This window comes from Spermophilus citellus (genome assembly GCF_964194105.1).
Source record: "Spermophilus citellus genome assembly, chromosome: X".
Classification (NCBI taxonomy): domain Eukaryota; kingdom Metazoa; phylum Chordata; class Mammalia; order Rodentia; family Sciuridae; genus Spermophilus; species Spermophilus citellus.
The window spans coordinates 102,649,248-102,721,336 of record NC_138190.1 but is presented as its reverse complement, the minus strand read 5'-3'; the positions used below and the strand labels follow the sequence as shown (position 1 = coordinate 102,721,336).

At 36.8% G+C, this 72,089-nt stretch overlaps 1 protein-coding gene across 1 annotated transcript; it reads right to left on the bottom strand.

Moving 5' to 3' along the window:
* Positions 1-43,491: 43,491 nt before the first annotated feature.
* On the bottom strand, positions 43,492-70,549 carry FAM199X (family with sequence similarity 199, X-linked). Its single transcript, XM_081278053.1, has 6 exons — positions 70,041-70,549; positions 57,801-58,020; positions 49,355-49,504; positions 48,947-49,108; positions 47,365-47,631; positions 43,492-46,169 (listed from the first exon to the last, which is right to left on the bottom strand). The coding sequence occupies exons 1-6, from the start codon at positions 70,235-70,237 to the stop codon at positions 45,999-46,001; spliced, it is 1,167 nt and encodes a 388-aa protein (XP_081134179.1). The 5' UTR covers positions 70,238-70,549; the 3' UTR covers positions 43,492-45,998.
* Between the last annotated feature and the right edge of the window lie 1,540 nt (positions 70,550-72,089).

The following is a 72,089-nucleotide window of genomic DNA, read 5'->3' as shown; positions in this document are numbered from 1 at the left end:
TCTATAAGAAAACCATTAAAGAATTTGAAAAGTGAGAGAGATACAGCAACGTGCTAAGCTCTGAATAAGGGTTAGCTGAAGGAAAGAGATGAGCATTTACTCCCTTAAGATATTATGGCAAGGGGCTGGGGTTGTGGCTCAGTGGTAGAGCACTCGCCTAGCATATGCGAGGCTCTGGGTTTGAGCCTTAGCATCACATAAAAATAAACAAAATGAAGGTATTATATCCAACTACAACTAAAAAATAAGTACTTTAAAAAATATTAGGGGCTGAGGTTGTGGCTCAGCAGTAGAGCACTTGCCTAGCATATGCAAGGCCCTGGGTTCGATCCTCAGCACCACATAAAAATAAATAAATAAAATAAAGGTATTGTGTCCAACTACAACTAAAAAGTAAATATTTTTTTAAAAATAAAAAGATATGGGCTGGGGATGTGGCTCAAGCGGTAGCGCGCTCGCCTGGCATGCGTGTGGCCCGGGTTCGATCCTCAGCACCACATACCAACAAAGATGTTGTGTCCACCGAGAACTAAAAAAAATAAATATTGAAAATTCTCTCTCTCTCTCTCTCTCTCCTCTCTCACTCTCTCTTTAAAAAAAAATAAAAAAATAAAAAGATATTACAACAATAAGGAAGTAGCTTTATGTGTTGCAGTTTAAAATATCAATGGCATATACAGTTGTATTTTTTTTTCTATTATGACTGTTGAATATACTAAACCAATCCCTTTCTTTCCCCTCTGATTGAAGGTTTGGTTTCAGAATAGAAGAGCCAAGTGGAGACGACATCAGAGGGCACAGATGCTCAGAAATATGGGTCCTGTCATCATGGGCCCCCCTAGGGGTGTATTCATGAATGGGCCCTATAGTGCTGTCCCTGTTCTGGAACCTGCTTGGAGATATGTTCCTATGATACCACAACCCTATGGACCCCCTATCCCACCTATGGGACCCTGGCCACCTATGGGACCCTGGCCACCTATGCCTCCCAGGCCACCCATGCCACCCAGGCCCCCTCTGCCACCCAGACCACCCATGATGCCTATGCCTCCCAGGCCACCTATGGTTCCCTTTGGTCTGGCGCCTGTAGGTGTAGCATGGACCCCCATCATGGATGGTTATTTCGCAGGTCCCATTTTCTAAAGCATGGTCTTCATGATAATTTTTCCAAAATGTTTTTCTGCCACATATAAATTATACATAGCACAGCACCAAGAGTTGTTCAGCAAGTACAAGATTAGTTCATCAGACACCTGTTACATGAATTGCACTTATTAGCAAAGTTTAGTGCCTTGTTGTTTCTGTAGACTATGTGATTGTATGTTCAATAAAGATGTGTATTCACAGTATATTGGTTTTGAATGCCAAATGGTGGTAGTGGGTATAGGAGGGAATTGCTAAGGGAATGTGATTTGAACGGAATGATGAAGAAGCCTCCTTTCATAAGGTAATATTTAATGAGGTAATAGCCCTAAGTCACCATCAGTAGACTGTGCACATTCACAATTCTCTAAGTATCCATGGCAGGTTCTTATGACCCACACATTGTCCTTCCACACCTACTGATCCTCATCCCTCCCATCCTCATTCCCACTTTGCCCCATTGGGAGAACATAACATGTCAGTTGGGAAGGGTGCAAGTCTAGTGAGAGAACAGTGTTTCCAGGAAGGGTCCTGATCCATTAATGCAAAGGAGCTCAGGCTACACCCTGGACTCTAAGGGAAACTGTAAGGCTCCTCACAGGCAGTGAAGGTGGCAGCCAAACACTCACCCTGTACTCTAATTCTGCTTACTGTCCTTTGTTTTGTGGAGGAGGTAGAGGAGCAAGAGCCATTCAGAGCCAGGCATAGTGGCACATGCCTGTAATCCCATCAGCTCTGGAGGCTGAGGCAGGAGGATTGTGAGTTCAAAGCCAGCCTCAGCAATTTATTGAGGTACTAAGCAACTCACTGAGACCCTGTCTCTAAAGTGTGAGAAAAAGGGCTAGGGATGAGGATCAATGGTTAAGCATTCCTGGGTTCAATCTCTGGTACCACCCTCTCCCCCCAAAAAAAGCTATTCAGGTTCCAAAGATCTGCAAATTCTAAGGCAATGAGAGGGAGCTCCATCAAGAACAGAAAAGGGCTCTTCCTTTCCTCACCTGCAGGCCAGGAGAGCAAATTACTGTAGTTTCCTCAGCTAGAAAGCAGACAATTTCACCTTCAAGTATATTTGGTTGCCTTCAACATCCTGGAGAGAATCCTGGTTCCTGCTAATTAAACACTGAAAGGGAACCTGGTTTAGTGCTACTCAAAGCAAGATGTAGTGCCCTGAGTAATGTTGCAGAATAATCACTCATTGAAAAAAAGCAGTCAGATATTTGCTTTGTTTGTGCTGTCTTTGTGCAGTTCTGTAGGGTAGAAAACAAAACCAGGGGCTGGAGCTGTAGCTCAGTGGCAGAGCACTTGCCTAGCACATGTGAAGCATTGGGTTCAATCCTTAGCAACTACAAAAAAATTAAAAAACAAAAAACTAAAGTGGGGTATAGGAAGGAAGGCCAGACCCACTTTTTTTTTTTCTTTTTTTCTTTCTTTCTTTTCTTTTCTTTTTTTTTTTTTTTTTTGGAAATGAGGATAGAACTCGGGGTGTTTTACACTGAGTTATATCTTCAGCCCTTTTATTTATTTATTTATTTATTTTGAGACAGGATCTTGCTAAGTTGCTTAGGGCCTCACTAGGTTGCTGAGGCTAGCCTCAAACTGGTGATCCTCCTGCCTCAGTCTCCTGAGTGACTAGGATTACAGGCCTGTGCCACTCAGCCAGCCCCACTATTTTTAAAACGTTTTGCTGAAACGTTTCAGCAAAACCTTTGTTTTTGAGCAATTACTAGCAATATATGGTAATTTTATGAATATAAGTCGACTGCAGTGGATTCAGATAAGGGTGTCATGGTCATGCCAGAATTTTCTCACAGGAGGTGGCAGGGTGGTGGTAGTGGTATCAAGATAAATTACAATCTGAGTGCAGTGGCATGCACCTGTAGTTCAGCCACTTGGGAGGCTGAGGTAGCTCAGGAGTTGGAAGCCAATGTGTATAGCAAGACTCCATCTCAAAAAAAAAGATTTTAAAGATAAATTATACAGCAGTTACATGCTCCCAAATTGAATGGAGGAGGCTGTTTTCTCAGCAAAGCTTATGGGTTTTGCAGTGTTGTCCAATACTTTTAATTCCTTTCTCTCCCTGATTCCACTGTTCACAATGTGGATGTCAACCACCAGCAAAGTGGCTGTATTTATTTGTTTATTTATTTAGGTACTAGGAATTGAACTCAGTGGCACTCAATCACTGAGCCACATCCTCAGCCCTATTTTGTGTTTTATTTAGAGACAGAGTCTCATTGAGTGTATAAGTGCCTTGCTTTTGCTGAGGCTGGCTTTAAACTCATGATCCTTTTGCCTCAGTCTCCTGCACTGCTGGAATTACAGGCATGCACCATGGCGCCCGGCAAAGTAGCTGCATTTAATGTGAGACTTCTGCTGCAAAGAGATCGTCACTACCCCAGAGGCCCCAGCCTCTGTTGGGAGTGAGGAACATCAAGGAATGCACTCATGCATGCCCACAGCCATCCTCACCAGGTGGTTTTGAAATCAACCATTCTTATTGCTGACCCCTTTACTTCTTGTTAAACTTCAGGTTTCTCAATACCTTAAATCCTCTTGGAACCATAGGATTGGTATAAATACAAGTTCCAGGACTCCATCATGGGCCCTTGCCACCTAAGACTCAAAGCCAAACAGCATTCAGCACACAAATCCCACAGTTAACTCTTATATCCAATCTTACCACACAAACAGAACAGTTTTTTAATCTCAGACTACCAGGAAGAAGTAAAAAACTCTGAATACTCTTTTCCATAAGTGGATGAGGTCTTCAAGAGACATTAATACTATTTTAAAAATTATAGGGGCTGGGGTTGTGGCTCAGCAGTCGAGTGCTCACCTAGCACGTGCAAGGCCCTGGGTTTGATCCTCAGCACCTTATAAAAATAAATAAATAAAATAAAAGCATTGTGTCCAACTACAACTAAAAAATAGATATTAACAAAATTATATATACTTCTTCCGGGTGCCAGATTATTTAAGGAAGTGTGGTAGGAAGAGAACAGGGGTAATGTGCAAAATATTTCTGCAGATAAAATGCCCCCCACCCCCTGCTAGGTTTTAAAAGGAAGACATTTTCTAATATAATCTCATCAGCCAAACATGGTGGGGCATACCTATGATCCCAGCTACTCAGGAGGTTGAGTCAGGAGGTTGCAAGTTTGAGCACAACCTAGGTAACTTAGTGAGATCCTGTCTCAAAATAAAAAATAAAAAGGGCTGGGGATGTAGGTTGCCTAACAAGCATGACGCCTTGGTTTCTATCTTCAATGCCACAAAAAATAAAATAAAATAATCCCACACAGAGCATTTCTCTTAAAGTACATTCCAAATATCTCTAAGGCATGGATCAGAAACTATTTTAATATAAGGAAATTCTTTTGATTTATAAAACATCTTTAGAAACTGGCTACCAGAAAATATATTTACCTGTGATAGGTGGTCTTTGCAAATGTTAGTTTTAGCTAAAAAGTTATAAACACAATCTCAGGAGAAATGTCAGCAATTTGCAGTAATCTCATAATTCGGGACGTGCTCTTGCTTTCTAAAGCTATTTCACATTGAAGAACACATGCTGGGGAGCTTTCACAACAGCAACTTTCATGGTGAAATTAAGCAGGCAAAAGTGAAGTATTATCAACTATTTGGGGGAATGGAAAAAGCTTTTTTTAATTAAAACTAGATTTCTATAAACTGAATTTTGTTCTACATAGATGTTATCAGAATCTTGGAGATATAACTTGGAAGTGACTGAGAATCAAAATTCTAAGCCATAATTTGTATTATAAGTACTTATAAAAAATGACAAGAAATGAAGGGACTAGGGCTGGGGATGTGGCTCAAGCAGTAGCATGCTCGCCTGGCATGCATGTGGCCTGGGTTCGATCCTCAGCACCACATACAAAGAAAGATGTTGTGTCTGCCGAAAACTAAAAAATAAATATTAAAAATTCTCTCTCTCTTTAAAAAAGAAATGAAGGGACTAGAAATAAGTATTTAACTGATAATACAAGGGTTTGCCTTGAGATAAGTGTGAAAAGTAACTTTTGAACAAAAAGAAGAGTCACTGTAAATATATACAAAATGTTGAACAAAGTTTTATGTTTTAGTTGTAGATGGACACAATACCTTTATTTTATTTATTTATTTTATGTGGTACTGAGGATGGAACCCAGTGCCTCACACGTGCTAGGCAAGTGCTCTTCCACTGAGCCACAGCCCCAACTCTTGAAGAAAGTTTTACATGAGTTGTTTCAAAGAAGAGACATTTGCCTGAATTCTAACAGGGTGTTATACCTAAAATTGGTCATGTTCTGAGCATATATGGATATACTGTTTTCTACCCAATCATTTGGAGCTGATGAGATTACTCTAGAATTTTTGAGTACCTGAAAGTAAAAATATGGTGCCCAAACAGTCCTTTATTGCATTTCCTGATAGGTAATTCTACTTTGTCTAATTTGAATTATCATAATCCAGGGCCTCCTTTTGATAGAAATGGAGCAATTAGTACAATGGAATTTGGACTGGAGTCCTCAAACCTTGAATGCAGCATTTCTTGAGAATGTTGCATGAAATTTTTTGAGGGAGATTCATCAAGACTTTCCTAATGTTCCCTCCCAATTCATCAAGGCAGTAGGGTGGCCCGAAGAGAATGATACCTTGCCTCAGCTCTCATGTCCTCTTTCCTAGAAGGTACTTTCTGGTTTTCCTTTGAGATACATTCACACAAGATCATGTTAATTTGGCAAGTGAGACAAATCTTCATGAGTCCTACAGTAAAAGGATGACAACAACAGGAAGCCAGACACACTGTTTTATGCTGCCCTCCTGAGCAATGGGCCTTTCTTTCAGGGGACACCCAATTTAAAGGGAGAACTCTAATGGCTTTCACAGTCACCCAGTGTATTCCCTTCACTTTACAGATAAGGAGGAACATGTGCACATCAGGAATGACCTTTCCTAGATGGCAGGCAGATTCATCCCAGAGAAGGCCAGCATCTGTGTGGTCATGTCCTTCCCACCCAGGGCCCAGGACTGGCCAGCTAAGTGCAGTGCACACCAGCCCAGGTATAGCTCCTAAGTGCTTATCTCCTTCATCTACCCAGAATACTTTATTTCAAGGGACTATAATCTCAGGGCACCTCCTCAAGCCTGGGCACTGGGCCATTTTACCTCTAGGAAAAGTAAGCAACTTCTCCTGAAGGCATGCAGTATCCTGGTGTCCACTCTCCAACACTGAACAGCAGGGGCTTGAGAGAGTGATGCAATTTGTACCCTCCTCACAAAAGGCTGAGTGTGCTTCCACTACAATAACCCTCATTTCCCCCAATCCCTTTGCGAAGTTGTGCCTGCCAACTGGCAGCACAACACATAAGCAACAGCCAGCTCTGGGCTTGTGTTGAATTAACTTTTTTTGTAAAGTAGGCTAATAGTTTGGAAACCGTCATTATGCAATTTGTATTCATTTTGAAATGTGGTTATTTATGCTTTGCCTCAATCAACGTCACGCTCTCTCCCTCTCAGACATTAGTACAGCACTATGGGGCAAGGACCCAAGGTGCAATTGGTGTAGATTTAATTTTCAAATGTACCAAAGTGGTCTGTATGCCTCCCCATGCAAAGTGTAGATCTTAAGGAGACTGTCTGGATTCCCAACATTTACATGCAAATATTTTTAGACTCTAGGAATACAAAAGACTCTTTCTGAAAGCACACTCTGTTATGCTTTACAAACAAGGGGACACAAGTGATTGAAGAGGCGGCATGCAGGCATGGGTAGCATAATTGATACACCTGGACCCTTTTGAAACACAGTCCCCAGACAAAACTAGGGCCTCTATGAGAAATGCAGAGTTGGAACACATTTTCTATTTCAAGCTCAGGAATCTTGATCTAGGGAATAAATAGGAGGCAGGATGGGGACCAAGGAAGAGTCTTTAGCCAGTTTGCCTTGAATAAGGGAGACCAAGATTTGAAACAGATGTTTTGAAGTCAGGAGTGGGAAGTCAGGTGTGGAGACCCAGGGAGAAAGCAGTCCATCTATGTCCATGAACTGTTGCTGGGGTTTTGGGTACTGAGTGAGCACTGACAGCTGGAGAGTGTTTCTGGGAGGTAGTGAGTGGGGCTCAAGGAGGTTGCTCTGGCCAGCTGGGCTTTACAAAAGAGAAGGAAAAACAAATCAGTTCCTCATGTCTCCTTCCCCAGTTCTCATAACAGGGTGAGTTGATGGAGCTGCCTTTTCTCATTTTCTCTTCTCCATGTTCTCCCATAACTCATCTGATAACCTTAAGGGGTTCTCACCAGCATTAAAATATTTATGAAGATCCCAGCAGCTTGGAAAGCTGAGACAGGAGGATCATGAGTTCAAAGCCAGCCTTAGCACCTTAGCAAGGCCCTAAACAACTTAGTGAGACATGGTCTCTAAATAAAATATTAAAAATGGCTGGGGAGGGGCTGGGATTGTGGCTCAGTGGCAGAGCACTTGCCTTGCGTGTGTGGGGTGCTGGGTTTGATCTTCAGCAGCACATAAAAATAAAGTAAAGATATTGTGTCCATCTACAACTAAAAAAATAAAATAAAATGATTTTTTAAAAAGGGTTGGAGATGTGGTTCAGTGGATAAGCACTGGATTCAATTCCAAGTACCAAAAAAAAAATTATGAAGAGGAGGAATCAGAACAGTGAGGGTGGAGGAATACTAAAATATGGTTGTCCCTGTCCAAGGTCTGTAGTACAGACAACTCACAAAATACTCAGGATGGTTCTATTACTTTATTTTAAACAAAAAGAATTTCCAAACATTTTTGATAATTCCATGGCCCCACCTAACACATCAAAATCTTAACTACAACAGGCAGTTAGACAGAAATATTACAAGACAGTAAATTCATTCTGCTGTTCATTCAATATAAAGGCTTAGGACTCAGGACATATCCAGAGTCAAATCTGTTTTTCCATTAGGTGAACATACTCTATAGTCTCAAAACTCTGCTTAATACTCAAAAGAGTGTTCAGCCAGGAGCAGTGGCACATGTCTGTAACCCCAATAACTGGGGAGGATGAGGCAAAAGGATCACAAGTTCAAGGCAACCTCAGCAAATTAGCGATGCCCTAAATGACTTAGTGGGACCTTGTCTCAAAAGAAAAAAGAAAAAGGGATGGGGATGTAGCTCAGTGGTAAAGTGCCCTTGGATTCAACCCCCAGGACCAAAAAACAAAAGAGTGAGAGCACGAGAGAGAGAGAGAGAGAGAGAGAGAGAGAGAGAGAGAGAGAGAGAGAGAGAGAGCATTCAGTTCAGTCCATTCATTCTGAACATAATCTCATCAGTGATCAAACATCATTAGAGTGTTCTTACACAATTGAGACAGCTGTGATGTCACTAGGCAATACCTTATGAGGCTGCCATTGTATATGTGGTTCATCATTGACCAAACCATTATAATGAAGAGCATAACTGTAATATTATACATTAATATCTCAATTAAATTAGAATCACATTTGTAAGGAACACTGGTTTATTTGGATTTTATATTTATTGCAAGGAAACACAAATTTCCAGAAAAGTCTCTGTTTTTATTTTTATATTTTTAAAGAATTTCTTGCTGTTGTTTTCATTGTGCTGTGCTTTCTATAGCCACTTCAAGTGAGGTTATCACACAGTCTAATTGCTTATGTCTTTTTCAGCTATAGTCTTAGCAAGGAATTTGATCTCTGGAATGATGACTACAACCTCACAGATAATCCCCAAAGCATGCCATACTCGTTTCTGACCCACACCTTTGTTTTGTACTGTTGCATCCCTTTTCTTCCTCTGGATGAATCATTTGAGACTTGCCTGCTTCTGTCTTGCCTTTTTCTCCGTTCCCCTCTCCTCTTTCCTCTCTTCCTTTTCTCAGCCTCACCTGCCCAGCTATTGTCTCCATCCCTGAACCCCAGTGGGCCTGAAATGTGCATCACTTGTTTGACAAGAACTTTCCTAACTTGTAACATTCCACTGAAATTTAAGTACTTAGTGGATGTAGTTCTTGTATCCTTTAACTGCACAGTAAACACTTAGTTTCCAATGAGTCTCCTACTTTTCTTCTTCTTCCTTTGCACCTAGGATGATGCTCCATATTTAACAATAATAAATACTGAGAATGGTAACAGCTAAAATTTTCTGAGAGCTTACAATGTGACAAATACTGTTCCTACCAATTTATGTGAATTATAATAAGTGCTGTTTTGCAGATGAGGAAACTAAAACCATTGAGGTTAAATAATCTGCCCCAAATTATAGAGCTGACAAGTGGTTGTGACAGAATCCAAACAAGTTTTTGTTCCTTTGCTTAATACATAATCTGAATCAAACATTTCATTCCATTTACTAGACTTTTAAAATTTGAGAGGAAAAGAACTAATGAATATTTTTATGTGGTGCTGAGGATCAAACCAGGGCCTCACATGTGCACCACATAAAAATAAAACAAAATAAAAGTATTGTGTCCACCTACAACTAATTTTTTTTTCAGCTGAACAGTTTTCTTTTTTTTTTTTAACTTTTTTGTAGGTGGACACAATACTTTTATTTTGTTTTATTTTTATTTATTTGCATGGTTTTACATTCCCATAGCAATGTATGATTGCTCCACTTCTTCATTAACATTTGTTATTACTTAATTTTTTGATCAGAGCCATCCTAGTGTGTGTGAGGTAGTATTTCTTCATGGTTTTGATTTTCATTTCCCTAATGTCTAATGAAGTTGAGCAAATTTTCATGTCTTTATTGACTATTTGTATATTGTCATTTGAAAAATTTCTCTGCAGATATGTTCTCCACTTATCCTTAATGCCTCCACATTTGGCCAGCAGAAAGGCTTTCCCTGTGTACTTTTAGTACATTTTCATCCTGAGCCAGAATTAACACATCTGAAGCAAATCAGAACCGACCAGGAACAATGAGCCAATCCCAGTCAATGTATAGCTTGAAACATAGTCACTCAATAAAACTGTGTTGATCAGACAATTGCTAATTAATGTATAAGAAATAAATGCTTATTGTTGTATCTCCCTGAATTTTGGGTATGATTGTTAATACCTTATTGACACTGGAGGGAAAGAAAATTGGTGACATTATTATTTATAATAGCAAAATCTGTATAGAACGGCTGATAGCAATTCTCTGCCTCCTGCCTGCACTTCACTAACAAGTACCTACTCTGCATCCGTAGGGTCACATTTGATAGTTTCCTGGGTATTCTTTAAATAATCTCATCTCACATACATTGCTAGCCAGCATTTCCTTTTAAGAAATTCCTGAAGAATATAATTAATTCTATAATAGAGAATTTGAAGTCACCCGAACATTCAATAGCAAGGTACTTTTAAAAATCCATTCACTATTTCATGATGCACTTAATTATGTCTTCCTTCTGCCTGACCACTCTTAGGATTTACAATTCCAACGCCACTGAAAATAAAAGCAAATTCTAAATGAAAAAAATATATATATTTATAAGCTCTTTACCACTAAGCATTCTGGCATTTTTCTACCAATAAAGTAAAATGCAAACAATTGAGGAATTTGTAAGCTATTTTCATGGTCAGATAATTCTGGGTATTTATAGTAAGATATTGCCAAATAAGTTAAAGAAGCCAGGTAATTTACAAAATAAGTTTACCATTAGTTCTTTCAGTGAGAGGAGTTACTCAAAAATCCTCTCCACTGCTAATTTTACTTATTAGCCTAAAATTAAAGTCCAATGAACAATAAAAAAAGAAGAGACATTAAATAGAGTGAGCAAGCTGGCATCAGATACTGTACAGCAGGACACTTATGCTATAATCAATGTAAACTTTCCAAGAGCAGCCAGTGTTGTGTGTATTCTTTTATCACCTCTTTGGCTAAGAAGAATTGGATGTCACCTGCAAGCACAGAACAAATCAAAGAAATAAATCACAATATTATCTCCATAGATACTCAGATGGTAAATGGAAATGACACTTAAAATTCAGTAAGGGAGCTAATAGTAATTTACTGAGAGATAATTTCTTTAGGCCCAAAGATCACCTGCCTACTGTAGCACAGGCAAATAAAAGTGTCTGATGGAAAATGGGGCTTGATAACATCACTCTTTAAACAGAGTTAACAAAATGGAAACCCAGTATACACATATGAGATATATAGCAAAGAGTTCCCCCAAAGCCTTTTATAATTTTACATCGCTGCAAATCATAGTAGCTTTTCAGTCTCTATTAATACAAGGAATGTTATTCTTTTTGAAAAATCAACAACACCAAAAATCAAATAACCCAGCAAATAAATAGGCAAAAGAACTAAATGGACATTTCTCAAAAGAAGAAATACAAATGACCAACATTTATTTGAAAAATGTTCATCATCCTTAGCAATCAGGGAAATACAAATCAAAACTACACTGAGATTTCATCTCCAATTAGAATGGCAACCATCAAGGATACAAAATAGAAGCTGACAAGGATGCAGAGGAAAAGGAACACTTACACATTGTTTGTGGGACTGTAAATCAGCACAACCACTATGGGAAATCAGTATGGAGATTCCTCAAAAGACTAGGAATGTAACCACCACATGACCCAGCTACACCACTCCTTGATAATTTATCCAAAAGATAAATATCAGTATAATGATACATTCATAGCAATGTTTATAGCAGCACAATCCACAATAGCCAAGTTAGTGGACCAGTGCAGGTGTCCATCAACAGATGAATGGATACAAAAATGTGGTATATGTACACAATGAAGTTTTATTTAGCCATAAAGAAGAATGAAATTATGGCATTTGCTGATTAATGGATGGAACTGGAAATTTTCTTTTTTAAAATATTCTTACTTGTAGATGGACACAATACCTTTATTTTATTTATTTTTATGTGGTACTGAGGATTGAACCCATGCATCACATGTGTTAGGCAAGCACTTTACCACTGAGCTACAACCCCAGCCCCTGGAAAACTTCTTGCTAAATGAAATAAGCCAGACTCAGAAAGTCAAGAATAAAATGTTCTCTTTCATATGTGGAAGCTAAAGAGGGAAAAAAAAGGAATAAAATTGGGACCTCACAAAAATAGAAGGGAGAATAGTAGAGTACAGGGAGGAGGGGCGGGGAAAGGGGGTACTGAGGAATTAAATTGATCAAATTATGCTATGTGCATGCATGAATATATCACAATGAATCCCACTTGTATGTATAATTATAATGCATCAATTTAAAAAAATAGAAGCGAGATTAGTAGAGGAAGGGGCTCATAGGGAGGGCGGGAAAGGAGAAATACTGGATAATGAAACTGATCAAATTATGTTTTTTTCATATATGAATATGTCATAATGAATCCAACTGTTATGTATAATTGTAATACACCAATAAAATATTAAAAATCAACAAAAAACAAAAACATCTTTTAACTTTTCAGAGGAATCTCAATAAGTAAGTTAGGATCAAAGCTAGGCTATTATCTCTAAGAATATCTCGTGAACTTTTGAAATTTTGATGAATTGCCAAAGCACAAAGTTTAATCACTCAAAAACCAGTGTAATTATCTAAAAGAACTAAAATCAGCATGCTGTAGTGATAACAGGCACATCAATGTTTTTAGCAGCACAATTCACAATAGCCAAGTTATGGAACCAGTCCAGGTGCCTGTCAATAGATAAAGAGAATGTGGTATGTATACACAATGGAGTTTTACTCAGCCATAAAGAAGAATGAAATTATGTCATTTGCTGGTAAATGGATGGAACTGGAGAATGTCATGCTAAGTGAAATAAGCCAGACTCAGAAAGTCAAGGGTCAAATGTTTTCTCTCATATGCGGAAGCTGTACAGAAAAAAAAAAAAAAAGGAATAAAAGGGGGATTCCATGAAAATAGAAGGGAGATCAGTGCAGTTGAGGTGGGGGGAGGAAGGATGGGAAAAGGGAGTAACTGCAGAATAAAATTGACCAAATTATCCTTAGTGCATATGTGAATATAACACAGTGAATTCCACCTTTCTTTATATCTGTGAAGCACCAGGTTTTTTTTTTTTTTTTTTTTAAGCAATAAATAAACAGAAGTAAGACCGGAAGGGTAGAGGAAAGTTCACAGGGGGAGGAAAGAGGCAAGAGAAAGTGGAAGTATTAGCAATTAAAATTATTATTATTTTTTTACCATATTTAGTTTTTCATTCATCAGCTGGTGGACATTAGGTTGTTCCCACTTTTTGATTATTGTGAAAAATATTACTATGGACATTTGTGTACAGCTTTTTGTTTGAACATCTGTTTTCAATTATTTCAGGTCTATGTATACATGGGCGTATATAGCAATTAAAATTAACAAATTATATTCCATGCCTGTGTGCATATGTTAAAATGAACCTCACTATTATGTATAACTAGAATGCACTAATAAAAATATTAAAAATAAAATGTATGAATGAATAAAAAGTAAATTTTAAATTCTAAGTGTAATTACCAAATTAACAAACTAAAAAAGAAAGATCATTCCATTTTGATAGATACAGAAAATGCATCTGACAAAATCCAATCTTCACTCTTTTTTTTTTTTTTTTTTTTTTTTTTTTTTTTTTTTGGTACCAAGGATTGAACTCAGGGGCATGCAACTGCTGAACCACATCCTCAGACCTATTTTGTATTTTTATTTAGAGACAAATTCTCACTGAGTTGCTTAGTGTTTTGCTTTGAACTCCTGATCCTCCTGTCTCAGGTTACCCGGAGGCGCTGGGATTACAGGTGTGCCACAACTTTTACTCTTGATTTAAGAAAAAAAAAAATTCTTGTAGCTCAGTTATAGAGCACTGGCCTAGCATATATGAGGCACTGGGTTCGATTCTCAGCACCACATAAAAATAAATAAAATAAAGGTATTGTGTCCATCTACAGCTGAAGAAGGAGGAGGAGGAGGAGGAGGAGGAGAGAAAAAAACTCTTAGCAATCTAAGAATCAATGGGAATTTCCTTCACTTGTTAAGGAACAATTCTGAAAAACCCAGCACCATAATTATAATAGACTGAATAGTTCGCGGCCAGCCTTGGCAACTTAGCAAGACCCTGTCCCCAAATAATTTTTTTTAAAAAAGAACTGGGGATGTAACTCAGTGGTAAACAGCCCCTAGGCTTGATCCCCAGTGCCACAAAGACACACAAAAGTCCAATAATTTATTAGAATTGCTTGAATTTGCCCAACACTGTGCCAAGCATGACAAATAATGTATACCTCAAGGGTTTTTGCTCTTGTGAGGCAGTGTTCTCAAACTTTGGTTTGCCTTCAGATCACGTGAAGTTCATTAAAATGCATATGCCTAAACTCCATTCCCAAAGATTCTAATTTAAAAGAATCCCTTAATTTTTGATATTGATGCAGGTAGTCCTGAGGCCCTCTGTGGAGTAAGGACTATAAGACATCATGAATACAGGAATCTAACTTTGCTGAAAGGACACTGAATGTTAACTCTGTCTTCTAGTACTCATGCTGCCAGATCATCTGTTGGCCACAGAGACACACCCTATGCTATGATTTGAAAGCATCCCCCAAAGCTCTATCTGTTGGAGGTCATCTGTTGGCCACAGAGACACACCCTATGCTATGATTTGAAAGCATCCCCCAAAACTCTATCTGTTGGAGGTCATCTGTTGGCCACAGAGACACACCCTATGCTATGATTTGAAAGCATCCCCCAAAACTCTATCTGTTGGAGGTCATCTGTTGGCCACAGAGACACACCCTACGCTATGATTTGAAAGCATCCCCCAAAACTCTATCTGTTGGAGGTCATCTGTTGGCCACAGAGACACAACCTTTGCTAGGATTTGAAAGCCCCAAACTCTTATCTGTTGGAAACTTGATCCCCAATGCAACAATGTTGAGAGAGAATTCCTTTGGGAAGTAATTAACAGCGCCCTCCTGAAAGAATAAATGGCTTTTGCAAGAGGGGCTTTGTTATAAAATGTAGCTCTCTGGCTACCTTGCCCTGCCTCATCTTTTGATGCCCTCCACCACGTGCAGTAGGAGCCTTTTACCAGATACTGAAAAAGCAACTATGCCATGTTCTTAGACTTCCCAGCCTCCAGAACTGTGAGCCAAATAAATATCTATTATTAAATTCTACAAATCCAGCTTATGATTATTCAGTTATAACAACAGAAAACAGACTAAGACACCCTACTACACACCTTCTCTGCCCCTGCCTCCATGACACAATTGGATTTTAGGGTTCCTCCCTTTTCTCTGACTGCCCATATGACAATTTTGACAGGGATTGACTGTTTTAAGACATGTAAAATCATCAGAGGAAGGGCATTTTCTGAACCACTCCCTATTAATATCATATTTGCTTTTGTTCTGGCACCTCCTCATCCTGGACTTTCTCTGCTCAGTCTCTGAAGGAGACTGATGAAGCTGTGCCTGCTATTGGGTCATCTTGCTTTTTCAGCAGGACCATATATGTAGAAAACTACATATCATATTATATGTGTAATTAAAACCATTTAAGTCAAAACCAATTGTATGCAGTGAAAAGATACACTGGTAAACTGACCTAAATTACAACTGTTTCCATCCATATTAATTTGTTTTGTACATGAAAAGTGTAGTTGAAAGAGCAGCATGGTGTCCAACAGGACTTGAAAAGCAGCACTTGCTGTAAGTAATTTAAATTGAGCACTATTATCATTTACGGATTTATTCTGTTTAGAATCAATAAGAAGAAAAGACCTGAAAGCTATAAGCTGATGCTAATCACTTCTAGTTCAGTAACTCCTTGTACTCATGTATTTTTCCTTTGTGTCTTAGTTAATGATATTTCTTAGGCAGCAAATATTTAAATGTTCTTAAAATATTTTACATGGTATCCTTTCTCCTCCCGCCCCCTTCACCAAATGTGGCAACTATAAATTCATTGTGATAGGGAACTGGAATTTATCATAACTATAAGAAAGTCAGATAAATATGGTCGGTACCTAATTTCAGAAGGTAAAATTATTATGCATTATTGACATTCACTACACATGACTTAAGAGTATTCACAGTGGAAGGACACTTAAGAATCATTTAGTTCCATCTCCCATTTTTATATGGAAAAATTGAGACCAAAGAAGAAAGAGATTTTCCCAGCTCCTAGTGAGTCAAACATTACCTTTATTTTTTCCTCCTTACTCTTCCTTTCTCTAGCCTTCACTTGCCTCAGGCCTGCTGGGACTCTAAGGTTAACCTTAAAGTCATGCTACATCTAGATATTGGGAACCCCTGACCATGTTGACCATTTCGTCAGTCCCCAGATCTGGGGAAAGCCCACTATTTGCAATTACTGAATTGTACTTGACTCACTATGTCCTGCTCCAACCTATTGCCAAATCAGGTGATTCTACTTTGGCAGTATTTTGCAAGGCAACCCATGCCTTCCTAATTCCTGCTGCCAACAAGTTCAGGTGTTCATTGCTTCTCTCCTGAATCAGTGGCACAGCCTCATAATTCTTCCCTATCACCAGTTTCTCTGTCCCCAATCCCATCTCCACTGCCACTCTCCATGGAACTGGAAGACTAACATTCCCAAAGCCAAGTCATTTTGTTACCATCCTGCTTCAAACCTGACAGCAGCTCCCTATAATGGACAAAATAAATCCCAACTCTTTGACCTGGCATTCAAAGCATGCTATGCATTGATCCTCCTTTATTTATCTAGCCTCATCTTCTTCTATTCTCTTTGCTGTATCATATACCCCAAACTCGACTAGCAGCATATTTCCAAGTATACCCCAAGTCTTCACTTACCCTTACCATCCCCACTAATCTCTGTAAAGATCAGCTTAAATGTTCTTCCTGCCACATAACACATTAGAGATACTTTCTCCTTCCTCTTTCATAACACTTAACTATAATACAATTTTAGAAAGAAGCATTCGATTCTTATACTCTCCTTACTCAAACCATAAACTTCTTGGCAGTGTAACCCATTGGCTTCACTCTGATTCAAGCAGAAGTCATGATTTAGTATGCAGCCATTGGAGCAGAGCTGTGCAGTAGAAAAATAATGTGAACCACATATATAATTGAACATTCTCTAGTAGCCACCTTAAAAAATCTATGGATAAAATTAAATATAACCCTATATTTTAATTTATATCAAAATAATTAGCACTTCAACATGTGATAATATTAAAATATTATTGAGATATTTTATATTCTTCCTAAAAATCTTAGAAATAAGGTGTGTTTTTTAATATTTTATTTTTTTAGTTGTAGACAGACACAATATCTTTATTTTATTTTTATGTGGTGCCAAGGATCATACCCAGGGCCTCGCACATGCTAGGTGAGCACTCTGCCACTGAGCCACAACTCCAGCCCAAGGTGTGTGTGTGTGGTTTTTTTTTTTTTTTTAAGTTTACAGCACATATATGTTTGGACTAGCCACATTTCAAGTGTTTAATCACTGCAAATAGCCAGTGGTTACCACATTAAACAGTCTTCCTGTCCTGATTCAGATCTCTAACTTAAAGCTGTGTGATCTGGACTAATTGCTTAACCTCCCTGTGTCAGTTGTATGTGTAAAAATAGGAAATTCATAGGGTTACAGTGAGTGTGAAAAACTTAATAGCTTTTACATGCAGTTTAGCACATGGTAATCATCATTTGATTATCAATAATGATAATCATTATTTTTAGTATCAACTTTGTGGCTACTGAAAGATCTAGAGAACGTCCATGGTTGGCAATTAATACGTGTTTCTTGAATCAAACTAAATTATGCTCAGAGTTCCTCAGAAAGTAGAGGTATTGAAAGTAATGTTTATAGCTCGGTGCTTGTGATCCCAGATACTCAGCTAAGGTATGAGAATTGTTTGAGCCCAGGAGTTTGAGGCCAATCTTGGCAACATAATGAGACCCAATCTTTTTTTTTAAAGAGAGAGAGAGAGAGAGTTGGGCACATGGTGCACATCTGCAATCCCAGCTATTTAGGAGGCTGAAGCTGGAAGATCACAGGTTGCAGGCCAACCTCAGAATATAGTGAAACCTCCCCTCAGAGAGGACTGGAGAAAATTTCTCAGAGAGGACTCTGAGAAAATTTTTAAAAGCTACCACTGCATGAGTCCACTTACCAAGGGGATTCTGATTTAATTGGTTTTGAGTAGGGCTTGGCCATTGTTGGCTATAAGAGGCCCATAGGTGATGGTAATGTGAAGCCAAGGCTGAAAACCGCTGACCCTGACATTATGGTTTAAATATGACATGTCTCCCAAAACTCATGTATGAGACAATGCAAGAAAGTTTAGAGGTGAAACAAATGGGTTATGAGAGCCTTAACATAATCAGTGCAGTAATCCCCTGATAGGGATTAACTGGGTAGTAACTATAGGCAGCTAGGGTGTGGCTACAGGAGGTAGGTCATTGGGATCATACTTTGGGGTTTATATTTTGTCCCTGGTGAACACAGCTTTCTCTCAGCTTCCTGGTGGCATGTTATGAGCTGCTTTCCTCCTCTATACCTTTCTGCTGTGTTGTTCTATCTCACTTCGAGCCCTGAGAAATGGATCAGTCATTTATGGACTGAGACCTCTGAAACCATGAGTGCCAAATAAACTTTTCCTACTCTAAAGTCGTTATTATCAGGTCTCTCATTACAACAGTGAAAAAGCTGACTAAATCACTAGATCTCCATACTTTGAGTCATGTTTCTCAGAGTGATATACAGACTACCCACATCAGAATTATCCAAGGCATTTGTCTAAAAGGCAGATTCTTGGGTTCTCTGGCAAGCAGCGTCAGTCAAAAGGATCTGGGAATGTGAATCACAAGTGGTCTACCTTTGTAACAAGTTTCTTAGATGATTTTGCCTGTCTGGCATTCTCAACACCTCTCCTATACACACCTTCCCACTTACTGTGTCATGAAATGTTCTTCCCATTGCACATGCTCAGAGGGTAGTCTACTGTTCTTGGTCTTAGTACAAAAAAAGCCCTTTTCTTTCTTAGTGGGTGTTACCACTTCCACTCAACACCCCTTCTTCCAAATATGGCTGCTTTGTGGTTGAAATTCCTGTTCAGTACTCTGACCCATCAGCGCCTCCCTGGAAACAACACTCTGAAGGCATCACTGGATGCTGCTGGGCAGCTTTCCTTGTTTAGCTTTAAACCCCTAGCCTAAAGAGCACCTTGTTCCTGGGGAGTAGGTGTCCTTGTAAAGTGCTCTGTGGCTATGACTGTGCTTCTAGGAGTCCAGCTGGACTTTGGCAAGACACAAGGCTTGGTTAGCAAATCCAACGAAAGTGGCTGGTGGCTGGCCAAATACGTTTGGTGGCCTTAGCAGTTCTCCCTTCTCTTGTCTCTGTGGGTATTAAGTTAAATCTAGCGTGATCAATGACAGTGTTAGGATGAGAAGGATTTGTTGCTTTTTACATCATGAATGGTTTTGCCCAAAGGAAGAATAATCACATTTTAACTTGAAAAGCAATGATAATAGGCAGCCATCATTATGTGTTTAACAAGAATCTGCAAAGCACCTATTTTGTATGCAGTACTGTGCTCCAAGCTGTCTCTTTGCCCGAGCAGGCCCCCTTTTGCCAGGAATGGATGGCTGCCTCCTAATCTTGTCTTTCAAGTCAAAGCTTAAATTTTCCCTCCTCAGTATTCCTTAGTCTTAAGTGACCCATTCCACAATCACTTTCCATTGCATTACCTGATTTTTATCTTCTTCATATAGTGCTTTCAAGTACCTAAAATACATCTATTTGTTTTCTCTCCTTCATTCCCTCTCTTCTTCCTTTTCTTCTCTTCTCCCTAGAATGTAAGATCCAGGAAAGAAAGCTGGTCTTGTCTGTCTTGCTGCTATAGTTTGGATCCTGAGGGCTCTAACCTCATCAATGGGCAATCATTGTTAGATTCATAGCAAAATGAGAGGTGGTGAAAACTGTAGGTGGTGGGAACTAGTTGAAATAAGTGGGTACTTGAGGGCATGCCCTTAGGGACTATATCTTGTCCTTGGCCCAATCCCCCCTCCCTGATTCCTGGCTGCCATGAGATGAGCAACTTTGCTCTGCCACATCCTTCTCACCACAGGCCCAAAGCAATGGAGCCAGCTGACCACGGACTAAAACCTCTGAAACTGTGAGCCACAGAAAATCTTTCTTCCTTTAAGAGAAAATCTTTCTTCCTTTAAGTTGATTTTCTCAGGTATTTTATCACAGCATCAAAAAGCTGACAGCCAGAGACTAGGTTTGTGGCTCAGTGATAGAGTGCTCGCTTGGCATGCTCGCTTGGCACGCACGAGGCACTTGGTTCGATCCTCAGCACCACATAAATGTAAAATAAAGATATTGTGTCCACCTAAAAATAAAAACTAATTAAAAAAAAAGCTGACAGCCAGGCATGGTCTCCCTGTAATCCCAGCGACTTAGGAGGCTGAGGCAGGAGGATCATGACTTCAAAGGCAACCTCAGCAACTTAGCAAGGCCCTAATCAACTTATCAAGACCCTGTCTCAAAAGAAAAAAGAAAAAAAGGCTGGGGTTGTAGCTTAGTGGTAGAGCACTTACCTAGCAGGTGTGAGGCACTGGGTTCAACCCTTAGCACCACATAAAAAAATATAAATAAAATAAAGGTATTATGTCCATCTACAACTAAAATATTTTTTTAAAAGGCCGGGAATATAGCTCAGTGGTTAAGCACTGGGTTTAATCCTTGATACTGAAAAAAAAAAAAAAAAAAAAAAAAGCTAACACACTTGCTTTTTTCTACATCCCTAGTGGATAGCCACTCAATAACTTTTGTTATGTTATTCAAGTACACTTGTTCCTCAAATAAAACCTTGTTGGAGAATATAACCTGAAACAGGAAAAAGACCTTACCCCTCTCATGTCCTTCTTTCCCATCTATAAAACAAGAATTTAAGTAACATTACCAACAACGACATAAGTATTCTTTTTTGTGTGTGCTGGGGATTGAACTCATGAGCATTTAACTACTGAGCCACACCCCCAGGCTTTTTTTGTGTATTTTATTTAGAGACAGGATCTTTTTTTTTTTAATATTTTTTATTTTTTAGTTTTTGGCGGACACAACATCTTTGTTGGTATGTGGTGCTGAGGATCGAACCCGGGCAGCACGCATGCCAGGCGAGCACGCTACCACTTGAGCCACATCCCCAGCCCCTAAAAATACATTTAAAAAAAAAAAGAGTTAAGAAGAAAGAATGAGGAAATCTAGCTAGACATTGTGGTGCATGCATGTAATCCCAGCAACTCCAGAGGCATAGGCAGGAGATCAGGAGTTCCTGGCCAGCCTCAGCAATTTAGCAAGGCCCTAAACAACTTAGCAAGACACTGCCTCAAAATAAAGAAAAAAAAATTAAAGGGCTGGGAATGTGTTTAAGGCCCTCTGGGTTCAATCCCTGGGACTAGAACAAAATGAGGAAAACTAGAATAGCACAACTACCTTCTGAAAGTATGATGTTGAAGAGGTTACTTATCTCTCTGAACCTCAGCTGCCTTCTCTATAAAATGAAGATGACTGATACTGCTCCTGAGGTCATGACCTATAGTGAAGATTAAGTGAGCTACCATAGGCAACCTTCCACTGTTAGAGGACAAGAGCAGCTTTAGAATGGGATGGATAGGGACCCAAACGAAGCTCAACAATATAGACATTGTGTGACTTTGGGCAGGACACTTTACCTTTCTGAGAACTGATTTCTTTATGTACAAAATGGGAAAAATCATAAACTAATTCTTCCAACAACTATTTATTAAATGCCTCTGGTGCTAGGCACTGTACTCAGCTTTGATACCAAAACATGAATATCTTTGCCCTTAAAAGTTTTTAATTTGGGGTGGGGCTGTAGCTCAGCGGCAGAGCACTTACCTAGAATGCATGAGGCACTGGGTTCGATCCTCAGCACCACATAAAAATCAACAAATAAAACAAAGTCATTCTATCCAACTACAAAAATGTTTTAAAAGCTTTATAATTTTCTAGTAGGAGACAACAAACAAACAAAAAGAAAACATTTTTTGCAAGGACTATGATACAATAGGGGTCCAAATAGAGGAGACGACAATCCTGCCTAGGGGAATTAGGAAAGTCTGCATAGAGGAGGCAGGAAAGTAAGGACATCCAAATTAGGTATATTCTAGTGTGTCAAATGAATAGTAAGTGAAAGTAGGTTATAAATGGAAAATAATGTACAGAGGTTTAATATTGTTTCTGTGATGGGGTTTTACTATGCTTCCTGGGTTGATCTCTTTTTTTTTTTTTGAGAGGATTTTAATATTTATTTTTTAGTTCTTGGTGGACACAACATCTTTGTTTTTGTATGTGGTGCTGAGGATCGAACCCGGGCCACACACATGCCAGGCAAGCGCGCTACTGCTTGAGCCACATCCCCAGCCCCCTGGGTTGATCTCTTAACCCCCAGGCTCAAGGGATCCTCCTGCCTCAGCCTTCCAAGTAGTTGAAAGTACAATTATGTGCCACTATGTCCTGCTGAGGAATGAACTTGCGTTACTCTGCAAGTCTTCCTGCAAGTGGATAGAGTTACCTGGCAATCTGAGAATTTTAATCCAATTTCAATGACTGAATTAGTTGTAAACTGGGTTTCAACTCTTGCAAAAGTTGATCTATTTCTGTTTATTCCTAGGGCATAGTTTTTTTTCTTTTTTTGGAGGGGGGTGGGGCAGGATGCCAGGGATTGAACCTAGGGGTACTTAACCACTTAGCTACATTCCTAACCATTTTTTTTTTTAATTTTGAGACAGGGTCTCACTAAGTTGTTAAGGGCCTTGCTAAATTGCTAAGGCTATAGTCTCAAACTGGAGATCCTCCTGTCTCAGCCTCCCAAGTCACTGGAATTACAGGTGTGCTCTCCTATGCCTGCCTAGGGCATAGTTTTTGAAGTGCCATCAAGAGTTTGTATGGAGGGAGTGTTGTGCTCTCCTTGAATGGTCCCTGGACTTCAGCATTTATACCCCTTGTGCCTTGAAGCTCTCAAAGCACTGCTTAACTTTTCAGTTGTTCAACTGTGTTTTATGGAATCTGAGAGTCACTAGAGCAAAAGTTGCCCAAAATGCCAGACTTACTTCTGAGTTTCTCCCTTTTCTTTGCCCTTTGGACCTTTGGTTCCCAAAATTCTGCATTGCCTTGATTCATACACACACACACACACAAACATACACACACTTTTCTTGTTGCCTTCAATGGAAAGGTTGTCCAAATTTCTAGTCCACCATTACCACAGTGGAAATGCTACTAGAAACATTTTAAAAATATTACCACATCCTGGGCACAGTGGTACATGCCTGCAATCCCAGTGACTTGGGAGGCTGAGGCAGGAGGATTACAAGTTTGAGGCTAGCCTTAGTAACTTAGTGAGACCCTCAGCAACTTATCGAGAACCTAGGCACTGTAAATAAAAAATAAAAGGGCTGGAAATTTGGCTCAAGTGACTCAGTGGTTAAACACTTCTGGTTTTAATCCCCAGTATCAAAACAAACAATAAAACACATAAAAACACTAACTTGTGTTATCCTCACAGCAAGCTGAGTGATTTGCTCAGCATCACTCAGCTAAAAAATGGGAAAAAATGGGAATGGTAGCCTAGTCTCTCTGGTTCCAAAATGTAAGTAAAAAAAAAAAAAAAAAGAAAAAGAAAAAGGGCAATGGAACACCTGGAATGTTGCATTGTAAGACCTCACCAGTTAGTTTGTATTCCTTTCATCCCATATTTAACATTTAATGCTAATTCAAAATATTATAGAAAATGGGGGAAAAACCTCTTTAAGTGAACTAACATATGTAAGTTTTAGAAACAATAAGTTGAAGTAACTGGCTTCTACACAATGAAGAATTCACTCATCCCCCTTTCCATCCATATTTCCATTACCTTAATTGAGACCCTCGTTATCTCTTATGTAAATTCTATGCACAGAAGAATCTAAGGATGATCACTTTTTTGTTTATTGTTTTTGTACTGGGCAGAGACTTAAACAGGGGCCCTTTTCACTGAGCCACATCCCCAGCCCTTTTTTAAATATTTTTTTTTATTTATAGATGGACACAATATCTTTATTTTTATGTGGTGCTGAGGATGGACCCCAGTGCCTCACACTTGGAAGGCAAGCATTCTACCTCTGAGCCACAATCCCAGCCCAATCCCCAGCCCTTTTTATTTTTTATTTTGAGACAGGGTCTTGCTTAGTTGCTGAGACTGCCCTCAAACTTGTGATCCTCCTGTATCAGCCTCAAGAGTCACTGTGATTGTATATATCACCATTCTTGGCTATCTTCTCAAAGCAATAATAAACTTACCACTCCCATTTAGAATTCTTCAAAAAAAGGTTCTGGTATTTCTTTTGACCCCACATCTCCCCCCAACTACCACCAAATTTCTATGATCCCATTCAAAATAATTATTTACCATGACTATCTTCATTTTCTCACTTCTCATTCTCTCTTAGACCCATTTCTTTCTGTCTTCTGACCCTCAGCATTCCACAAAAACTTTGATGTGGAATGCTCTCCATGTTGTTAAGTACAATGAAATATTCTCTTTTTTTTAAATTTCTTTAATATTTCTTTTCTTTTTTTTTTATTTTTGGCGGACACAACATCTTTGTTTGTATGTGGTGCTGAGGATCGAACTCGGGCGGCACACATGCCAGGCAAGCGCGCTACCACTTGAGCCACATCCCCAGCCCCTGAAATATTCTCTTATCTCATCAGAGTAGCATTCCACATAATTATTCATTTCTTCATTCTAGAAACATTAGTCTCCTCTTCTGACTTCTCTTCCTTTCATCAACATCAAAATGTTGGTGTCTCAAGTTTTGGTTCTAATAAAAACTATTCTATCATATTCTCTCCCTGTGTGATCCCATCTAGTCCCAGCTTGAAATAGTATATATATTGTCTTGCAAATTTACATCTTCAATCAGACCATCCCTGAGTTTCAGCCTCCTAATCTAATGATCTATTTGATATGGCCACTTCAAATTCCTACCTCACTCACCATGTCAAAAACAAAACTTTGATTCTCAACATTATACAACTTCTCACCCCAGTTTTTACCATCTCAGAAAATGTCATCTTTGCATTTATACTATTATCATTCCTAGTCCAAACTCCCATAATTTCTTTTAGACTATATCAATGACTTCCTAATAGGTCTCTCTGCTTTTATCTTTACTTTTCTTTCTTTTCCTTTTTAATTTTGGTATTGAGAATTGAACCCAGGGCTATTTATGACTGAACTAAATCCCTAGCCCTTTTTAATTTTTTTTTAATTTTGAGATAAGATATCACTGAGCTGCTTAGGGCCTAAATTTCTGAGGCTGGCCTTGAACTTACAATCCCCCTGAACAGTATCTCAAATCACTGGGATTACAGGCATGTGCTACAGTGCCAGCTTATCTTTGCTTTCCTATAATATGTTCTCTATAGAGCCACCAAATAGTCCTTTAAAAATCTGAGACTGAACATATAACTATTGTTTTTAAATCCTTCCTTCTATGCACCCAAATGATTCACATGTTGTAGGAGACATAGAAATCATAACATAATCCTGGCATTAATAAAAGATTTTTGCAAATGTTTTACTTTTCTTGTACAACTGGTTAACTTGTACAACTTCATAGATCCTATAGGACTCTGCACATTGGTAGTACTCAAACTTTTTCTCTAAAGGACAATATTTTAGGCTTTGTGGGTCATATTGCCTCTGTCATAACTACTTAACTTTGTCATCGTAGCATGAAAGCAGCCATGGACAATAGATGAATGGGCATGGCTGTATCCAGACAAAACTTTATTTATGAAAAAAGGCAGCTGACTGGATTTAGCTCATAGGTAATAGTTTGTGGAACCCTATATCAAATGTCCTGAGTGTCATCTTGACTATATCAAAGAAAAATGGTTACTATGTCAGACATGAAGGTGAACTATTCAGATCTCCCTTCAAGATAGAACCCATCTCAAGAAGTGCAATTATCTGACAGCCTCCAGTTGCAAGTTCCTTCAGGGTCTGCTCAGTTTTTGAGCAGAGCCTTGTGTTTCCTAGGCAGTTAAGCTATGATAGCATAGGACAGCATAGGACACTTTTTTAACATGGGCAATCTTTGCAACAGAGCTCCCTATTCAGCTGACCTAAATTGTATCAGAGCTGCAGTGTAATGTGAGTTTGATCCCCATCCCCAGTTCTCTTTGCTACCCTGCTCTTGCAGGTTTCAGGTCTGTATCACAATCTGCAGAGAAGTAATGTTATGGTGACCTGGACCTTGGTAGTAGAAATGGTAACAATAAAAAGTGGTCAGATTCTGCAGAAGAGCCTGTTGGATTTGTCGACAGATTGGGTATAAAGTATAAATTAAAGAAGGGAGTTATGGATGATGTTAAAGTTACTTCCATGTAATGTTTTCCAGTTCATTCAGTTATCTGTTTTTTTTCTTTTTTAGTTTTATTCTGCCTCTGAATTCTTAACTTGTACACTTAATGAATTAATGTTTAATTCTTTCTTCTTTTTTAAAACATAAGCATGGAGGACTGTATTTCCTGTTGGTAATGTTAAGATGCATACTATTATTTTTTATTTTATTTATTTATTTATTTGTTTGTTTATTTATTTATTTATTTTTGGTACCAGGGATTGGGCACTCGACCAATAAGTCACATCCCCAGCCTTATTTTGTATTTTATTTAGAGACAGGGTCTCACTGAGTTCTTTAATGCCTTGCTAAATTACTGAGGCTGGCTTTGAACTCTCAGTCCTCCTGCCTCAGCCTCCCCAGCTGCTGGGATTACAGGTCTGCACCCCCGAGCCAAGTGATACCATGATTTTTGATGCAGAGTATTTTCAAACTTCCAATTTTTTTCCTAGCTTACCTTTTATTAACTTATAATTTATCTGCATGTGGGCAGAGAATGTGCGGTGAATAAGACACATTTTAAAAAATTAGTTGTAGATGGACACAATACCTTTATTTATTTATTGTTATGTAGTGCTGAGGATCTAACCCAGTGCCTCACATGTGCTAGGCAAGCACCCTACCACAGAGCTACAAGCCCAGCCCAGAAGATATTTTTAAAAATTGGTTCAGACATGCTTAAGTCCTGGTATATGGTCAAATTTCATAAAAATACACTGAACTTGCTAAGAATCCTGTTATCGTTAGGCATACTGTTCTACATATTCCATTAGGTGAAGCTTGGTAATTACATTTTTAAGTCTGTCTCTACTGAAAAAAAAATTTTTTTTTTTAAACTGGGGATTGAATTTAGGGACAGTTGACCATTGAGCTAGATCCCCAGCTTTATTTTGTATTTTATTTAGAGACAGGGTGTCACTGGGTTGCTTAGTGCCTCACTGCTGCAGAGGCTGGCTTTGATCCTCCTGCCTCAGGCTCTTTCAGGAGGGGCTGGGGTTAGGGATGTGTGCTACAGCATCCAGTTTCTCTACTGAATTTTTATTGACCTGATCTAAAAAAAGCATTTTAAAGTCCCATTATGATGTAAATTTGTCAATTTCTCCTTTTGGTTCTGTAAATTTGCCCAGTACACTTTGACACTCCTTTCATAAGCATATTCAAGTTTGGAATTGTTGTATTCTTCTGGTGATTTGAATCTTTTACTTTATATAATGGCAACATTCTTTATTTCTAGAATGTTTTTTTGCCCTCAGGTCTACTTTGTTTGGTATTGATACAGCTACACTACCCTTCTTTTGGTTAGTACGTGCCTGTATCTTTCCTCATTTAAACTTTACCTTTTTTTGTTTGTTTGTTTAAAAAAATTTTTTGTAGTTGTAGATGGACAGCATGCTTTAATTTTATTTATTTATTTTTTTGCAGCACTAAGGCTCGAACCCAGTGCCTCACACATGCTAGGCAAGCACCCTGCCCCTGAGCCACAACCCCAGCCCTCCTTTAAAAAAAATTGTTCTATATACATGACAGTAGAGTGTATTTTGACATATTGTACATACATGAAGTATAACTTCCCATTTTTGTGGTTGTACATGATGAGGAGTTTCACTGGTCATGTATTCATATATGAGCCTAGGAATGTAATGTCTGGTTCATTCTATTTCTTTCCTATTCGCATCCCCTCTTCCTTTCCTTCATTCCCCTTGTCTAATCCAATGAATTTCTATTCTTCCTTCCCTCAGCCACCTTTAACGTTTATGGGTCTTCATGTTTTATAGGTGCCTCTTACAAAGAATTAACCTAGTCATATGGTTTTTTTTGTTGTTGTTGTTTAACAGTTGTTTTATATTACTGTGATATTTTAAATATGTTTGAGTTTTTTTCAGTCATTTTGTGGGTTTTATTTGTCCCACTTTGGTTTTCTTATTTTCTTGCCTACATTTGAATTAAAAGTTTTTTCTTATTCCACTTTTTTCCTTTTATTGATTTAGAAATTAAAAGTGCTGTTTTTATTTTTAGTAGTCATCCCTGAGATTCAAGTTTAATTAACAATTATTTTACTAAAATAAATTTTTTAATATTCTTTTTTTTACTTGTACTTGGGCACAATACCTTTATTTAATTTATTTATTTATATGTGGTGCTGAGGATCGAACCCAGGGCCTCACATGTGCTAGGTGAGCCATCTGCCACTGAGCCACAACCCCAGCCCCTACTAAAATAAAATTTAAATGTTATTAAGTACTGTGTATAGGTCCTTAGAATATTTTTACTTTAATTTCCTGCTGGCTTAAGTGCTTTTTCCCAAGGGCATTTAACCACTGAGCCATATCCCCAGTCCTTGTTTTTCCTTTCTTTTCTTTAGGGCCTCAATAAGTTGCTGAGGCAGTCATTAAACTTGTGATCCTCCTACGTAAGCTTCTGAGTTGCTGGGATTACAGGTGTGTACCACCACACCCAGCCTTAAGTGCTAATTTAAAAGCATTTTAATGAAATATAACATATGTACAGAACATTGCACATTAGTGTACAGCCCACTGACTTCCTAGAAGCTGACCATATTATTTAATTAACAGCTACATAAAGACACTAAAAATTACCAGTACCCTAGAAGGCCTCCTCAAATACCCTTCTAGTTATTATGGGCACCCTAGGCTCCTAAGGGTAACCACTATCCTAGCTAGTTCTAGCAGCATACACCATCTTCTCTTTTGTTTTATTTATACCATGTATTAGGTATTCTTCTGTATTTTGAAACAGAAGAATATTTTGAAACACAACATTATGCTTGTGATATATATCCTCATTGTTAGATGTAGTGGCATATCATTCATGATCAAAGTTGCACAGTATTATTGTGTGAATATACATACTCTTATTAAGTTCACATTTTCATCATTTGGGTAGTTTCCAATTTGAAGATATTATAATTGTTGTACTCTAGTAAATGTCTTGGCAAACATACATATTTATATTGTGTATGTATATGTGTATATATATATATATATATATATATATATATATGAGTAGAATTGCTGGGTATTAAGGTATACATATGTTCAGCTATAGTAAATACTGCTAAACAATTTTTGAAAGTTCTGGTTCCTCCACTCTCTAAATCCAACTTGGGTATATGCTATTGTATTTATTTTTGTGGTGCTGGGGATTGAACCCAGGGCCTCATGCACACTAAGCTACATCCCCAGCCCTATGCTATTTTTAAACTGCAAGGTTTTTTTAACCCCACCAAGTAGGTATTATTTTATACTGCTTATGTTTTAGATTTACCTATGTTTTCCTTTTGGAACCTTATCATTTTTTTCCACTTTGTTTTAATTGGAGTATAATTGACATACATTGAATAACACAGATCTTAAATACAATTGTCCTTCCTTCTCAAATGTCAGATATCTTTCTGGAATTATTTTTCTTCCTTCTAAAGTATTTGATTTAGAAATTGGCCTAATAAGAATCTAATGATACTAATCTCAGCTTTTTTATTCTGAAAATGCTTTAACTTGCCCTCATATTTTAAACTTTTATTAATTAAAAAAATAAATCTATTTAAATCAAGAAAATATCATTAACTCCGATGTAACTGCCACCCAATGTCAACAATTATCCATTCATGCTAATCTTTCATATTTATCCTTTTGAAGGAAATTCCAGATACTATGATTTACCCATAAATATATTAATGTGCATCTCTGAAATATAAACTCTTAAAAATTAAAGATAACAACAACATGTTATCACTCTAGGAAAATAGATGATTCTTTAATATATAAGATCATTGAATATCCAGTGTTCACATTTTCCCTGATTGCTTCTTTTTTAACAATTGTTTGAATAGGGACTCAACAGGTCCATACATTGAAATTAATGTTTGGAGCTGGGTTTGTGGCTCAGTGGTAGAGTGCTCACCTAGCACATGCAAGGCCCTGGGTTTAATCCTCAGCACCACATAAAAATAAATAAAATAAAGGTATTGTGTCCAACTACAACTAAATAATAAATATAAAAAAAGAAACTAATGTTTGTTTCTTGTGTGTCTTTTTATGGATAAGATTCCTCCTCCATCTTCTCATTTCCTTTGCAATGTTTTTGTTAAGGAAATTGAGTTGTTTATCCTGTTGTTTCCTGGAATATGTATCTTACAAATTACCTTTGATTTCATCTGAATTCATTCAAACTCAAATCACCTAGCTACATAGAATCCTTAACCAAAACACACACATATAAACAAGGTCTTTTAAATGTACACTTTCCTTTTCAAAGCTATGTGGACAAGGACAGCATCATCTCCATCCTACCTCTACTAAGTAATAAGGTGCCCTCCATTCTTACTTCATACTGGTCTGTGTTTTATATGTATATAAAATATTGACCTAATGAACAATTTGAAAGACCAGATATCAGATGTAGTTTGTAGATAATTATAACTAAAAAATGAGGATAATATTAAATATTTCATGAAATGTATGTTGTTAACATGGGGAAGCGAAGGAAAATTTGAAATATTTTTAGTTAAAAATATTTCCAGTAAAGTATATTTTGACATATTTATACAAACATGGAGTGCATCTTATTCTAGTTAGGATCCCAGTATATCTAAAAAAGAATTTAAAAATTTCCTTCAGAAATCAACAAAAAGGAGCTGAGGTCATGGCTCAGTGGTAGAGTGCTTGCCTAGCATGTGTGAGACACTGGGTTTGATCCTCAGCACCATATAAAAATAAAAAGTAAAGATATTGTGTCCACCTATAACTACAAATATTAAAAAAAGAGAAAGAAATCAAGGAAAACATGTCAAATTCCTTTGCTACCAATGGTGGCATCTTAAATAATGTAATAAAATACTCAAACTGAATTCTCTTAGGAGGTTTTTAAATGATCATACTCCCATGGGGAAAAATATTTTAATAACTGTCATATTTAGACATAGTATACTGATGGCAAGGCAATTTTCTGAATGCACACGAGATAAATGAAGTTAATACCACTGAGCAAACATGACATTTTTGTTGTACTATGATCAAGGATGAATCACCAAGTAAAATAATTAATCAGGAATCAGTGCTAACTCTCACTGGGAAACTATTATTTCCTTGCAAGGCAGTTAACTGCTCTAAATTTATAAGCTAATGAATTTGTTCTAGTTATAAGCAGGTATTAGTTGCAGGAAATTTTTGTGCATTTAAGCAAAAGTAATGAGCTTTATATATATATATATATTTTAGCACACTTTTATCATATAGGATATTGGGCAAATATGTTAGATGACAGCATACATTACAAATAAATTTTGGATAATATAATATTACAAAACAAGTCTAGAATTTGAATACATGTCCAAAATATATTTAGGAATCATAAATTTAAATCTTAATTTTATCAGCCTTTGAATAGCATTTTTTCAATGATTAAATAAAGTATAAAAAATGGCTAGGGATGTAGTTCAGTGATTTAATGCTCCTGGGTTCAATCCCTGGTACAAGAGAGAGAGAGAGAGAGAGAGAGAGAGAGAGAGAGAGAGAGAGAGAGATAGATGAGGATAGGTCAAAGATGAGCAAAGCCTTAAGAGTTTCAATGTCCATGATCATACCTTAATAAATATGATCATGATTTAAATCAGTTTGAAAGGAATGGGGAGTTGCAAAGAAGCAACAGTATTCATGCTTTCAATAAATATGAAGAATAATAGGACTAGGATTTTTAAAATAATTCTATCTGAATTGAAATCTCCATTAAACTCAGATTTAAAAAGCTATTATTAATATCAAATTAACAAAGCTCTGTACATGTGCAAGAAACTAGAGATGTGAAAATGAAAATGAGGACTCATGGGAATGACAAATAAACCTAATTGTAAGGCAGAATGGCATACATGCTTAATGAAGGTAGAATAAATGTTTTAATAGTGCCTAAAAGAAACACACCCTGAGAGGAATAAGGGTTACCTTCAAATGCATAACTAGGACTTCCGAAATGCCTATATGGGGCCTGTGGCCAGACCAGAATGAAATCTCTTCACTGGTCTGTAGCAAAATGACCAAAATGGTAATATGGAAAAGTTTTCATACATCTTCTTTAGAAGTATGCCTTCCTCCCTTCTTGGTTTGAAAATTAGCTTTCCTTTGATGAAATGCATCTTGGTTGTCTCTGATCTGAAACTCTGAAAACCAATGTAAGAGAACGTAAGGTGGCTGGATGCAGTGATACACACTTTCCATCCCAGCCTCTCAGGAGGCTGAGGTAGGAGGATCACAAGTTCAAAGACTTTGTCTCAATATAAAATATAAAAAAGGAATGGATATGTAGCTCAGTGGTTGAGTGTTCCTGGGTTTAATTCCTGGTACAAAAAAAAAAAAAAAATGAGGCTAGGTCAAAGGTACTCAGGTGAAAAGCCTTAAGAGTTTCCGATATCAAAGCTGGAAAAACTTGAGTAACAAATAAATAACACAGTATCAGGTTCTAACCCAAAATATAAAATACCCATTTGTCTACTTATTTGACATAAATAATTGAATAAATAAATAAATGGGCAAAAGAGAAAATCCTCTTTAGAGAAGAATTCCAAATAATATGTGTAGATACTCCAGTCTTTAGGAAATGGAATCTCATTTCCCCTTTGGTTGTGGGCTGGATGGAGTAACTTGCTTCTGAAAAACAGTACAGAAAAGGAAAATCAAGCTGGGTGCAGTGGAGCACACCTGTAGTCACAGTGGTTCAGAAGGCTGAGGCAGGAGGAACCCAAGTTCAAAGCCAGCTTCAGCAACTTAGTGAGTCCTTAAGCAACTCAGCAAGACCCTTCTCTAAATATAAAATACAAAAAAGGGATGGGGATGTGGCTCAGTGGTTAAACACCCCTGGGTTCAATACCAAGTACAAAAAAAAAAAAAAAGGAAAATCAGTAACTTTACAATGAAGAAGACTGGCAAATAGCACCTTACCCAGGTGATCAGTTAGCATGATTAGTGTTAAGCCATGTTCATAGGATAAACTCTTTGAGACAATGCAATGAGAATGGCACCACACCCTTATGGTACTCCTCAAAACTCCAAATTCTAGTCTAACCATGAGAAACACATCAGGCAAACCCAAACTGAGGAATAACATTCCACAAAAACCTAATTTTCATATTTTAAAAACAAGGAAAACTATGGCCCTTTCATAGACCAGAGGAGTCTAAAGAGACATGATGATTAAATGCAATGAGGTATCTTGGATTAGATTCCAGGATCTAAAAGGGCTATTAGTGGGAAAACTAGTGAAATCAAAAGGAAATCAATCTGTAGTTCAGATAATAGTAATGCACTGATGTTCATATTAAAGTGAATTTCAAAATGTACTATAGTTATGCAAGATATTAATATTAGGGGAACTAAATGGGAGTTACTCTATGTACTATCTTTACAACTTTTTTATAAGCCTAAAATTATTCCAAAATAAAATGTTTGCTAAGAACCAATAAATGGAAAGACTTTGCCTCTAAGATTCTAATTTATCTGGATGAGGGGGTGGGGAGAGTTAGAAATCTGTATTTTCCAAAAGTCTCCTGATGATTCTGATGATTAGCTGGAGTGGAGAAATACTATATCAGTGGTTTTTAAACATAAATATGCATCTGAATTCCCTGGCAAGCTTGCTAAACAGATTGCTAGGCTGGAGATGGAACTCAGTGGGAGAGTGCCTATTTAGTATGCATGAAACCCTGGGTTCAAATCACAAAAACAAGGACAACAACAAAACAAAATAAAAACCCACACAGATTGCTAGTCCCCCACCTCAGAATTTATTACATAGTAGATCTGGAATGGCGCCTGAGAAATTGGTCTTCTTAAAAGTTCTCAGGTGATGCTGATTTTACTGCTCTACATGATGGGACCATACCTTGAGAACCATTGTTTTACACCCAAATCTTAAGTCCCAATATCTTAGTGTGAATTGTACAAGTGTGCAAACCACTATGAAATGTAGCAGAATAGCAGTGTGATCCAGTGGAAAGATAATTGGTCTATAGTTTCACAGACTTGGATTCTGGTCCTTAATTTGTCATCATCAAACCATATGACCTAGATGAAATGCTTAACCTTCCTTGGCCTCAAAGTTTCTCATCTACACAGTAAAGACACTGGTTTAATAAAACTTCTTTCAAGCTTTCCAATCACCAAATAGTTCTTTTTTTTTTTTTGGTACCAGGGATTGAACCCAGGGGCACTTAACTACTGAGCCACATCCCCAACCCTTGTTTATATTTTATTGGGAGACAGGGTGTTGCCTAGTTGCTTAGGGCCTTGCTAAATTATTGGGATTGGCTTTGAACTCACAATCCTCCTGCCTCAGCCTCCCAAGCCACTAGGATTATAGTTGTGTGCCCCTACACCTGGCACCAACTAGTTCTATTATCTCAGATTTGATAAAGAATTGTGTGAATCTAATCCAATATTTAAAAAACATTAGTGGAAAATATTTCTCTAGAGTATATGTTATTATGAAGCAATAAAATACTATTTTTAAACAATAAGCCAGAACAGGTCCAAATTAATATTATCTTCATTCCATGCCATCATGATACACCTTGTTCAATCATGTTGTCATTGCCATAAATAAATAAATAAAAGGCATTGTGTCCATCTACAACTAAAAATATAAAACAAAGTCTCATTTTTAAAAAAATCACACCTCATTGGCCAAAGCCATCAATTTCCAGCTTTCTCACCCACATTAACTACCAGAAAGCCTCCAAATGATGGCTATTTCTAAAAACCAAATTGCCCTACATAGACAGTTGTAGCTATTAGGAGGAAGGAAACCCATTTTTAAAAAATATTTATTTTTTAGGTGTAGTTGGACACAATGCCTTTATTTTATTTACTTATTTTTATGTGGTGCTGAGGATCGAACCCAGAGCCTCGCACATGCTAGGCGACCGCTCTGCCACTGAGCCCCAGCCCCAGCCCCAGCCTCAGCCCCAGGAAATCCATTTGAGACCTTGATAAAAGATATGGAAGCTGGGCACAAGGGGCACACCTATAATCCCAGCTACTAGGGAAGATGAGACAAGAGGATCCCAAATTCAAGGCCAGCCTGGGCAACTTAATGAGACCATTTAAAAAAAAAAAAATCAAGGTAGGGTTGTAGGTCCCTTGAAGCACCCAAATTCTATAGTTTAACTGGAAAGTGTAAACTTCAGTAAGTTACAATACAATATACATAAAAATAGACACGCTGACCATTTAAAGCTACAAAAAGTCTCACATCTGTTAATTAAAAGTAGATTTCTTTCTTCTTTTTAAAAATCATTTCTTAATTTTTTTATTATTGGTTGTTCAAAACATTATAAAGCTCTTGACATATCATATTTCATACATTTGATTCAAGTGGGTTATGAACTCCCATTTTTACCCCGTATACAGATTGCAGAATCACATCGGTTACACATCCACGTTTTTACATATTGCCATACTAGTGACTGTTGTATTCTGCTACCTTTTCTATCCTCTACTTTAAAATCATTTTATTGTTTATTTTTTATGTTGTGATGGGGATTGAACCAGGGCCTCATGCATGCTAGGCATTGCTTTACCACTGAGCTACCTTCCCAGCCCAAAAGTAGATTTCTTAATTTCTTCTTTTTTATTTTTTAGTTATAGGTAGACACAATATCTTTATTTTATATTTGTGTGATGCTGAGGATCGAAACCAGTGCCCCATGCATGCTAGGTGAGCGTGCTACCTCTGAGCCACAGCCACAACCCCAGATTTCTTAATTTCTAAGGGATACAAATCTTAAATTTTCCTTGTATCCTCCACAGTATTCTCACAAAATTCTATACCTATTTACAAATCTACCATATGGGTCAATTTTGGCTAAAAAGAAAGTTATTGGGCTAAGAGGTAGGTGGGATAGTAAATACATGCTCCAACTTATCTTGAACAGTTATTTCCCTTCCTCCTGCCTCCTACCCAAATTATCCCATGGCCTTAATAACTAAGTACTGAGGAACAACTGGAATCTGTTTTTATCTAAAAGCAACAGGACATCTCACTTTCACTGAAAAGTGTTTAAGACACATCAGGGCTTATCAAGCAATAGTAAAAACTCTTCTACACTATTGCTAACAAAATGAATGATTTTGAAATGAATTATACAAATGATTATGATTTTGACTGCAAATAAAAACAAATATTTGATATTAAGGAACTATTTTAAATGTATTGTTTTTAGAGGTATGATGGTGGTATTATAGTTACATATAAGACAGGAATATCTTTGTCTTTAAAAATCACATACTAAAATCTTAAAAATGAAATTCTGTCACCTGAGATTACTTCAGTATCATTGGAATTTTAAGATAAGGTGAGTGGGTGGGTAGCTAAGGTAAAAGAAACAAAAGACTAGTGGTGAGAGTCAACGTATAGATGTCTACATGGGGATTCATTTTATTCTTCTCTACTTGAAATTTTTTATAATGAAATTGAAAATACATAAATCCAATAATCTGTCAGGAGGATCCTGATAACCAAAGGAGTGTTAAAACATTATTCATTACAGAGGGAAGTGATATTGTACCTAAATGTTAAAACATTATTCATACCTAAGTGTTAAAACATTATTCATTATTCATTACAGAGGAAAGTGATATTGTACCTAAATGTAGTATCAACCTATTAGTAAAGAAACATGGATATTATAATATAAGCATCCCGCTTACCATGAGTTCCAAGCTAATGGCAAGGGTGAAGAATTGTCAGACCCAAGAAACAGTGAATCTATTAAGGCTCTTGTATCCTAAGGATTAATGAAGAAACACTTTGGGAGGATGATTCAGAAATTCACACTTCTATTTTTTTATATTTACTTTTCAGTTGTAGTTGGACATAATACCTTTATTTTTTTATTTTTATGTGGTGCTGAGGAACCAGTGCCTCACATGTGCTGGGTGAGTGCTCTACCACTGAGCCACAACCCCAGCCCTCTATTTTTTAAAAGCATATTTTTTTAAAACTGCAGTCTTTTAAAATGTATGTATTCAGTTCTGAGTACTAGTATTGTCATTTACAACTGTTTTTGCATCAAAGGGCAAACTCATAAAGAAACCTGGAAAGATAAAAACTGAGAAAGTGTGTGGATGGGGGTATAGTTCAATGGCAGGGCACACACGTGGTAGGCCCTGGGTTCAATCCCCAGCACTAAAACATACAAACCTGGGAAAATGCACCAAATTTCCCACAGTATTCGAATATATCTTTTTAATAGTCAAATGAAATGGTCAATGTTTGAGTAATTCCTCCTTGAAACCACCAAGTTCCTAATTTTGGTAGTGGCTTTAATGAAGCAGAAGATGAAACAGATCTCACTTTTCCTCTCATGCCAATCACAACAGTTAGTTGTAAACAGTAGTTTTTAGCCACTCGTTATCATTCACTAGTAAAATAATGATTAATGGCTTGCTATCTAAGCCATCAAATCTCTATTGCAGCATTGTCAAGAGCTCTCTGTGGTAATAGGAATGTTCTAGAGCCTGTGATTTCCAATAGAGAAATAGAAATATTTCACATGTGGTTATTGGGCACTTGAAGCACTGCTATGGGACTAAGGAATTAATTTTCAAAATTTATTTAGTTTTATTTCATTTAAATAGCCACATATGGGGCTGGGGTTGTGGCTTAGTAGTAGAGTGCTTACCTAGTATGTGCGAGGCACACCGGGTTCAATCCTCAGCACCACATAAAAAGAAATAAATAAAATTAAGTTATTGTGTCAACCTACAACTAAAAATATATATTTTTTATTTTTTTTATTGGTTGTTCACAACATTACAAAGCTCTTGACATATCATATAAAATATATTTTAAAAAAATAATAAATAAATAGCCACATGTGGCTAATGGCTACCATAGGGACAGTACAGCTCTCAAGTACACAAAAGAAGAAATACACATACTCAAGTTTCACTTAATACCTAACTCACATTTATTAAAAATTGAAGATTACAGAAAAGCATGAATAAGACTGGCTTCACTAAACAAGCTTAATTAAGTTACCTTTGACTAATAAATGAAAGTACTTAATACCACAAAGGAATTTTGAGAATAAGGTCTATGCCAACCTCTGAAATTAAAAACAAAGGAAAAGCAGCTAGGACATTTTCCAAAGGAGAGAGCAATCATAGGCCTCCCTCTAGTGGCAAGAGATAAAGTTGCTGCTGAAAAGCTGAACTGCTCCTGTTTCTATACATCAAACTGCACACAGGGATTTCTTTTATAAAACCATAACTTAAAAAGATTTAGAGTGACTATAAGGAAACCAGATCATTTTTGTCAACAAAATAAGGCCTAATTTTCACTTATTATCAACATTAATCTCTCTCTTGAAATCTAATCTCTTCAGAAAAAAAATATTTTGCCAATGACTTTTGGGGAATTGGGCTCTACCCAGAGAGCTAAAGGAAAGAGAGCGATTCTTCTCTGCTGGTCAGTGTCCTAGGATGAACATGAAAGAAACTGATTCAGAAGTATAAAGTGGTAACCAGCAGAAGGGTTTGTAAAAACTTGCACATCAAAAGAAACAATAAAAATGATATTATTACAAGTGTTCTTAATAACTGGAAACATTTTTTCATTCTGATATTCAGTTCAAAAGACAGCTCTGCCACATAGTCAGTTTTAATTACAATCACACACACTCATTTAGACTTAACTACTGAATTACTTTCAAGTACAAGAAGGAACTCAAAATAGAAATGACTTGTGTTATAACTATTGTTATTTCCTCACACAGCTTCAGGAAAAACAGGCTTTATATACACTGTAGTAAGTACAGAATGTACAGAAGACAGTTATATATACAAAAGTGCATTAATACATTTAGCAGGAATACAGGAAAAATAAATCCTGGTTAACAACCAGATACATTACAGTATTTAAGACTACTTGAAGATTCTCCAAACCAGTCAACTTCCTACTTGCTTTGGTTATGATATTGATGCTACATAACTAATCTTTGAAACTAAAACCAAAGACAAAAAAACAAACCCTCAAACAATTTGAAATACTTAACCATCTGTGAAATGTCTTACATGGAGTTGATCATTAATATCTTTGACAAAGAGTTCTATTAGATTCCCAACACAAAGATTTAGAATGTCTAATATTTATATCTAAATTAGGAAATATCAAATAGGAAATTAAATGAATCTACTTCAGGAACAGAGATTATCTGCTCCATTCTTAAACGCCTCAGCTAGATAAGCTAACTCCAAAGTTTCATTTTACAATAAGTCACCTACTGTTAAGAGCAAGTAGCTCCACAAAACAAGTCATGGCTTCAGGCCAATGTTCCTTAGAACAATCCAGAATAGTAAGTATTAACTTGTCATTTATACATATTACTTGTACAACTACCTTTACATAGTCAAAATGTATATGCATAATTAAGCAATTCACCTTTTTTTTTTACCTCCATCCCTCACCACAAAAAAGAATACAGATTTCCACAGGTTCCATTAACCACAAAAACGCAACAATAAACTTGACAATAAAGAAAAAGTTCTACAAATTCAGCAAAGACCAAATCAGACCAAACTGATTTTTCTGAGTTCCTCATGAATTTCAAATTAAAATGTAATTCACCATGATTTGATCTAGGTTAAGACACTAATAACATTATTTAAAAAAAAATAATTGGAAAGGGCGTTGAAAACAATTTTAATATTTTTAAAATGGGAATACAATTTCAGTGAGTCAACTCAGATCTTCAACTATACCATGCAACTTCCTTATTCTTAATACCCAATTAGAAGAATTTTCAGAGTTCTTTCTAAGCCTTTTGGAATAAGTAAATTATTTTCCAAAGAAATAATGACAGGTAGCAGATAGACATGAACAGTAGGAACATTAAGGGGATAATTCTATAGATGGGCCTACTGTATTGGCCTACCCACATGCTTTCTTTTAAAAAGCAATTTACCTAAGGCCACTCAGGCCCTGCCCTGGCTTAAGGCAATAGGATGAGTTGCAACCTATTATCTGTAGAGTTATTCTCAGGCATAAGGAACTTAAGATCCCTCCCTGCCTAAAAGAACACAAAGTACCCTGAAGTGAAGACTTTCAAAACCCTTATATACACCAAAAGTTCTACTGAGGAAGACGGGATAATTAAAAGCAAAGCCCAGGGAGGGGAGGGGAGGGGGGATAGTAGGGGATAGGAAAGGTAGCAGAATACAACAATTACTAATAGGGCATTATGTAAAATTGTGGATGTGTAACCGACCTGATTCTGCAATCTGCATTTGGAGTAAAATTGGGGGTTCATAACCCACTTCAATCTAATGTATGAAATATGTCAAGAGCTTTGTAATGTTGTGAACAACCAATAAAAAATAAAAAATAAATAAAAATTTAAAAAAAATAAAAAAATAAAAGCAAAGCCCACCCACCATGAAATCTGTTTAAATTAAAAAAAAAATCAAGTTCCAATTAGAACTGGTTAGGTGGACCAAAGTGATCAGAGTTGCCTTCAGATCTTTAGCATTACATGGTAAAATTCCCCCCATGGGCTCTGTTTGGGTACCTGAGGCTAAGATACTATGCAGTAGGGACTAAAAATCTGATGCAAAACTATTATCAGTCAAAAAGTTGAGACCCCCCCCCATCTTCCTCCCTCTTGAGAGTACTTTTTTTCTTCTAATAAAACTGCTAGACTTTACTACTTTTCATGCCTTGCCTGGAATTTTCTCCTGCAAGAACTCAAGATCTGAGAAACAAGACATGATCCCAGACCATGGCTGGTAACATTAAGACTTAATTTCTAAGGAGTATGTTTCAGATACTATGCTTAGAGGTGCTTAGCTCAAAGTGTCTCCCAGATGGTTCTTAACCACTTAACCTAATTTCAGTTTTAAGAAAAATTTACTTTATCAGACTGAAAACAAATCTGAAGTTACCACAGTACATATGTATACAAATTTATTTACTAATAGTCCTTTTCATGATTAAATATCCGTGTAATTTAGACATACTGAATATCACTGAACTCATTGTCAACAAAATTATTTAATGTAACTGGGAATTTTACTATCAACTGTCCCCAAATAAAAATGGACAGAAGTATTCCCCCTCAATGCCAAATAAGATAGAAGTGCTAAAAGGTTAATTTGTTAAAGGAAAGTATTATGTTTTTGGATATGAGTTATCCTCCAATAAGCTCATGTGATAGACAGAAATGTTAAGAGGTGAAATGATTAGACTGATAGCTATATCCTAATCAGTGGATTAATCCATTTGATAGTTTGATAATTTGAATGGATTACTGGGTGGTAACTGGTATGACTGGAGGAAGTAGGTCACTGAAGGGCATGCCCTTAAGGAATCATATTTTGTCCCTGGCACCTATTCTCTGTGAGTTGAGTAGTTTTCCTTCACCCTGCCCTGCTAGGATGTTCTGCCTCACCTCCATCCGGCTCAGAGTGATATAGCCAGCTGTCCGTGGACTGAGCCTCTGAAACTGTGGGCCCAAATTAAACCTTTTTCTCCTCCAAATTGTTCTTGTCGGGCCTTTTGGTCACAGTGATGAAAAGCTGACTAACACAGAAAGGGAAGGTAGTATTCCAATTATGACACAAATGAATTCAAAGAATCCTTAAAGTTAACAAGAGAATCAGCTTGCTATATACTCTTGGCTCTTGGAATACTTTTACCTATACCTTGAAAATTTTCTTTCCAGATAACTGTATCTGGTTTTAAAAGTATCCTGGCCTATGACTTTTCTCAGGGAAAAAAAAGAATACATTAAGTCATACTTCAGATAACTTTCAAGATTCTCCAGTGATCTAGATGGGTAGAAAATAAAGTTACACAAATGAGGTTTAAGATCTGAAGGATTTTGTTTTGGTTTTACACTCTATCACTATAGATTGGTTCAATTCAAAGGTTTTACTTACTGATATCCAAACACCATGGGCATTATACAAAATGAATTATCACATGATTATTTTTTGAGTTTGGAGAAGCCTGATATTGACAAAAAGTACAGAGTTCACCACCTTTTAAGGCACATGAGGCTAAAAGACTAAGTAAGCCATGAACAAAAAGTCTACTAGAGAACCCAAAACAAACAAGACTTCTATATTGTTTATATACTAACATTTTTGGCCTAAATATGATGATATTTGACAAATTTTACAATTTTTAAAGCTCATCAGAATCTGGATAACTTTATATAATAATTTCTTATAATTTTAGTTTTCTTGAGATTTAGCATTTCAAAAGCTAAATAAAATGAGACATCTACTCAATCTATGAAGAGTCATTATTTTATTAAGTCAGTTTCTGAGATTAATTCAGCAATATCTAATTTACCCAAGGGACAAAGAAATTAAACTAAGCTGCCACATCCAACAAAATATGAGACAAGTATTACTTTTAAGTTTTTGTTGAGAAAGAATGAATTAGCCCTTTATACCCCACTACACATTATAGCACACTGTCTTCCTTTAATAGGTTGCAAAACTGTAGAAAAATACACACCATTTTATTTAACTCAAGGTTCATGCTTTTAAAAGTAGCAGTAAGGACTGAAATACTATTCATTATAAGATCTCTAATCAAAGGTCTCTGGAAAGTCTGTGGGAACTTTAGCATGCACTCTGCTAACATGTTTTATTTTTTAAAGAGGAGAATTATTTGCAGCAATGTCAGTTCTGTACAAATGAGAACCAACACTGGGGCAAATAAGCCTTGCCTTAACCCTAATTGGTTAATAAGGGTTTATATTTAAGAAGGACAAATACTGAGTTGTATTTCTTTTATTTGAACTTAGAGAGATAACAGATTGAATAAATAATTACTTATTCCAAGAAAGAGATCATTCAAACTTTAATTATCCACATGAAGCATTAAAAAGATAAAAATCATTTTTTGGGGGGCTGGCTTCTTTTTTGGAGGGATAGAGAAAGACTTGGTAGTCTTCCTCTTAGATTATAAGCAAGTTCAAGTTATTTATTTATTTATTTATTTTTAATGAAAGAAATATTTCATTGTTTTCCAAATCCTCTTTATGGGTTGGCTCTAATTTATAGTAAAGATAGTGCATCCAGATTTACACAAAATTTTATGACACACTTCTACAAACAACCAAACCTTTACAAACTTTAAAAATTCGCTTTGTGGCACTTTGGTAAATTTGTTTAATAGTGACTTAAGTTAAATCTAAGGTAATAAAACTACGTGATTTGGGGGAGAATACAGGAATTGGTCTTAAAATCACATCATGACCCTGTTTAGGAATTTCTCTTAGTGACCACTGGGATTTTCTTTTACAGGTCACCATATAAAGTAAATAGTTTCCAAGTATGTGACAGATAAATGCTGCTCACATTGGTCTCCCAATGTGGCCTATTTTCCTTGAATCATAGATAAAGAGCAGGCAATAAGTCTGTTGGATTTTGTTTTTCCTAAAAGCAGGTAGAGAATTCAGATGTATTTGCTCTTCTCTCCCTTTATTCTTCCTATACTTGGAAGGGAAAACAATGAGGTTTATCTTTTCCATCTTCTTCCAAGTAGTCTGGGGTCTTTTCCCAGCTCTCTTTGAGTCCTCTAAGCTGGGTAGGGGCACCAAAGAGGAAGTAAGAGGAAAGTCAGAAAGATACACATATGATTTTATTTTAGTAAACTTTTACATTCTGACTTTAGAAGTAGTCTTCAAAAGGTTACCACTAAATCACAGACCTTGCAAAACTGCAATGTATTAATTTAACCCTCAGTTTCAATTCTTTAACCTACAAGGAATCAAAATGAAATCAAAATTTCAAAACAAATGATTACAGTGAAGTTTAAGCCTTATAACAACTGAGAATTAAGAATTTAAGTTGATCTTTTTTTTAATGAGCTAATGTTAAAAAGAATTAGAAATTCTATTGACCTCTGGACTCTAGAGTTTAAAAAAATATTGATTATGACTCTTCCTACAGAATCAAGATTACCTCCTAAATGTTATTCACTATAAAAAGAAAATTATGAAAGTCGAAAAGCAGCTTGATTGTCAGTAGTATCACTTTCCATCTTCTTTAACTCATGTGCGTGTTCAAAGACATGTAGTAGAAGAAAAGGAATCACTCTATTTCTAAATCTGTAATAAATTCTCTGTGAAAACATTTAAAGAATCTACATGATTTCACATTTAAATTTAGAGTTCTATTAATAACCAACAAATTAAGGTGTTTTCTGTAACTCACTGATCTGTATACTTACAGCAATTTATAGAGAAGTTTAGCAGAACTCTAAAGGCTGTCTGTCATCAGTTAATTTTGAACATTAACTTGTTCACATGCCTGAAGCTGTTACACCAAATATTTTAAAATTAGAGCTGTGCTGGATGAAAAATGACCCACAAAAAGAACTTGAGAAACAGAGAATGATAAGGGGAAGGGGAGCGAGAAGAGAGAGATTTTTTATCTTTGAGACAATTTTGCAGCCTAAAATTTCAGAAAGCAATGGGAAAATAGAATCAGTTGTTCTGCTTAATTGCTTTCTCTACTTGCATATGAATCAACAGTATCAAGTCTACAATTCAGCTACTACTAACATTATATCCTCAGTAGTTATCATTTGCAGAAAGGATTCAATTTTACCTAAAGGGAAAAATGAAAACAAAAAACCTAACTGGAAAAAAAGAGTAGGGCCTGTTCTTTTACACCTTTGAGTTAAGAATGAATGAAAACAAATAGAACTAAATCTAATGAAGGCACTATAGTAAACAGCAATCCACACTTTACACACACCCCTACTCTACCCCACCCCCGCTTCAAGAAAGATTCCCACAAGGAATTGAGAATTATGCTATGGCCCTTTAGAAAAAGTAAACTATGAAATCTTAACATTAAGAAGGGAACTAAGGGGCTAGGGATATGGCTCAGTGGTAGAGCACTTGCCTGGCATGCGTGAGGCCCTGGGTTTGATCCCAAGCACCACAAAAAAGGGGAGGGGGACTGAATTATGATCTATACACATGTACATAACAAACTACTTGTCAGCAGTACCATGAAGTAAAATCTCCTAAAAAGTACTAGTCTTTGAAAAAAACCCACTTAACTACCATAAAGTTTAAATAGTCAAAACATTTACTTAAACCAGTGGTTCTTAAACCAGAATGTGCATCAGAACAGCCTGGCACTGGTTGAAAAACACAATGCTGGGCTACTCCCCCAGCGTTTCTGACTCACTGGGTCTGGAGTGGGGCTGATAGTAAGCAATCCTAAAAATTTCTCAGGCGATGCTAAAGTTGTAGTTCCTGGGACCACCCTCTGAGAATCTCTGGCCTAAGTTACTAATGGTATATCAGCACAGCCCTAACCAAAATTTTGGTCAAGATGCATGTAAACCAATAAGGATAGAATAATGCTTAGAAAGAACACTGATAAATTCATCCTTATTACATCAAAACATCAACATCTGCTTCATGGTCTTCCTCAGTCACTTTCAAGGACAGCACTTCTTCATTAAGGAAGAGCCCACTAAGCCTCTCCTTACGGGCCTGCCTCTGCTCCTTCAGCTGCCTCTTGCGAAAGGCCTTCTGCTGTAACTTCCGCTGCTTAGATCGTTTCTGTCAAAGTAAAAAGCTCTAGATCAGTAAGGTTTACTTCTTGGAATATCCACCCCAAAGTGTTTTTTATAGCGCAATATTCTCCTTTCCCAATTTTAAGAGATGTTCAAGATTCTCCTTTCATTGCATTTGACCAGCAACTCTTCTGACTAGGAAGGGCTGATACTTGATCATCTGGGCTAGCTATGGATAACCAGACACTTATTAAGGCACATTAGCATCAATGCATAGTGAAAACAAAATTAATACTAGGGGACAAAATGAATATAGAATGTAGAGAACTTTTCATAAATCTCTACCACTTATGCTTTTAAGGAGGCTTGAACCCAAAAGCACTAACAATTTTTATAATGGCTGGGAAAGAATCATGCCTTTTTATATTAGCCAAATATCATCTTAAAACCCCATTAGAACCCCAGTGAATAATCCAATCTTCAATACCAGGGAACTAATGCCAAAAAGGAATGGCCACATATCAAGAGAAATCCTCTGGCAACCAACAAAGCTGGCTATGTTTCTGCTACTTTGTTAACAACCAGGAAAGAAATCATTGTGTATCTTTAAGTCACCACTGAGTTCTCAAAGAGTTAAAGAGATTCTCTTTTCATCTTTAAATTGGTTCCAGACTGTATCACTGCAAGGAACCAAATGCTCCTGTTAAGCTTCAGAACCATTCCATATACACTTACACTTTCTGTTTTTAAAAGTACCCGATATTATTATAAAGGATTTCTATAGACAGAAATTACAGAAAGCATTATTACATGTCTAAATTATCTAAGAAGGAACATTCAAGGTTAAAACATCAAGAAAACATTTAACACACACAAAAGACATACACAACATTTTTAGGAGCTAATAGACAGCAACATCAGCAACATAGTGAGATTCGCTCAGTAGTGAGTTGCAGTCAATATTGCAATCTTGAGAATTACTCATTATTTCCATTAATATCTTATTTAAGACAGACACAAAAATCAAATAAAATTGAATGTGAATGATTGTGGGTCAAAAGAGTACTTCAAAGCACTCAGCCTAGAGTGCTCTCTTTGACAGCAGAGCATCCTGCTTGTTCAATTAAAATCCAAACCCACAGGCATCTAGATAGACAATTTTCACTGTTCAAGAAATTTAAATGAAGAAGGACTAATATTAATATTGAAAGGTAAAGTTTTGTATTGATTAGACATTTTACTTTTGAATCCCGAATCCGCTCTGCTGCACTTGCAGACAGGTTGCTGTCACTGTATGCTCGACTCATGTTGGCACTGGAGTTTGAAGCAGAGTTTCCAACACTGGACCCACTGCTGCTTGCAGAACTGACCATGCTGGCACTGCTGCTGCTGGCACTGGCACTGGCACCGCTCACTCCACTAGTGCTTGCACAACTAAAATTGCTTCTCTTCCAGGCCTCTCTCGCAGGCCGCTGGCGAGGACTATGCTCCTTGATATAGTTTCTGACCTTGGGACACGAGGATGAAAAACAGCTTAGTGTTATACCTTGATATTTGACTGTCAAGATACTGGAGGGGAAAAAAAATCACATTGTCCTTAATTAAAAAAAACTGTCAAAAGTGCTACAAATGTATAAATAAAGTAGAATAGAAGGGCAACAGAAATCTTTAAATTTAAAACAATTACCCAAAAAAATGACTGTTTGAAATGCTAGAAAACATATTATGGATACAAACTTTCAAAGCATAAAAGTATAATCAGTGAATGAAAGGCTAATAGAAATAAAAACAAAGCACAATAGATGTGATTAATCATTTGTAAAATCTCCACTTAAGATGACTTAAGTAAATTAACAATTGTATTTATGATCAGGGTATTTGTTCCTATACTTTAGTGAGGGGTCAATGGTATCTGTCTTCAAATGCAAGGCAGCAATTTAGCATAATAAATAAAAGGGGCTGGAATGTAGAAAATTATATTCTATGTCTATTGAGAGAAAAATCGAAATGAGAGAAATTTTTCACAGATGATAAATGCAAAATAAACCAAAAGGAGAACATAAAAATATTAAGTATTCATTTAGCCATCTACTAGAGAAAAAGGGAGCAGCAAAGACTATAATTAGAAGATACCAGAAATATAAGTTTCAGAACGGCAGAGGGAATAGTCATTAGATTTCACCCCAGTCAATTACTCCATAAGACTACTCAATGCCCTCAGCTAATATATTTACTGAAGTATTGAGCTTGTTAATGAGTATGTTTATTCTGTCAATTCATCTTTTGTAAATTGAGTTAGAATAAATCTATACCTTAGCTTAACCACACCTTATATAATAAAACTAAGTTTCAAAGCCTTTATAACTGAACAGCAGGTTCTAGATCCATGTTGACCAGAAAAGGTACTACCAGGTGAGAAGTACATAAAACCTTTTAAAAGCACATGTTCTCTAATATTACCATTGTTTTTTTTTTCCATTTTCTTCTTCTTTTCTTTGTGGTGCTAGGAAATGAACCTAGATCCTTGCATATGCTAGGCAAGCAAATGCTCTACCTCTGAGCTATATCCCCAGTCCCATCATTTTTTAAAATACCTTTGTTTATTTATTTATTTTTATGTGGCGCTGAGCATGGAACTCAGTGCCTCCCACGTGCTAGGCAAGTGCTCTACTACTGAGCTACAACCCTAGCACCCCCATCATCATTTTTTTAAATATTACAAATCACAACAGTGATTTCTCAATGTATATATGCATGATTATTCGTTTTACATTTTATAAGATGGTGGCATTTTCAATAGGCAAACAAACTGTATTAACATACCTGCTTCAGTTTTTCATCTGTGAGACAGTTAAGTTCAATGATAAACTCACTGTCTGTAGGGGAGATTTGAGCAGAAGGATCAATGATTTTAATAATATCAAGTTGCTCCCGAAGGCCCATCTCAGTACTGACTTTTCGGCTCAGATACTCAATATATTCCACCTATATGATGAAAAATTACAACACACAATATCAATGCTAAAACCTCTGGTCCTTCAATATACCAATTATAACATATCTTATGTATCAGAAACACTTAACATTATATTTGGTTCCCGAAAAACAATTAAAGCTCAAATTCAGACTTACTAAACAATCCATATTTACCAAGTGGCTTTAAATAGGAAATAAAATGGGCTTCACATATTCTCCACATATGCTTTCAGTTAAGCATGTCAACATTTTTACCTGTTCATCATTTGTCATTGCACTCCAAGGAAGTTCATCTAAATTTCGGTGCTTGTTTTTCTTTTTAGGCAGCAGGCAAGGTGAACTTGGAATACTGGGTATGACATCAGAAAGTACATCACTTCCACTGGCAATGTCACTGCCTGGTAACTTTATAAAAACAAGGAAGGTAGGAGATAGGGAAAGCAAGAATTTTAAAAACACATTTTGAATATCACAACAAATTTCATTCATTGATTAAAAGTTACTTTTACATAAAACTAATGGTAAATATACCAATCACAGAACATAAATTCAGATGTACACCTAATTTATACACGGCAGCATAATCAATATTCTCTTTACATACATACATATATATATATATATATATATACACATATATATATTCACTTATGCAATAAAATATGTTTTCTGAAAGTTTAAAGTCATAATCAAAACTTGTTAAAGTGCTAACTTAAGAGACAATCATCATTAAGGAGCCGGACGCAGTGATGTACATCTGTAATCCCAGTGACTTGGGAGGCTGAGACAGGAGGATCTAAAGTTCAAAGTAAGCCTCAGCAACTTGGCAAGGCCTGAAGCAACTCAGTGAGATCCTGTCTCAAAATAAAAAGTTAAAAACGGCTGAGGATGTGGTTCAGTGGTTAAATGCCCCTGGGTTCAATCCCTGGTATCCCCCCAAATCATTAAAGATTTTTAATTTAGAGTGCCATTGTTACTAGGGCCCAAAGAGCAATAAATAAGAAGTACTGGTCTGAATATTGGGAGATCTGAATGAGCTGTCACTCATTGGCTTTTTGCCAGACGTTTCTAGTCATATTGCCAACAAAAAGACAAATAAACCATGGTTCTTGTCCTTAAGTCCATGTTAACAACCTCAAGAAAATTTTAAAAATTCAAAATATGAATTGCCCTAAAGCAAGAAATTTTAAAGACCAGAAGTACTAAAGAAAATAGAAAAATAGAAAACAAAGTGTAGACAAAAGAGAAATAAAAGCAAGCCTAACACACAGCAAATCAAACCAGCTTAAGGTGAGACAAACAGCAAAAATATATGCCATAATTTTATATTGCCTGTTAAAAAAGAGAGGGGATTTAATCTTTATAGCTTTATTAATGTACACTTAAAACAAAAACTGTACATATTAAATGTATACAATTCAATGCATTTGAAAACATACACATACCCAAGAAACCATCACCACAATCAAAGTGATAAGCATATCCCTCACCTTTAAAAGTGAGAATGGATTTAAATAAATGTATTTAACATATATGTCAAAAAGAGAAATCAGGGGCTGGGGTTGTGGCTCAATGGTAGAGTGCTTGCCTAGCACGTGCAAGGCCCTGGGTTTGATCCTCAGCACCACATAATAAATAAGATATTGTGTCCAACTATAACTAAAACATAAATATTTTTTAAAAAGAGAAATCATTTTCTGCTGAAGTAGCATGTAACAATTTTCAAAGATATTGTTTTCATGTTTACAAGGTACAAAACAGCACCTTTTTGTTGTTCTATAGTGTTTGCAACTAAACCTGAACTGAGTGATTTCCAGGTTTTTGAAGTTACCAAGAGAAGAGCTTCTTCAGTTACAAAAACTATCACAATCATGTATTTGAACTCCTATTATACGCACAATATAACAAGCACAGGAGATTCAAAGGAGTGTAAGTTTTGGTCCTTACACAAAAACGTTATACTCCAGTTGGGAAGATAATAACACCCAAATATAACAGAGCACAGGATGAATGCTAGGCCTGAGATGATAGGTCATTCATAGAAATACTTAGCAGTGAGTTGAAACTCCAGGATTAAAGTTTGGGAGACCTGTGAGGGTTTTAAAGGTGGGGAATTGGGAAGTCAATTATATAGAAGAGATTGGGTAAGGCCACAAAAATGGGATCAATCACTATAATTATGATATTTAGAATGAAACTGTTAGGGACCATTTTTTCTACATCTCCATAAGCAACTAAATCCTACAAACCATATTTTCACTATGATAGTCATTGATGAATCCAATACTAGTGTATAAGTAACTTCCAACAATTTGTAGGACTTGTAAAAATCTCATTAACACTGCTTGAATCGTTCACCCTTATCCCTAATGTTATCAAGCCAGTGCTATAAAAGGATGATTGCTGAATACACACACGAAGGTCATCTCTTTTCCAAGCTTTATTGGCAAAAATGAAAAAGCTCTGCTACTTTTTCATTGATTTCAAAACTTCAAATCACAACGTTACATTAGAGATCTCCCTAGAGTCTCCAAACACAATGAGACCCTCCTTATCAAATGAAAGGTCTCCTGTATTTCAAGTTCCTTCGATAAAGAAGGCAGAAAAAAGAAACACTCAAAATAGCTATATTGGGCTGGGGTTGTGGCTCAGTGGTAGAGCGCTTGCCTAGCATGTATGAGGCACTGGATTTGATCCTCAGCACCACATAAAAATAAATAAATAAAATAAAGGTACTCTGTCCATCTACAACTAAAAAAATATTTTAAAATACCTATACTTTCAAAATCAAGAAATTTTCTTTAATCTAAGTTTTCAGAGAATATCTCCTAGGCGTCAGACTATATGAAATGTGGTTAATGCCATTGATTTCAAAGGATTATTGACAGAGCTTTAAATTAGATAACATGCCTGACACATAGATGATACTCAAAAAAGAGATGTATTTTTAAAACCTTCTTCCATCTCTGGCCATGGTTTAAGGTAGCATAAATATTCAGGGAATACTATATGTTGCTAAAGTGACTAGGTTGAGTTTCACAAGGAGGTATTTCAGAATGACAGAAGGGGAAAAGGAAATGGCATTTCAGGTAAAGAGAATAACTTAGTGAAATCACAGATGAAAATATAAAAAGGCAAGTTGAAAAACAATACAATTAAAACAAAATCAATGTTAGGGATTTGAAAGCTCAAAAGAAGAACCAGAAGATGTCCAATGGCATATAGAAGTTGGCCCATAGCATCATGTGATGAAAGCAGTCACTAGGGAAAATTAGTTAAAAAGTACTATGGGGACAAAATAGTGAGAAAAGTTTGGAATTAGGATACTCTTGTTATGATTAAGGCCTGGACTAAAGCAAAAATAGAAAGAAAAAAGGGAATAAATAGGAAATATTTTTTTTAATGAAAAACAATTTACAAAGCTGTTTGATAACTGATGAAAGAATAAGGAGTCAGATGTTGAGACTAGAAGAAAACTGGTAATATTTCAAGGTCATATGAACACCCATGGTGATATTCTCAAAGACTTCAATAGTTACAGGAAGAGAACTGAAGCAATCTTACAGATCTTTGTAATTCAACACCCTCTTAAAAATAAGGAAAAATGACATCCAGAGAGAGGCATACAACTAGTGGCAGAATTCGAAGTTGACACAAGTCCAGTGCTTTCAACTGTGCCAGACAGCCTTGCCTTGGATGCAGTTTGGAATGAGAGAACACAATTTGGGATATTGAGAGTCTGTGGTGATACTGGGAAAAACACAAATGTCCTTTGAACAGACAATAGCCATTTTTCACTATGCTATAAAGACATATCACAAAGCAGAATTTATTTTTTCCTATGGAAACACTATACTTGGAAGTGGCATCACTGACCAAGGATTCAGCATCAGATAACAGGTTAATATTAAACAATAAGGTCATCCAAGTGGAAATGTCATGTGCTCAATTGGACATATGGGATTAGAGAAGCAGTTGTACAGCAGAATTAATTGCATGGGCTCCTGTATATTTATTAGACCAGCAATGTTCCATTTCATAACTGATAATATATTTCAGAATAAAAATATTTAATGAGTCCTATCCTACATTTTTCAGGGATAATATTTGGTATATTTATATTATAATCAGTAATCGTGACACATAAGGAGAATTAAATCAAAGCTCTGCCATATTTTCTGCAGGATGCAGCAGAATTTTATGAGTAAGCTCATTTCTGTAACAGCTGATGTGTAATTTCAGATTGCACCTCTAGGTTTCAATTGTGACAGCTGAATTACTCTGTAAATTTTCTAAGCTCTCCTGCCCAACAATAGAAATAATTTCTCAAGCTCTAAGACTAGTCAAATATATCTTCAATAATGAAAGGACTGCAAGCAATGCAAATGATCAGTAAGCAAAATGCACTGATGCTACCTCAAATGCTAAGATCTGCTTTATTCTAAGGTTCAAATCTTGCTTTATCAAGAAGTTAGCATTTCTCTTCCTAGAGAATCTATGAATCATTTTTTATTTATTTTTATTTTAGTAGCAACTGAAATATCTAATGTTAAAAGAAAGATTTAAACACATATGCTTTTTAATCTCAACAGAGGTAATATGAATTTTTAAACTATAGTAAACAATTTTTACTTTATATTATTCCTAACATATAATGTGTAATTATCCTCTTGGACAATTTACTGCTCATCATTATGAGGCCCCACAAAAATAAGACAGCATTTCAAACCTTTCAGCATATTTAAATAGTAAATATCCATGGTAACAGAGTACCCATACTCCAATTTCAGAAGTGGGAAAACACATTACTAAAGCAGACCTGATTTTTGTTCCAACATTGTAGCCACTAATGTACATTAACTGTGAGTAGTTGTGGATGGATTTCCACTCTAATCACTCATGAAATGAGTGAAGAAGCCAGCAATTAAAATTTTTAAAAGCCTGTCACATTGTGACATTATAGATGATAAGAATTCTAAATAAATCACATGAACTAAGCAGAAAATATATTTCCCATAATCACCAGGCTCTATCTGATTATACATTATTAAGAATCCTTGAAGTATGATTTTAAATACAATTTACACACTTAAAAATGAGATTCTAAAGTATAAAAAAGACACACAAAAATTATCACTGTGGTGTTATCTGTAACAAAAAATTGAAACAGAAGTAAACAAAACATTTTCACAAGTTCTGGCACAACTAACAGCAGGAATATCATATAGTCATTACAAAATGTATTATGAAGAACATGGAAAAATTCATACATTAAATAAGAAAATATTACAAAATTTTTATCAAGAAGAAAGAACATTTCCTAACTCCTTCTATAAGGCCAGTGTTACCTGATACCAAAGTAAAAGAAAGATAAAAGAAAACCAGAGACTAATATCCCTTATGAGTACAGATGCAAAATTCCTTAAAAAATACTATACAACTATGTCCAGGGGCTGGAGTTAAGGCTCAGTAGTAGAGAGCAGAGAGCCTGCCTAGCACATATGAGGCACTGGGTTCGATCCTCAGCACCACATAAAAATAAATAAATAAAATAAAGGTATATGTCTATCAACAACTAAAAAAAAAAAAAAACAACTATATCCAGAAGCACATTAAAAGGACTATATACCGGGTTGGGGATGTGGCTCAAGTGGTAGTACGCTCGCCTGGCATGCACAGGACGCTGGGTTCGGTTCTCAGCACCACATAAAAATTAAAAAAAAGATGTTGTGTCCACCGAAACTAAAAAATAAATATTAAAAAATTATCTCTCTCTCTCTCTCTTTAAAAAAAAGGACTATACACCATAACCAATTAGGATTTATTCCAGAAAAGTAAGGATAGTTAAACATGAAAACCAACCAATGTAACACTACCAATTCTATTAATAGAATTCCAATCAATTCTATTAATAGAATGAAGAAGGAACACATATCATCTAAACTGATGTAGAAATAACATTTGATGAAATTCTATACTCTTTCATAAAAAAAAAAATTGTACCAATTGGAACAAAAGATAAATTCCTCAGTATGATATAGGGTGCTTATGGCAAAAAATAAATAAATAAATTTCTCCCCTGAGATGAGAAAAAAACACAAGATCCTCCCACTCTCATCAATTCTATTCAACACTGTATGATCCAGCCAGGGCAATTAAACAAGAAATAAAAGATATCCAGATTGGGAAAAAAGGAAGGAAAAACTATCTCTATTCACAGATGACATGATGTTAAATGTAGAAAAACCTGGAGAATCTATACAGGGAAAAAACTATTAATGCTAGCAAACAAGTTCAGCAAAGTTGCAGGATATAAAATCAGTATACAGAAATTAATTAGACATCTTTAAACATATATACACTTGCAATGAACAATCTGAAAATGAAATTAAGAAAATGGTACCATTTATAATAATGGAACAAAGAATAAAGTATTTAGGAATACATTCAACCAAGGAAGTATAAGAGTTGGGCACTAAAAACTCTAAAACATCACTGAAAGAAATTAAAGGAGATGTAAATAAATACATTCCATCTCATTTCTTGGATTGGAATATTTAATACTGTTAAGATGTCAATACTCCCCAAACTGACGTATGGATTCAATGCAATCTCTCTCAAAATTCCAACTGCCATTTGTAGAAATGGATAACCTCGTCCTAAAATTCATATAGAATTGGGAGGGACCTCCAAAAGCAAACCAATCTTTATAAAGAAAAATAAAGTGAGAAAACTCCCACTTTCCATTTTGAAAGCTTACTACAAAACTGTAATTTAAACAATGCTGTACTGGAGTAAGGACAGACACACATATTAATGGAAAATAATTGAGAGTCCAAAGATAACCCTATTTTGGACAGGGTGCCAAGACTGTTTAATGAGGAAAAAATAGTCTTTTCAACAAATGGTGCTGGAACAACTGGAAATCCACATGCAAAGGAATGAATTTGGACCTTTATTTCATACTGGAAAGAAAAAGTAATTCAAGATGGATCAAAGACCTAACTTAGTATAAGAACTAAAACTCTAAAACTCAGAGGAAAACAGGTGAAAATCTTAATGATACTGGATTAGTCTACAAATAAATTAGACTTCAAAATTCAAAATGTTTACATAAGATACTATGAAGTGAATAGAAACTATCAAGTGAAAAGACAATCCACAAAACAGGAAAAAAATTGTAAATTATATACCTGATAAAAGTTTAGTAGCAAAAGAACTCTTAGAACTAAAAGATAACACAATTTAAAAAACAAGTAAAGGACTTAAATAGAACAACATCAAAGATGATGTACAAACAGCCAATAAGCACAGGAGAAGTTGTTCAACACAATTAGTCACTAGAAAAATATAAACAAAACTCACAAGAACATAACCACTTCACACCCAGTAAGACACTATAATCAAAAGAAAGAATACGAAGTGTAGGCAAGAATGTGGAGAAAGTGAAACTTTCATACACTGCTGGTGGAAATGAAAAATGAGGCAGCTACTCTGGAAAACATTGTTGGCAGTTCCTCAAAATGTTAAAGAGCTATCATATAAAGTCTTAATAATGGTGACCACGGTGGAGTGAGACTTTGAGACTTTTAACTTCATGTCATTCTGTATTATTTGATATTTTAAGAATTTTATGAAATAAAATATCTGATTCCTGTTTTGGAATATCACTTCAAGTATTCAGTTTTCAAATATAGTAAGCATTCAAGCTTATTTGTGGAATAAAACATTTGCTGTACGAAAGAAGAGCTCTTGGAATGTTATTGCCTTTTATAATCAGTAAAAAGGATGTAGGGAAAACATCATCTATATCTTCTGATAGACTGTACTCATTATAAGGCAGCATTTTCAAACAATTTGCCACAAAACCATTTTGTATGGTATACATGCCATGAGAAAAGTGTCAGGTGAAAAAAATGTCTACAAAGAGAATACAAAATGAGAAATTATATTCCATTTCTGATAACAAAACCAAAAATTATGTATTTATGGTAATAATGGTTTATGGCATTAGATACATAAGGTGACACTGATGTGTGTCCTATGAGGACATAAGGCTATCTATTACAAAGCAGGGAGAATAAATGTGCCTGGATTCATGCATAGAAAAGTACTGATTATTTTGTAAACAAAAACCTACAAAAGGGGCTGGGGCTGTAGCTTAGTGACAGAGTGCTTGCCTAGCATGCATGAGGCACTGGGTTTGATCCTCAGCACCACATAAAAACAAATAAAATAAAGGCATTCTGTCCATCTATAACTACAAAATTTAAAAAAACCTACAAAAGGATTATCTATAGCATCATAAGGCTAAAGGATATATTTGCAAAAAAAATGCATATTTCATTGAATTCTCAACCTTAAAATGTGTTGTCAAAGAATCCCCAGATCTGGAGATTGTAGAAAAACTTACTTTGAGGTAGAAATGAAAAAAAAGAAAAAGAAAAATTGTACTTGTATTTATATAGTAATAATGTCAATTAAAGAAAAAACAAAGCTGGGCATGGTGGCACACACCTGTAATTCCAGTGGTTCAGGAGGCTGAGATAGGGGGATTGCAAGTACAAAGCCAGCAACTTAAGAAAGACCCTGTCTCAAAATGAAATATTAAAAACCAAAAGTGCTGGGGATGTGGCTCAGTGGCTAAGTGCCCCTGGGTTCAATCCCCAGTAAGTGGGCAGGGAGATGACCAAATACCTACCTGCCATTCAAATTCACTATCTGACCAATCCCAGTAAGTACTAATAGAAGAAGACACATCACTGCAGACACTCCCCTCAGGGAACAAATCAAAAGAAGTGAAGTCTTGATCATCTAACAGGGAATAGCAATCATCTTGATCTCCAACAGAAACTGATGAAAACAGCTCCTCACTGCATTCTGAGCTGGCAACACTTGTTCCACACGAAGTTAGGTTCCACCTTTAAAAACATAACATAAAAGAAATCATGACAGCGACTACAGTCCACACACTTTGAAGTTATTAATAGGAAACATTTATGAGGAATGTATTTTTAGGTAATATAATAGTGTGATTATTTTTAAAAAGCATTTACATTTTAAGAAAATATACTAAAATATTTATGAGTAAAATATGTCTGGGATTTGCCTCAAAATAATAAGAAAGGAGTTGGGGAATAGGTTAGAAATATAGATAAAGCATGATGCCATATGTGAATAATTGAAGCTGGGTGATGTGTACAAAGGGTTCAGTATACTATTTTATTTTATAGCTGTCTGAAAAACTTTATAATAAAACATTTTAAAACAAAAATATATTTAAATTAGGAATGAAGTAGAACCTTCTTCCAAAACAAAATATATAACACAGTGGGTATGACTAAGCCTTGGAGTCAGAATGAGTACAAATTCTTGCTCTGTCATCATCTGCTAGCTCTTTGATCTTAAGTAAATCACAACCTTTCCAAGCCTACGTCCTCATCTTTAAAATGGAGTTATTGTGAGCAGTATATAAGAATGCATACAGAGAATTTAGCACACATAAAAAGTGCTCAATACATGACAGCTATTATTACTAAATTAAAGGACGAGGACAGCCAGTTCATGGCAGAGAAAATCACCAACAACGTACACAGGAAGAAGTTTAAGAAGTGGTTGTTATATTTAAATAACTTTTATATATTAATGTTACACAGGATCACTGTAGAGATGCTGGAATAAAAAAAAAAGAGTAAATATGTTTAAAAGGTCCTATAGTTCCACTATCCAGCAACAGCTAGCCTATAAAATTTTGTAACTTTTTTCTAGATGCATATATATATTTTTTACAGAATTGGCAATTAGCCTACGTATACATATATGTGTGTTAGTATCTTGTTTACACTGAATATTATATACTGAACATTTTTCTAAGCACAAGTTGAATATCCCTTACCTAAAACATTTAAAACAAAATGGGGACTAGAATTGTTTCCATCATTTTTTAAATTTTGAATTATTTGCATATACATAATGATATGTATTGGGGATGAGACCTGAGTATAAAAATGAAATACATTTGTTTCATATACACTGTAAACGCATATCCTGAAAGTAATTTTATACAATATTTTTAGTGCACCTATTTTATTTTTTCTCTTGAGGTACTAGGCACTGAGCTATATCCACACCCTCTTTTACTTTTTATTTTGAGACAGGGTTTCACTAAATTGCTAAGGCTGGCCTCAAACTTGCAATCTTCCTGCCTCAGGCACTGGAGTAGGTGAGATTAGAGGCATGTGTCATCACATGCAGGTAGTGCACCTGTATTTTGACTGCATTCCATCACGTGAGGTCACAGTGGAACTTTCCACTTGCTATGTCGAGTTGCCATTCAGGAAGTTTCAGATTTTGAATTTTTACATTAGGTATACTCAACCTGCATATTATTTGAAACTATTTTAATATCAATATAATATTATATTGATTGAATGAATCATAACTTATATACCTTATTTCCCCAATAACAGATATGTAGACTGCTCTCTGTTTTTATATATTACACATAACACAGAGATAAGCTTTTTGTTTATAATTATTTATCCAAACATCAAAACTCCCAGGATAGACTGCTTGAAAGGTAAGTACTGAGTCAAAGAATATAAACACTCCTAAGGGCCACAGTACATTTAGTCAAATACCTTTTTGAAAGGCTGCATCAATTCATATTCCCTAAGGCAACATATAATACGTTAATTTTGGGCTGGGGATATAGGACAGTGGTAAAGTACTTGTCTAGCAAGTGGAAGGCCCTGGGTTCAAGCCACAGTACCACACACACACACACACACACACACAAAAATCAAAACTGAAATAAGGTTCATCTCACCATAACCATAACAGCATAGAAATCTTCATTTAAGAAAACTTTTACCTATCTCCTGGGACAGAAATATTTTATTCACATTTTTATTTGATTATCAGGATGATCAAAGCTTTAAATATGTATTAGCTATTTTTCTAATGGTGTTTTTCTGTGTTAAATGTTTTCATCTATTGATTTCATGAATTCTTCATGCATTAAGAATATTAAGATTTTTTTCATGTACTATTTGTTAAAGGGATTTTGGGGTTTGCCTTTTTTGTTGTTGTTTTATGGTCTTAAAAATCTATGAAATTTACTGGGCATGATGATGCATGCCTATAATCCAAGGCTCGAGAAGCTGAGGGAGGAGGATTGTGGGTTCAAAGCCAGCCTCAGCAACTTAGCAAGATCCTAAGCAAGCGATACCCTGTCTCTAAATAAATAATATATAGGGGGCTGAGGTTGTGGCTCAGTGGTAGCATGCTTGCCTGGCATGTGTGAGGCACTGGGTTTAATCCTTAGCACCACATAAAAGTAAATAAATAAAGGTACTGTATCCATCTACAACTAAAAAACAAAGTTTAATATATATATATATATATATATATATATATATATAGAGAGAGAGAGAGAGAGAGAGAGAGAGAGAGAGAGAGAGCGCGAGCGCGCGCGCACAGGAAGTGGCTCAGTGGTTAAGTGCCCCTGGGCTCATTCCTGTTACTACTCCCCCCCCCAAAAAAAAAAAAAACGGTATAAAATTTGTTTTCTTTTGTAAATTTCCACTAGTTTCATACCATTAATGAGATAATGAGATCTTTTTCATTGCTTTGCTAGTAGAATAGGGAATTAATTCTGAAGATAATGATTTAGTATTTCCAATACTAATAAGCTACTGAACTAATGGCTTCCTGAAGAAAAGCCTATTATTTATCTATTATTAGGTTGTTCCTCATCCTTCATTAAATCCAGATTTTTTTAATTATAAATTTTTTTAACTTCCTTCTCTGCCTTTTTTTTTTTAAAGAGAGAGTGAGAGAGGAGAGAGAGAGAGAGAGAATTTTTTAATATTTATTTATTTTTTTTAGTTCTCGGCGGACACAACATCTTTGTTGGTATGTGGTGCTGAGGATAGAACCCGGGCCGCACGCATGCCAGGCGAGCGCGCTACCGCCTGAGCCACATCCCCAGCCCCTTCTCTGCCTTTTTTGAAGTGGAAATTGAATTCAGGTGCACTTTACCACTGAGCTACATCCCCAACCTTTTATTTTTAATTTTGAGACAGGGTCTTGGTAAATTGCTGAGGCTGACCTCGAATTTGAGATCCTACTGCCTCAGCCTCTGGAATCTCTGGGATTACAGAAGATGACACCACCCACAGCCTTTCCTTATTTTTCATAGCTAACATTAAATTCAGAAGTTCATGATTTAACAAATTTGGAAAACTCAAAAAAATGTATGGTATCTATTTCTGCTGAGCTGACAGTAGAGTTGAAATGTGCAGGAGCCTGTATAGACACACTCAACTATTACAGTTCAATAAATAAAAAGCACATGTTGATAATTTGTTACAAATCTATCATTCATCTAAGAATTATAGAATACTATGTAGTATTACTTAGTTTCATTGTATCCTTGCTGTGTGGGCAGTATCCTCATTTAAAAAAATTAACAAACTAGTAGATCTAACCAAATTGCTCAGAGCTTGCAATAAAAGCTCTAAACCTCAATCATAAGTGCTCTCCTAGACACAGTAAGCCAGTTACACTGAGCAAACTATTTTCTCTTCAAACTGCATGTCTTCAAATTGCACATGACTTTCCCCCCTTTATTCATTCACCCATTCAACAAACATTTAGTCAGTATCTTCTGTGTGCCAAATACAATGTTCACTGTTAGGAAAAGCTGTTAGATAATTGTTTTTTAATTAGAATTTCTTTTCAGCTTGTAAAAATTCTGCTGAAATGTATTTCCCTCAATGAGTAATAACATACCTTTTTAAAAAGCTATGTCACATTTGATAATCTAACCATTAGTATACTGGGAAGTTAGGGATTTGCTTGGTTTTGTGCCCTTACTATAAGGCAAAATTAGTATGTTTCTCAGCCTTTCAGATTTATGACTATGTAACAAGGTTCTAGATATTCTCAGAAGCCTCTGTCTTTTTTATTATCAGTGGCAAGTAAACTGGGCTTTTTACTTTACAAATCATTTACAAAATAGAAAAAAAAGTATTTTTATTACTAATGATTTTTTTTAAAATTCTTTATCTTCGAATTTATAATATTGTTTTATTATTATTTTAAAGCAGTGTGGATAAAAACATAGCAAGAAATACTTTTATCCATTTCTGATATGAGTATAAATTGATATAATCCTTTTGAAAATCAATTAGTAGTATATGCATACCAAAAGCATTAAAAAGGTTCATTCTTAGCAGGGTTCCGTGTCACACTCTTATAATCCAACCACTTGGGAGACTGAGGCACAATGATTACAAGTTCAAGACCAGCCCCAGCAACTTAATGAGACCTTGTCTCAAAATAAAAAATAAAAAGGGCTGGGATGCAGCTCAATGGTAGAGTCCCATGCGCCCAATCCCAAGTGACACCCTCCCCCCCCACCAACGAAGGTCCATACCTTTGGACTCCATTAATTTATATTCTAGGAAATCTATTCCTTTCCCCAAATAGAAATTTAGAAAAAATAAATTTCAAATATGTTAAAAATATCATTTATATTGGGCTGGGGATGTGGCTCAAGTGGTAGCGTGCTCGCCTGGCATGCGTGCGGCCCGGGTTCGATCCTCAGCACCACATACAAACAAAAATGTTGTGTCCACCGAGAACTAAAAAAAATAAATATTAAAAATTCTCTCTCTCTCTCTTTAAAAAAAATATCATTTATAATAGCAAAAATGGGAAAATAAATGACCTTAAAACCTGGGGAATAACTGTCATAATTCAATAATAGTATTTTTGTAATCATTTAAAAAAATCACATTTTCAGATGATTTGTTGAAAAGGAAAACATTCATCTATATTAGTGCAAATAAACAAATCACAAATAGTATATGTGGCCTGATAGTGATTTTTAAAAATTACATAGGTTAAGCATCACTAATCTGAAAATCCAAAATTTGAACCTTTCCAAATCCATTCAACTTTTTGAATGTTGACTTGACACAACAAGTGGAAAATTCCACTCTGACCTTGTGATGGGCTGCAGTCAAAATACAGGCACACTAAAAATAGTGTATAAAATTACCTTCAGGCTATATGTATAAGACACATGTGAAACAAATGAATTTTGTGTTTACTCTTGGGTCTGACCCCCAAGATATCTCATTATGCACATGCAACTATTCAAAAAAAAAATGAAATCTGAAACACTTCTGGTCCCAAGCATTTTAGATAAGAGATACTTAAACCTCTATCTGTACAGAGAAGGGACATTAAAAGTAACATTGAAGTGCTGACAAATTGTTAACTCTGGGAAAAGGGATCATGAGTGGTCTTCATAGTTTTAATATGCCTTCAATTTTCTATTATGAGCTTTTATAATAAAAATTTAACTGTGATTCACTTTGACTGTTCTGACAGCTTTCAATGAATGTTCATTGTAGGCGTAGCACTGAATCATTCAAATTTACAAGCTCTTCCATCTTATTCACTAAGGGAAAGCTGCCTAATACTAAGGTTCTAAATATAACTATAACATTACTCTCAAAGGAGACTTTCTCCAAAAAGTGTACAAGAAAAAATGTTGACAAGAACTCCAATGAGGGCTGGGGAGGTGGCTCAAGTGGTAGCGCGCTCTCCTGGCATGCGTGCGGCCCGGGTTCGATCCTCAGCACCACATACAAACAAAGATGTTGTGTCTGCCAAAAACTAAAAATAAATAAATAAAAATTCTCTCTCTCTCTCTCTCTCTCTCTCTCTCTCTCTCTCTCTCTCTCTCTCTCTCTCTCTCTCTCTCCTCTCTCTTTAAAAAAAAAAAAAAAAAAAAAAGAACTCCAATGAAATGGTGTTTAACTCAATAACTAGGCTTCCTGCCCCAATTTTTTTTTAATTTAAAATTTTTTAGTTGTAGTTGGACACAATACCTTTATTTTATTTATTTTATGTGGTGCTGAGGATCGAGCTCAGTGCCTTGTACATGCTAGGCAAGTGCTCTACTGCTGAGCCATAAGCCCAGCCCCCCAATTTTAATTAAAAAAAAAAAAGACAAGAACACTTCTTTGCAAGGTTTTTCAGCAAGAATATACAGACTAACAATTTTCAGTTGTATTTTGATAAGTAGCTATTTAAATGTGGAATAAAGGAAAGGATGTCCACCATGTACTCATTCCTCTGTAGTTCTTTCCTCTTTCAGGTGGATCTCTCAGGATGAGAATCCAGCCAACAGGCACTGTCAAAGTCAAAACTGTCAAGCTGATCAAAGTCACTCCAAATCCATGCTATACATTCTTTCTTAGAGGACAGTCCCTCATCATCATAAATATTCATCTTTGAATCCCTGACAGAATCCCCACATAGTCACCCCACTCTGCTTCTCCTTTGGATTCTAACAGGTCATCAGGGTTCCAATAGGGAGTAGATGGCACAACCCACTTCTCTATTTCCCATAAGTTTCCTACTGTCCTCCCAGCTACCTTAATTGTCTTGAGATCATTACCCATCTTCCTTACTGCTTCTATTATCTTAGAAGTTAAAAAACAATCCTGTGCCATTTCTTTTTTTTTAAGTATTTGATTTTAGATATTGATGGACCTTTATTTTATTCATTTATATGTGGTGCTGAGAATCGAACCCAGTGACTCACACATGCCAGGCAAGTGCTCTACCACTGAGCCACAACTCCAACCCCTCCTGTGCCATTTCTAAGGTCAATCCTTCATTTGGGCTTCTGAGTTCACCGTATCTATCTCCACTCATCTCAACCTCTCTTCTGTTTTCAACTTCTCCCTTTCTATGGCCTACTCCAAGGAAGCTAAAATATCTATTATTGGAAAAGAAAAACTAAACAAAAAAATTTATCATCCATTCCCTGCTAGATTTATTGAAAAACTCCCACTCTTTCAGCCATTAGAACCTGTGCTTTTACTACTATCACACTACTAGAAATTCTGTTGATTACTCTATTATGGTTTGGATATGAGGAACCCCCACCCTGCAAAGCTCCTGTATTAATGCAGGAAAATATTCAGAGGTGAAATAGCTGAATTGTAAGAGCTGTAACCTAATCAGTACATCCTAATTTGAGTGAGCTAGGTGGTAACTATAGGCAGGTGGAGTATAGCTAGAGGAGGTGGGTCACTGGGGGTTAACTTCCCTGTGATCCCTTCCTCTGCTTCCTGGCTATCATGAATGGAGCACCCTGTCCTTCCATCATGAGGTTCTCTCTCACTTGGGCCCAGAACAATGGAGTTGGCCCAAAACAGACTGAACCTCTGAAACTGTGAGCCCAAATAAACTTTCCCTCTAAGTTATCCTTGTCAGACATTTTGGTCAGTGACAAAAAGAAGACTAATACATACCTCCAAGTCTATTATTTCTAGCTTGGAAATTTCTCCAAAGCCTGAGCCCCATTCTCATTTTGTCTCAAGTCCCTAAACCAAATTCCTCCAATTTGTTTCTCCCACCTGTAACCCACAGTTCTTCTGCACCTCCAGTTCTATACCTAGATAGTAAAACTGTGTGTGGTATAAAAGATACACAATAGGGGCTAGGGATGTAGCTCAGTGGTAAAGCATTTCCTTAGCATGTGTGAGACCCTAGGTTCAATTCCCAGCAGTGCCAAACAATAACAAAAAAGGAAACACAATAGTATTGGAATTTTTCTGCTTAATTGTGGTTGAAAATGGGGCTCTAAAATCTCATCACTGAGTAACTGATTTATTCAATAGTTCATTTCATACCCTGCAGGTAAGTTGTACAAAAAGTAAGGCACTGTCCTCCCACACACTTTTCACAATTGTTTAATGTCATAGTACTAATGCAGTCCTGAAGGATGAAGAGAATAACATACTTCGTAGTTAATATTAACTTCTGTCATCTCACAATTTAATCATAGGACCTATCAATATCATGAAAAATTTTCCAATCTGCTAAATGACATCTGTTTTTGGTGATGGGAGTGGTTGCAGCAGACATAGCTAGTATACCAAAAAAAAAAAGTCCTGATGCTAATTCAAGAGAAAAACACCATTTACATCAGAAAAACCCTGTCCAAAAACCACAGAGAATGTCTTGAAAACATGCCCACACAAATTTTATATATATATATATATATATATATATATATATATATATATAAACACTGACATTTCAAGTTTCTTTTTAAGTCTTAATTTTTTAGCTGATTTAAATTTATTCTATTTTTCCAAAATTCTAGAAAAACTCAATTAGTTCTTAAAATTCTAAAAGATGTGATTTCCCTCCTTTTTTTTTTTGTTTGTTTTTTTTTAAGGTAATGTCTCCTATGCTGCCCAGCCTGGTTTTCTGGTCTAAGTTCTGGTTAGGGGACAGACAGATGAGGATGGTGGAAACATGAGGTTAAGAGAATAATTCTATAAAACGGGCTCACTGTGCTGACCCCACATGCTTTCTTTGCCAAAAAGCAATTTGCCTGCAGCCCTGCCTGGCCTAAGTGGACAGGATATGTCACATTCCTCAATAAACTACATGTTATCTGTAAAGAAATGTAAGCAGGAAATATTGTTGATAAAAAGAACCCAAGTTACTTTGAAGGGAAACTTTTGTGACCCTCTTCACAAATCAGATTCTAGAAGATAAGGATAGTTCCTCCTGACCATAAAACATGTAAAAATGATTAAGAGTCCAATTAAAACTACTCATCACAAGCCAGGGTATCATAGAGTTGTTATGCAACAGGCACTTGAAAGTCTGATGTCAACCTGCTGTCAGTCAAAAGTCAAGAGGTGGACCTGGGCGGGACTCTCTGGAAACTTATCTGGGATCCCCAATAAAACTGGAGTCCAGGAGAGGCACATTGTTCCTCTCCTCTCTGAGAGGACCCACTCCCACCCTTGAGAGTTTCCCCTTTCCCTTTTCCTATCCCTTCAATAAACTCATTCCTGTTACTCTGAGTGGCATGTCTGAAATCTTTGTGACTAGATTGTAAGAATTAGGGTTTGAAGGGTGGGTCTTCATGCTGTCTCAGTTTTCTGGAAGGCCCCAGCTTCATAACATTGTGAGCTCAAGTGATTCTTTGCCTCAGCCTCCACAGTAGCTGGTACTACAAGAGTACATCACCATACCTTGATAGAAAATGAAAATTCTTCAAAAAAAATGGTTATGTCCCTGTAATTTATTTTCTACTGAACCTAGATCAGTGACACACCAACCTATATCAAACATGATTCTAATGTGCACACATGTATTCAAACTTAGGGACCAGTATTAGTTCCATGACTCTCTTGGCTAATGAAGATTGGAAATAGAGCTCATTCAAGTAAATGAGTAGGCACAATAGTCATAATCACAAGGTCCTTATCAAGGGCATTAATTAAACAATCTCCCTATTTTCTTACCGATAATAAGGAAGAAGCCAATTAAAGGTAAACCAAATATCTACGCACTGACAAGCTTTCTATTTCCAATAAAACTTGTTTTACAGTGACTAAACCCAAAGCAGAATTTTAGTACTCGACTATTCACATCTGATTTTTGGACTGTTGCTTGAATTGGCAAATGATGTGATATGAAGAAAAAAAGTGACACATACAACTCCAAAATAAAAGAACTCCCTATATTAAACTTTGCCTACATAGATGATTTAGCTGTTTGCTTCTCCCTGAAAAGAAATGGCTGGAAGCATATGGTTCTCTCAAACACCATCTTGAAGAGGGGTAAGAAGGCAGAACATTCCAGAAGGAGAAAAGATTTAAAAAGCAAGGTAGCCTAGGGCAGAAACATCATCTGCTATAAATATTGCTAATTCTGTTTCTTCTACTTTCTGCTGAAAAGAATGCAGAGCATTAGATCCCATGCTACCATTCCAAGCCTTGTGAAAAATACAGTAGAAAAGGGACAGTTAAAAAAAAAAAGCAGGCAGTGCTAGGTGTGGCACACCCATAATCCCAGCTACTGTGGAGGTTGAGGCAGGAGGAGTAAAAGTTCAAGGCCAGGCTAAGCATTTTAGGAAGACCGTGTCTGGGGCTAAAGATGGGACTCAGTGGTCCTGCACTCCTGGGTTCAATCCCCTGTACTGTAAAAAAAAAAAAAAAAAAAAAAAAAAGGCAGTAAGAAAAAAATAAAAAATAAAGCTTGACTTAGACAAACTTGGCCTTGACAGGAACCTCCTTTCACCCTCACTGCCCCATTCTGGAAAACAGCCCTGACCTTTTCACAGTCTTTTAAAGGGGAAAAAATACAAGGAAATAATGGGGAGGAGGAGGAACAGAACAAACTGTAAGAAACATATTATTCTCACTGCTTCACTCCCCATAACCTCCACCAGTTTTGGCAACAGTGACCCTCAAATTCTGCCCCCACTTCCTTGCCCTCATCGTCAGAGCCAGCTAATTCTAAAATCATTTAACTTTCCTGGGTATGTAACTTACTCCACTACTGCAAAACTTGAATACCAAATATATGCAAAGGCATTCTTTTATATTATTTTTCAAAGCAAATAACCTTAATACTTGATTTTATCAATTTTACACTCATGTTAGTTACATCATGGTTAAACAGGCTTCTGTGAGTCAGTCTAAGAAACTACAATGACCATTGATAATCCTAGATCCATTGGTTCTGATCCAAGTTCCATCACTGGCTCCAAAGGAGTAGTCCAGGTCTGACTAGGCCTTTCCCTGATTAGGAAAGGTTTTGTGACCTTCAAATCAGTCTTTTTCTCTCTGAGCCTCAGTTTCTTCGTTTTTGCAATAAAAACTTGGAATAGTTGTAAAAAATTTACTGCCATTTTGTATTATGCTGATGTTCTGAAAGAGTTTTAAAGCATCTTTGTTTCCACAGACTATAACTTTCTTTTAGATAAGAATCATGTTTTATACATTCCTTGTATTTGGTAGAGACTCAGTAGATCTAGATTGATTTAAGTGGGTAGGAGGGGAAAATATGCAAGACACTAAAATGTGGACGGATTTGATCAAACTCACATAGTAAACTTGGATCAGAAATAAGAACTAGACTACTTACTTCCAGTATTTTCTACAGCCGAACCCTCTCAAGTCCCTTTTACACATTCTCCCAGTCCTTTGTATGCCTATCTCAAATATCCTCAGTTATTAAAAGTTGAGGCTTATATCTAAAACATCTTCAAATCTCCCACAACGTTTGATGTAACACTTAAGTACTTTCGTGGGAGAATTCTCCAGAACACCGCCTTCCAATAAAACCAGTTAGAAGATGCACCCTCTGAATAAAATTTGTATAAACAAGCTCATTTTAAGCCTTGCTCTAACCCCACACTGAGGAAGCAAACGAAGGATTATGTTACATGAAGGAATCTTCCAGATTTTGAGTTTTATACATTTTGGCAGGGCCTAAAGCGCTCAGGCAAAGAGTTCATAAAGGAAGGGGGGGTAGTTTTTACAGCGCTCCGCTAAAAAATGGGGGAGGTGGATGGGAAAATAACTATTAAGACAGGTTAAAAATTGGGAAAGAGAAGGTTCGAGCTTCAAAAGTGCCACCTTTCAAAGATCCATGGATTGATTTTTGAGCCACCCAAAATTCACTCTATAGCGTACCGGAAATGGAATGGGTTAAACTTTTGCAGATGGATGGAAACAGGGGAGCATCTAAAAATCAAGAGTGAGGGTTTGGGATTCGCAGGGTACAGATGGGGAGGTGGAAGGGAAAAAGCAGAGGGCAGGAAAACAAGATATCGCTGTAGTAAGAAGATGAATGGAGGAAAGAAACCTAGTAACGCCAGTGGGAAGGAAAATCAGAGGGCAGGGGTGAAAATAGGGAGGAGGAGGAGGAGGAGGGAAAGAGCCCGGGAATGAGCGCTGGTCGAAGGAAGGTGGGGGAGGGGGCCATTGGAAGCTCAGCCTCAGGCAAAGGACCTGAAACGCCGCTGGGGCGCGACCCCGCGTTCTCCAGCAATAGGCAGCGATATGGGAAGTCCACCGCTGCCCTCGGAGGCGGCTCATACCTGTTGGTATGGAAGCGGTGGAGCGGGTCGGTGCGATGGCAGGAGGACAGCTGGCAGCCAAAGTCGCTGATGTCCAGGCAGCCTGGCTCCTCGCTGGGGCAGGTGCCCACGCCACGAGGGGGTCCCAGGAGCGGGAAGGGCTCCTCCGGGGTTAGGAACTTCTCGTAGGAAGTGGTGGCCGACGCCTCGTCGGACATGGCTGGAGATTGTCCGGCTTGGACTCCTTCTCTGGCCCTGGGCTGTTCCCGCGCCCTCCCCTGCCCCCACTCTAACCTGTCCGCTGTCACCGCAGCTCCAGGGTGTGCCCACCGCAGCTCGCTGGCGGGCTGAGCACCGAGGTCCCCGCTGCCCAGGGAGTGCGGATCTGTGTGAAGAGGCTGCACGAGGGCAGAGAGGGTCGCCGGCCACCCTGTCGGCGCCCCAGTGGCCTCTGCAGCCGCAGCCTCCGCCGCTGCCGCTGCCGCTGCCACTGCCACTACCCCGCCCAGCCAGTCAGCGCAGCGCCACCGCCCCGCTTGGGCGGCCCCGCCCACTGCGCTCGCAGCTAGCGACTGCTGCAGTCGGCCAGAGGCGGTCCAGTATAGGAAGAGCGGCGGGAAGCCGCTCCCCTTGCCCCCTGCTGGAGCGGAGGAGCAACTGAACCTCCGCGGGCCACCCACGCCCCGCCCGACGCGTCGAATCAGGGATTCAGGGCTTTGGAAGGACTGACTCAAACCAGCCTCCTCCTCCACTTTCCCACTCGCACCTAAGCAGCAACCGCAGCCCTGAGAAAAGGGACTTGGCCAAGGTCACACCGCGGGTGCGTGAGAAAGGATTCATATGTCCTTGTTCCCAGCGTACTCGATCATCTGTCTCAATTCAACAAGTATTTATTGAGCTCCTGTATGTAGCGTGTGTGCCCAGCACTGTGCAAAGAGCTGTAGGAGAAAAACGCCAAGTAGAAAAAAAAAAAATAGTCCCTGCCTCACCCTTAATCACCTCGCTTCAAGAACCCTACGCTCCAGCTACCAAGCTACTCAGAACTGCTGGACACGTAGTGTTTCTTTTGTGCTCTGTGCTTTTGCTCGCATTATGCACTCTGCTTGGAATGCCCTGCCATTTCTTCCCTGCTGATCCTCAAAGCCCGGCTCAAAAGCTACCTCCTCGGTGAAGCCTTCCCAGACTCCCAAAGGAGACACACACTCCCGCTATTACTTCCCGCAGGCCCCCCTCCCGCATTGCAAGTATGTTATGGAACTGTTTCAACTTAACTCAATTTACTAAATTTCACTGTTTTTTCCTGCTATCACTTCTCTTTGCTCGATTCTCTAGACAAGTGGTTCCAGATGTTGTATGCACAAAATATTTAGAGGAAAACCCAACATTGCCAATTTCTTATTTTGTCAAATGAAGACACTTTTAAAAACAACCCACTACTATTTATAAAAGGAAGCTTTCCTCCCCTCCTCCCCCACTCCTCTTCTCCTTTGGCACAAGAGACTGAATCCAGAGGTGCTTTACCATTGAGCTACATCTCCAATCCTTTTTTTTTTTTTTGAGATAGAGTATCACTAAGTTTCTGAGGGTCTCACTATATTGCTGAAGCTAGCCTCAAACTTGTGGTCCTCCTGACTCAGTTCTCTAGTTGTTGGGATTAAGGTGTGCTCCCAGCTAGCATTTATTTCCATATAAAATTATAAGGCATAATATTATAAGGAATGTAATATAATAATAAAAATAATTCTTTACGTTAAATATATTTAGCTTTATGGAAAAATTTATTACATTGATCCTAGAGGGAAGTAAGGAACTAATGTAGAAGGGAAAGATGAAGGAACACAAGAGCAAGATAAGAAAGAGGACAACATAAGGGAAAAACTGTCACACAAATAGGCACACTCTGTGCCTTGCCCTACCAATACGATATAATGAAAACAACTCCCCCAAACACTTCTAAAAATTTATATGTAGTCATCCCTGGGTATCTGCAGAGTATTGGTCCAGGACCCCCAAAGACAGGAAAATCCATGGATGCTCAAGTCCCTTGTATAAAATGGCAGAATATTGCCA

What these genes read in the sequence shown, in the direction of transcription:
- FAM199X (XM_081278053.1), bottom strand. Translation starts at nt 70,237, where the DNA reads ATGTCCGACGAGGCGTCGGCCACCACTTCCTACGAGAAGTTCCTAACC. An exon ending in CACCGCTTCCATACCAACAG is followed by an intron (nt 58,021 to 70,040) that starts GTATGAGCCGCC and finishes ATGTTTTTAAAG; the next exon opens with GTGGAACCTAACTTCGTGTG. An exon ending in AGCGGATTCGGGATTCAAAA is followed by an intron (nt 46,170 to 47,364) that starts GTAAAATGTCTA and finishes TTACTTTGACAG; the next exon opens with AAACGATCTAAGCAGCGGAA.